Genomic DNA, 72,089 nt, shown 5'->3' with positions numbered 1-72,089 from the left:
CTGTTCGCAATGGATTTGTCAGTACCCTTCATTTCCCATGAGTTTGCAAATGTACGGCATCAATGAATTAACTGTACCCACTACGGCACAAAGTGCCATGTGTCAACAGCAGAAAGGCTGTTTCAAAGAAGACATGTTGGAAATTTCAGTTTTGCTGCGCCAACATGCCAAATGTATAACACCAACATGTTAGTTGACATGGATTTTCTTGCTTGCTGAATTCCAAAGTGAATTTACATGAAGCTCAAGAAAAGCTATGGCTCTGTCTACTGCAGTGCAAGATCTGTCTCACTTCTCAAAGAGCACATTTCTACAATTCACGCAAACAACGGAAAAGTCAATTAATTAACCAATGCCTCAGTAATCATGTTAACTAAATCTCAATTTCCACCACGTTTATGTTCAATCGAATTTGAAAATGTAAATAAGGGATTGCATTCCGTTTTACTTGGAAGCAATTTACAACACATCTTTTCGCCTGATACTTCACACATTAGTTGAAAAGGCCAAGGTCGTTGGCCAACGTGATTTACCCTGTTTCATCAGTCGTCCCGAAATTCACAATACTATTTCCCTTTTGCCATTCAAATTTACAATGTAAAAAATTCTCTGCTACATTTGTCAGATTGATGAATCACTTGTAATATAAAATGGGTTCAATAAACAAGGTTGTTAAAGTTTATCAGTGGAGATGGCAGGGAAAACATACCAGCAATGGGTTTTATTTCCATTACGTCAGATGTATTCTGGTAGAGGAGAGACTTCAATGTGTCCAGAAAAGATGTGCCAACTGTTACTCACTAATATGAGACCCACAGCGAGTCTTTAAACCATCTGCTCTGAGCCTCGACCGTCGCAATGCCAAGCCAAACATGTAAAAAAAATGTTGGCTGAGGGCTATGTTTTCCTTATTTTTTGTCGTCCGTCTAACTAACTCTCTTGAATTCCTCAGAAAGAACGATAGTGCCCTTTCTCTCTCTCTCTCTCTCTCTGTGTTTCTTCCAATTTAGCTCTGAGACCATCCCACTGACACTGCCCTACCTCAATTCCTCCATCCCTAAGGTGGACATAACAATTGTGATCAAATGACTCATGACAGCCCGGACATCTGCTAAACAGTGCACACAATTGAAGAATGAAAATTGGAATGTTTGGTATGTAGAGAAGACAAAATGCCTAGCCTATTAAAAAGTAAGGCAAAGCTTTATGTGAGTCAAAACAATAAAATGTAGCTTAACAGGCATATTTGGGTATGTGACAAAGTGTACTACTCAGCAATGGGAATTATGGCACATCAGAAAAACTAGTCTGTTGCACACTCAAGCTGTTAAATAGTTATTCATGTGCTGCTATTGTCGGCGAGCAAAGTACTGTATTATCCCACATTACTGTTATTTTGACATTAGGAATTTGATGATCGCCACACATACACACACACACACACACACACACACACACACACACACACACACACACACACACACACACACACACACACACACACACACACACACACACACACACACACACCATGCACACATACACACCCTAATATTCTTGTGAGTCTTAATCCGAACCTCAATACTTTCTGAGCACCTCCCAATTTTTTATGCATTTATTTGTTTCAGCCGTGTACCCCTTCAATATTCTATACCAGGTTTCGGGAACCTTTTTGACTAAGAGAGCCATAAAAGTTAAATATTTAGAAATGTTTTTTTCAGGGGGAGCCACACACACACACACACACATACACACGCACATACGCACGCAAGCATGCATGCACGTGATTTCAACAAAATGTCAGATATATTATTTAAAATAACTGTGATAATACTCACCCTTAATATTAATAGTTTTCTGTTCCTCATGATTGGTAACAAAAAAATCCAGCTAAACGATCGGAATGAAAGTCAACTGGCCGGGTCCATAGGCGAAGCTACTGCTAGCTAGCATGCACACTGCTCATTAGCTTGCACGCTTGCTTTCTGCTGTCTCTCACAGAAGTATATTGATGCTAACGTTAGCATGGGGTTTGTCAAAGTGGCACTGATATTCAACTGTTTCATTCATGGTATTGTTTCATTGCAAATTAGAATCATGGCAGAACATTTTCTCTCCACAAAGGCAAATCCTTCCCTCCATTCACGTCATTTTTTAACTTGTCAAGCTTATTTAAAAGGGGGCGTTCACCTGTTTCCACATAAACGGCCATTGGTCAGTATTATCTAATCAAATTTGCGCTTTCCGCCAAGAAGTGTGAAGAAGCGAGAATATATATTTAGTTTTATCGGCGAGCCAGGTGCAATAATCAAAAGAGCCATATATGGATCGCGAGCCATAGGTTCCCGGCACCATGCATCATGCATATGTAAGTTGGTAAATTTGCATGACAATTCATCATCCTCGGGACATATAAATCTCGTCTCAATCATCTTTACTTCACAATTTCCATTGTGATCACAAATGTATCCATGCACTTTTTATTGTGTACAATATTAAGAACTGACTTGAACAAAAGGAGAGTTTTTGAATTCCAAGTATGAACATGTTGAGCTCTTCCAACTGGAGGTGTGAAAAGAGAAGTGATCAGAAAACCTTTGATGATTTGCTACGATGTATTAGTACAGGATGTAAAATGTGGATTCATTTGAAGCAAACAAAAAAAATCACAACCCTTTTCTCATGCCATGCAGTATACAAGGGTGAAAAAAGAAAAGTAAACTATTTATTACTTCAGAATCTCGACAAGTGAAGACGAACAGATTTTCCACATTCCTTTTTTTCTCCAACTCCGCATGGCTAATGGAAAATACATCTTGCTTGAAAATACAAACAGGCAAACGGACAGTCAACAGACCACATCTAAAATATAGTTACAAGGCATTGAGTGCAAAATAACTTTTGAGTTCAGTAGTCCAAATAATCGACCCATTTTTTTCCTGTCCTTTTTTTCCCTTTGCCTTGACTGTTCAAGGTGGCTCCATGTCTGGTCTGATATTATCGTCACGGATCATGAAAAGGCAGAAATGCATTTAGTACAGATGGGGATGAGTCGAAAATGCAGTATTGAGTAAAATGTAACCAGTGAACCAGGGCTAGTGCTAATCAATATCAAGCATCAATGACCGAATTTCTTTTCCTTCATTCATTTTTTGCGCCAATCTTGCGCCCCAATCGTTTCAGATCTACAGTTTCCTAAATATATATCTCCAATTATACACAATGCAATGATTCAATTTAAACAGTTTCAACGTGTTTGAAAATTCCCAGAAATGAATACTGATTTTGCGATTCCAGATACATTCCCTGATTTTGACGACCCAAATTTAGGCATTATAACAACTTCCATTGAATACCATAATTTGCTGTCTTTTCGGGTCAAAGAAGTATTGTAGAAAAAAGAAAATCATCAATGTAATGTATGTGTGGAATGTAAATAGTCACTGCATTTCAAAATATTTCCATCGGTGGAAAATCAGTCAACAGGAGAACAAAGTCTTCAATAGCAGTCAGATTTACAGACACATAATTAGTAAAGGTGCATGCATCCCAGAACCTTATAAAACAAACTCCGGTTCTGGAGGGTTCGCCGTCATCTCTCCCTTTTGCAACATACATGATTCAAGTGAACTGAATCGATAACAGGTTCCTGCAGAGCTTACCGATGAGCAGATCATTCCAATCAGGTGTGTTGCAACAGAGAGAGATGAACAGGATGATGGCCCTTCAGGACCGGCGTTTGACACCGATGCTAGAGACGGCTATGTTAATAAATCGCACCGCGAGCAGAGTGGCTCACATTCATCACACAGCTTTTCTCATTAAGTATTAAAGGCAGGCCGATAGTGGCTGGGGGACGGATCGATCTACGGAGCCAGGGATCTTTAACCTAGATTGTTAGCGGCTGGCTCAACTGCGGGGGGGATGCAAAAACACAAACCCACTCATTTAATAGAGGGACAGGTTTTTATTCCTGAAAGGGGGGTGTACCTAAAAGCTTGAAACTTTTTTTACTAGTTTTTTTAATTGTTTTCATACTATTCTGTGATGCTGACAAATAAATATTATATGAGCAGCTGTAAGCATGGTACCTTTTATAGGTCAACATAATTACAAGCCCTATGATTGACTGTTGATCTATCCAGAAGGTGCCCCGTCAACTGGAATAATCCCAAGTATATTTTCACCCTGGAATGCTGCAGAGAGCAGTAAATGGATGACTAAATGGATAGATTGAATGTGTGCATAGACAGTATTTAATTTGGAATATTTGTTTTTGCAATTCAGTCAACCAATTACCCACTTTTTTCCATACTATAAGGTGCTTTGGAGTATAAGACGCACATTTAATTCATGTATTATTTTAAAACTGTTTTCATACACACTGGTACCTCTACTTACAAGATGAATTGGTTCTGGATGAAAAATCAACCAACTGGAATATTTTGAATGAAAGATCCATTTTCATGTAAATGTCGTAATCCGTTTCAAGGCCCCCTACAATTCAGACATAAATATTTCCTAAGGCTTAAAAATATGCAGCAAATATGTGTGACAATTAGATTGTTACATATTAAATGTCAGTGCTGCTTGATGTAAAAAAAAGAAAGAAAAAAGATGATTGTCATTTATGGCCTGATCCAACGACTTTTGCTTTTGTTGGCTTTTAACAATCCGATGAAAATGTGCAAGGCAGACATCAGCTAAGTGAGCGATCATCGGATTGCTGAACACGCTTTCTGGGTGATTCACATTTATATAAAACTATTTGAACACCTCGTGGCCCACATCAACAAAATCCCTATTGGGTTGGATTTACCTTTATTAGTCTCGCAATGGAGAAATTTACATTTCACAGCAGCAAAGTAATGAAGGGAAAATGAAAGGAATGAAAGCAGTACAAAAAAATACACGAGATGCTGGAAAGGCAGCCACTCTTGCGGCACCATCTTCAAGTCAAAAGAACAAAAATTAGCCGCAGACTGTCCTACAGGACTGACCTTTCCGCTGCACAAAGCGGGGCTGTAAAAATGCTGCCCATTACAGGGCAAAAGAGCCCAATCGCCCCAGAGTTGTCCAGCGATGACAGTCAAATGGCATCGACATTCCACCCATTCAAAAACAGTACGGGCATATTCGTGCTGCCGAAAAGGCGCAACCGCTCAGCACAGTCTCCTCCTTGATGAATGTTGTGGCCAAAAATGCTGAAAAACAATCCGTATCCGTTGCACCCAACGCACAACAACACAAAATGACAAAAGAAACCACAAAAACAAGACAAAAAAAACTAAAAAAGCAAGGCTCATGAGATCACTTACTCGGGCACCATCTTGGACTTCCAATGTTGATCAATCCATATATAAGGCGCATATATATATATATATATATATATATATATATATATATATATATATATATATATATATATTATTATATATATATTTTCATTTTCAGATTTTCATTTTCAGACGCTAGCTCGTGTGTAGCAGACGAGATTGAAGTGTTTGTGTTAAAAGGTAAAAATGGGAAATTGTATACATAATACAGTAAGATGTAAGCGTTGCAGTTTCCCTGTTGTGTTATGTACATGCCCACTGTACTGTATATGAATGCAATTGTTTTTTGCAACAATGTTTCTTGTTTTGTCTGCTGAAGCGCGATGATTTTGAAAATTATTAACATTCCATACTGTGTATTAAAGGACAGCCGATGTCACTTTTTATTCAAATGCAAATAAAAATGACTTCATGCCAAGACGTCTTGCATTGCTTGTGAATCCAAACAATGGCTTCAGATTCGGATAATATGCTTTCTTGTTACACATCCAGTTATGAATATGTTTCAAATACACTGTAGTTCTGAAGATTAAAGCATACATGTTTACAATCATTAAAGAATTATATGTGCCATTTTGAGGCAACATTGGGGGAACACCTCTCACCCAAAAAAAAGGGAGCTAATGGCCAGCTCCGTTTCTTATATGGCGCTTGGCTGCCCTCTTTTGGCGGCTTTTGTTTAATGCAGTTCGGCGCAGGATCGGATATATCGATAGTCCCGGTTATATCGATATTTTTTCGGACTCCCTTGAATATCGATATAACGAGACTTTACTGTATATATATAGTGTACCTCAAATAAGGAAATAATAACATTACTAGAATGACAAAAAACAATATTTTATACTGATTTAGAGCAATAACAATTTTTGCTGCAATATACTGTTGCTACAGCAACGACATCATCATTAAACCAAATACACAGTATGGAGTTGTTATCAAGCATCTAAATTAACAGTCAGCATGGTGTGACATAGTTTGCAAATTATTTATCAACATTAAAAATTCATAAATTTAAATCGTCCCGGTGAGTTGCTCGCTCACAAGCGGACAAATACAAAAACAACATAAAAGGAGTGCGCACTACACCATGGGGTTTGTGTGAAAGCGCTGGTAGAAGAATAATTTTCGATAAGATGATTTTCTTACTAAGGAGTTATTAAGAAATTAAAATAAACTGCTAGTTGCATGCAGAAACATGGTGGAGTGAGAACACAAACATACACATACATTATGACTGCATATTCATACCGATTCCCAGTGGGGAGAGAATTAAATAATAGAAGTCTATTAAACATTGATGCCATGTCATGTAGTGTAACATCATATTAGGTTAAAATCTATAACTGTATGATTGCCATTAAATTTTTTTAAAGTGAAACCATTTTAAGTTTGTTTCAATGTATGTTCAAAGAACAGTTTTTGAGAAATGCCTGGCAGGCCGGAAGATCTAGATGCTTGGTGAGGAGCTGCACAGGAACACAGTTGTCACCTCATCAGATGACCTATCCACAAGTGTTGAAATTTTGAGTAATTGGATGGTTGGAAATCCATCTTAAACCGTGAATCATGCAAGAATCCTGGTCTCATTTATTCCACCTTTTCTCTTTGCGGTAATTTGACTGCATATCATTCATAAGCTTATGCATTCCCTTACTTCCTTCTCCACTTGCCTTTTTCATTTCCACGTTTTATCTCTCCCGCTATCCTCATTGTGTTCTTTTTTTGCCAGTGTGCTTTTTCCCTCCCTTGTTCTAGCGATATTTCTCAGAAACCATGATTTATTTAGATACACAGGATTTTGCACTCTGTAAAGTATGAAGAAGAATTTTTCTTTTGAAACATTTAGATGCTTTTTTAACAAAGGGCATCATATCATATCATATTTAATGACATAATTTCAATGTTGTGATATGTCTTCTGAGCAGGAAAATAATTCATTTGTGTCAGTTTCTTTTAAAATGTCTATCTTCTTTCTTCTTCTTCTTTTCCTTTCGGCTTTTCCCTTCAGGGGTTGCCACAGCGAATCAATGTCCTTCGTCTATCCCGGTTTTGTGCATCCTCTTCTCTCACACCAGCTACCCTCATGTCCTCCTTGACCACATCCATACACCTCCTCTTCGGTCTTCCTCTCGGTCTCCTGCCTGGCAGTTCAAGGCTCAGCATCCTTATGCCGATATAGTCACTCTCTCTCCTTTGGACATGTCCAAACCATCTCAATCTGGCCTCTCTGACTTTCTTTCCAAAGCCTCTAATATGAGTTGTCCCTCTAATATCCTCATTCCTGATCCTATCCAACCTGGTCACTCCGAAAGAAAACCTCAACATCTTCAGTTCTGCTACCTCCAGGTCTGCTTCCTGTCTTTTCTTCAGTGGCACTGTCTCCAGTCCAAACATCATGGCTGGTCTCACCACTTCTTTTAAAATGTCTATGCAGTAATGTTTTTGCTGCAGTGAAAATATATGATACCACTCACTGTGTTCATTTTACTTTTCACATACTTATTTTCCTTTTGACTTTGAAGAAGAATATACATACTATAGAATATAAATTAAAAATATACATATAGTATGACATACTTGCAGAATACTCCACATAGCCCTAACCAAATCATTTTCAAAAAAAGTGCTGTTAATTTCACCTACTTATTTAGCATCTGTCTATCAAAAAGCTTCACAAAATGTCCCCTTTTATGTTTGACAGTGTGACATTCAAATTGCGTTGAAAGTGAGGAATGTCCCCAGAGGAAAAAAAAAATCAAAGAAATGACTTTCAAATCCTGCCTCTGGCAGGACATCTGGAGGGTGCTGCCTCCTTTATATGCCAAAACACCTGCAGTTAACCTCATTCCCTTTAACATCTGTTGCAGGTTTTTAAGTTAAGTCGACCATCATCTGCTGTCATGACAACTGTTTCACCTGGTTACAGTCAAAATCTAAACTAAATGATTCCTAAATTGGCACGATATTCTTTTTCTTGGCATTTTTGTGTCATTATGGTCGACACAGTGTTGTAGTGATTTGCAGTTCAAGTGCTGTATGCCAAGCAGTGGACACATAAATCAATAATCAGGATCAATGTGGGGATGTTACACCTCTTTCCGATCAAAGCCAGAAAGATTTTACTTGCCGATTTTCCTGTGAAAAGAGCAGATTTTTATTCCTCAATCTGCTCAAAAAGCCAATGAGACTGAACATAGTAATGATCATATATATATTTACACATTGAGACACAAATTCCGAGGCAACTACTTGTGTTGAGTGTTGGCATAACATACCTTGCACCATCCTAAACATGTCAAGGAGGAACCTTTGCCCTGTTTTATCATTTGTAGTAATAGTTGATAGACATTGTTTTAAATCAATCTGTTTTACCTTTTTTATGTTTTTATGTCAATTGTCAACATATTGTAAATATGCACAGCTTCTGTATACTTGATGTAAATGTATTCACCCATATGGATTCAATGATCTCAATGATCATATATATATATATATATATATATATATATATATATATATATATATATATATATATATATATATATATATATATATATATACACAATTCAAGAGCCAAGAAGCACCCAGCAACAATATGGTGTTCCTTTAAGAACCATGTCATCATTCTTTTGTGCACAATGATCCTGGAAGATAAAACTATTTCAAACCAATTTGAGTACTGTGTCACTTCCATGAACGATTTACCAGATAGAACCTTGGAGTGAAAAGAGCGGCGATTAATGAATAATCCCAACCACAGCGGTGTTCCTGAATGGCCATATGTGCTCTTTTAGGATGTGTGAAAGTAACATGGGGGCTTGAAATCCCAAAATAGTTTTGGTCTGATCTGATAACAAAAGCCAGAATCTAAACACAGATTATACCAGGGTGAACCATTTCATTTTCAACTCACCAAGCTGCACGCCTTGTGGAGGAGGGAAATAACTGTTGGATCATGGATGTTTTTTTAATAAAAGCAATACAATCCCACAGCCTTTCCTCAATATAGATGATACAATTGTATTTGAATACATATTAAGATGCACTTGCTGACACTATTATTGTGTAACTGCTTCACTTTAGAGAACCTGGAAGGAGAGGGACAGATACTCCTTTTTAAATGAAGTGACATCAAAATGAACAGCCGCCCACGAGTTTGATTCTCAATTAGCATAAGTGTGTGAAGGCCAGTCAATAATTTCAAACATCACCCAAGTGTTCAGCGAACAGCTATTACTGTTGTTACCTGTCCATTACCAGGCTTTCAAAATACTATATTAACTCATAACTACGTTTCTAGAATAATGTCATTATTCTTCATGTCTGCAATGGCATGTTGAATGGGCTCCTTCAACCACCTACTGCATAAGGCTTATTTTTTTCAGTTTCCCCGCAGAGCTGAATTGAATCTCACTTGGCACTATGCATGTTGCCACATACACCCTCACCGGATCACCATTCAATCACCAGGCCGACAACCATTGACCAAATTGACACCTATCCATCAAACCCTAACCCTCATTCACCGAAGTCATCAAAGTATTATTTCCATCAATCCACCAAACTACTGGTACCAGTCTCTTCTCAATGAGCCTAACATCTACACACTTATTCCCTCTTTGTTAAGATTGTTCTCTCTTTAACAATCCGATCTGGCATAAATGTTGTCATATTTTGACTCTTGTTTGGTCTCTGCTACCACTACTGTTACCCTTCGTTGCATCTCTCTGTATTCTCTCCCCTCCCCTTGGTGTTCTCTCTGTCCTAATTCTTCTGAGCTAACCTTGTTCCTTGGCTGATTTTCTCCACTTTAGCGTCAACCACTGAAATATCATTTTATCCTTCCCTTCCAAAAGACATTCTAAGTACACTCCTGCCTCTCCCTCCTAATCACCTTGGCTGGAGTGGCTCAAGCTTTCGGGAAATTCCTGTTGTCTCACCTCTTCTCAAAAAAAGCTTCACGGCGCACTTTCCTTCCAACTTCCATTGCTTTTGTCTTCTTACTCTTCATCTGTAATGCCAGAGTCACCTTGCACACCACCATATGATGATGTCAAGCCACACCCTCCCCTACTGCTGTCTTATCTGTCCGCCATTAACCTCTTTTAGATGACATCATCTGTGCAAGATGGAATGCAGCTCTTATTTCTCCTTCACTCTCTTGAAACTGTGGCAAAGGACTGTGTTTGTAGAGTGGGTGTGCACTGATCATTGCAACCAGCCTCTCTCTGTCTTTGTCTTATTTTCCTTTGAATTGTCTCAATAAATCCACATGTAATTGTTTCTTTACTTTGTTGCCACTTTGTCGATTCTTCTGTGCCAATCGGGCCATGATTTAAAGTAGTGAAGTAAAAAAAAAATCTAAAATAATGAAGTATAGTATATCATGTCAAGCTTCAAATTTTGCTACAGAGTTGCTAGAAGTGTGGTGCTTATCGCTTTGTGTACACAGAGCCAAAATAACTTACTGTAAATAGGACTGTACTGTTTTTTTTATTTTTTTTTATGTTTTTTAGATTTGCAAACTGTGGCTCGGGCGTCAGTTTTTCCATTCACTCTTCCTTTCAAGTACACTTTGGTCTCAACCCAAAAAAAAGTGTCACCGGCAGAGTGCATAAAACATGAGCCAGAAAGCTGCATGTCACTGTATCACTGAACGCTGCAGTTTAATCAGCGACTTTATGAATGTTTAAAAGGTATACCTTTCATTCTAGATCCTGCAAGCGCCATCATTTCCAAATCCTTGTGAAATACATCGTATGATCTCAGCATGAGACAGTGACATTCTAGTTAGTGTCATGTTCATGCGCTTATTCCACTGCGTGTCTCCAAATACATGTCACATAATCTTTCCACCTACATTTTTCCTTCACTGTTTTAAATTGTATTCCCATCTGCCAGCCTGGCTTCCTTTCACAGTTTTAGGTAGATTGGTTTCATCATTGTTTTATCCTTTACTTTCATGAAAATGACAGGGATTTATTAAGAACTCACAACTCAGGTGTTATGAGACACATACAGTCAATTGTACTGACACTATATGGATTTTCTTTAGGTAATCTGGTCTCCTCCCAGATTCACTGTCCCCCCTCAAAACAAATGTTAGATGAGCTGACAGCACAAAATTGTTCATACCGTAAATACAAATGAAGAGTGTCAATCTTCAATCGTCCCACAATGGGGAAATTTGCAGTCCACAGCAGCAATTTGAAAAGGGATGTGGGGGTGGGAGGATAGAAAAACAAGGTATTCTAAGCATAGTAAAAATGACAGCAGACTAAGATGCATACTGTAAATGTGAAAACCCGTTTCATAAAAAAACTGTACATAGTGCAAGTATCAAGAAAGAATGGTTGGTTGTCTACATGTGGTGTCTGATTGCCTGGTGAAAAAATTGGTGTCACGATCTGGTTGGTGACCAACGGGTGGCGCTATTCAGCCCCGCCTGCACCTGGACAGGTGCTAGTCGTCCCGATCAGTGGCAGACTGCCACGTTCTGGTTAGCGACCAACGGATAGCGCTGTCGGCCCTGCCTGCAGCCGCACAGGTGATGGACATTCCAATCAGTGGCAGTTAAAAGGACTCCCGGCACGATCATTCGGTGTCGGGTCATTGTATGAATTGTATGCTGTGCATGTGTTTTCTGCCCCCTGTCAAGTTTGTTTCATCTTGCCAGACTTTTACTCTTGGTTTTCTTTGATACTTTGTATTTTTCTGTTTAGATGATTTGGATGTTTTAGATTTTGTTCCTGCTGACTTTATTTTAATACAATTTGTCAAATACAACCTGCTGCTCCCTGCTGCCTGCTTTTTTGGGATCCACAAGCGCCATCACCACCTTGCAAACCGTGACAACTGGTATGTATCTGTAATCCTATTGATAACATACGGCATATGAAGATTATAAGAATGCGCTCGTTTATTTATGTATTTATTTATTTATTTATTTATTTATTTGTATTTCTGTATTTCTGTATATATTTATTTATTGATGTATTTATTTATGTATGTATTTATTTATGTATTTGTTTTTTTTTGTTTTTTAACTCGGCTCTCTTGCGTGTGTTTCTTTGTTGTTGTTCCAAAGGCATGTTTCAAATAAACGTATTTATTTTGTATAAACAGGCGCTTTGGGAGTAAAAGACGGGGCCTATTTTCCTCTAGAAAGCCCCTCTCAATCTGCCTCTCGGTAATTGATACATTTTCACTTTGACCCGAAGCATCTTAAGAAGCAATCTGATAACCATAGGGAGAATCTCACGCATGCACAGTGATGTATGAGTGAGGCTTTTTGGTACAGCCATGCACTGTAGATGCTAATACAGTATTTGCTGTGGAAACAATCTCAAAATGTTGCAAACTAAGGAGGACAATGACTTACAGTCTTTTTCTCCATTGGCTCAGCTCAGGTCAGTTGTATACCCAAGGGAGCATTTCAGCTATACAGTTGATTAGAGATTAATAAATACATCTGTAATCATCAGTAATGAAATATATTCTACAAAACCAAATAGGCACCCAAGGCCGGCAAAATCAGAAATAGCAAATTAACACAAGCCCAAAAATGACAAATTAAAGACAGCCACAGGAAAATCTGACGTGGCTAATGCAATTGACCACCGTGACTGAAACAAGGAAGACAGAAGAGATTGGAGGGACCTGATTGGGTCAAATGAGGGGTCGGATGATAAGCGCACGTGGATAACAGGCACCGATACAAGAGACTCCAGGAAAACATCCATCCATTTTCTAATTCCCCCAAGGGTCGCGGGTGTGTGTCTCCGGGCAGTAGGTGGGGACACCCTGACCTGGTAGTTAGCCACTCCCAGGTCACAAATAGATAGCATGTTACTCAAGTGTTGTTGTAAAGGGCCTTTGAGGACAATGAAAAGCCTTTGGAAACAAAGTCTGTTATTTTGCAAACCCCACACAGGGAGGTTGGGTACGGAATCAAACCTTACACCTTTTCACTGGCGTGTGTGATATGCTAACCAGTCGCTCTGTCGCTCAATTGCTATCTCTCTATCTCTCTATAAATATGATCGGAAATCTTGGAATCATGGAAATTAGAGAATTTGCTGATGCATCGGTTACAATGACATACAGTATATTTTGTTTCTGTTCCATAACATACTACGTTTAAAGGACAACCGACGTCACTTTTTTGTTTCTTAACTGACATCAGAAAAATGTTTTATAGCATCTAAAATACCCAAAACATGCAGTATGATATTTTTATTCAAATGCAAAAATAAAAATGACTTAACGTGTCCAAAATTTGCAAAAAATTGAGCTGCGAATTGGGCATTTTCAGAAAGTCCCGCCCCCAGTTCGTGACGTCACGCCAAGACGTCTTGCATTGCTGGAGAATCAAAACAATGGCTTCAGATTCAGGGAATATGCTTTCTTATTACACATCCAGTTATGAACATGATTCAAATAGTTCTGAAGAGGAAAGCATACATGTTTGCAACTGATTAAAGTAGTCATTCCGTGTCATTTTAAGGCATCTGGACTGCAATGTAGCGTCCCAGAAAAGAGGCAGAAAAATGGTGACCAGCTCCTGTGAGGAATGAATCAGCCCGTTTCCACGCCTCTTCTGGCGGCTTTTGGGTGCAACACAACGTTTTCAGACCAAACAAGTACAGCAAAATACATTGACGTGATGGAAGGACTGCTACAATGTTTCTTTTTTTTCGGTCAGGGGCGTTCCTTTAGTGACGTCATGTACGGACTCGTCACCAACTCAAAAACAAGACTTCCTGAATATTCAGCGCGAGTCTCAAAATGTAAAATATAGCTATATGCGGTGGAATCTTATTAAAATACGCTCAGTAGAAGTCTTTTGAAGCCATTGTCCTTTAAATCTTATACTGTACTTTATTTGTCTGCGTGTATACTTGTTTGTGTCTTTACATGTCATTTTCTCCCATAAAACCTGCACGTTATGCATTGTTAACTAAACTCAGACAGGTTGTCGCAATGTGGTGGCCTTGGAGTCACAGCTTCACACATCGTAGGTGCACTAATTGGTCCTCTGATTGAATTCAAGAGCCCACCTTAGCCACAACTAACTGATCTGTGATGGTTTTTTTTAATGGAGAATGACCAGAAAGCATTATGAAGGACGATGGCAAGAGTGAAGAATACATGACAGGGAGAAACACGTTTGTGAAATGTTTTGTTGTTGTTGTTTTTGTTTTTGTTGAGCAGACAGCAGAGAAGGACTCTGGGCATGAGTCAGCCTCAAAAGTGTCCATGGGGTGTATGACTCAAAGTCAAAGCCAGCTTTATTGTCAAATATGCTTGTGCTGCCCCCAGTAACTACGTTACAATGCAGTACAGTGCCCCCTAGTAGTGGAAATAGTTAGAACCACTCAAAAACGTTGTGGAGTAGGTACAGTAAAGTCTCGTTATATCGATATTCAAGGGAGTCCGAAAAAATATCGATATAACCGGGACTATCGATATATCCGATCCTGTTTGCATGTAATTTTCTCCGTGCGTGCATAGAAATAGTATCGATATAACCGGGACTATCGATATATCCGATATCGATATAACGAGACTTTACTGTATTTTGAAATCTAACTGGAGAAATGTGATTACATCCATGTGCATCCTCTTTCTTTTGGCTTGTTCAGGCACAATCTGTTTACACGATTATACATTTTATTTTTTGTTGTTGTTATTTATAATCCTACATGAATATTTCGTCAGTTAAGCATTTCACATGCTTTCCATAGAATCGTTGAATGAGCTAGAGAATAGGCCTGTTTCATTAATTTAATTTTATATGTACATTTGGATGCTGTACAACATTCGTATTCTTTTTCTGTTTGTATGCAGTTTTACAAGAAAGACTTCCATAAAAACACTAAACGGTGGATCCTCATCTTCGTGTTTTTATTGGAAGATTGTTAAGCTCGCTGTCGACACACCAACACATTTGGTTAGGGCAGAAGAATGCTAATATGCATGACATACAGCACAGATGAAATTACTGTCCTCTCGGATCCAGCGTGCAAGGCACTTATAATGATGAGTGAGTGAGTGAGTGAGTGAGTGAGTGAGTGAGTGAGTGAGTGAGTGAGTGAGTGAGTGAGTGAGTGAGTGAGTGAGTGAGTGAGTGAGTGAGTGAGTGAGTGAGTGAGTGATCCATACTAATGCAGCAAACACAAAAAAAGGAAAAAAAGTTAGATGATTTGAAACTTTTTTAATGAGTCAAATCTGGGCAGGGGGTATGTTTCCCGGAAAATAACAGTCAGCGAGCCATTTTTTTTCTTTTCTGAAAGACAAAAGAAAGATTTTCAGCTGTCTTTCACCTTTTCTGCAGATCAGCTATACTTGAGTTATTTGCTTTGCTGATCTCAGCAACAGAACTTTTCCCCAAGTCTTAAAATTGCTTTCAGCTCATGGTGTGACAAAAAAAAACACAAAGAAATTGAGAATGGTCTAAAGCAGGGGTGCTCACACTTTTTCAGCATACGAGCTACTTATAAAAACTACCAAATCAAAATGATCTACCCACGACAAAAATGTAAAACATAATTATTTTCAAATGTTTTAAGGATTCTTTGTATGTACAATACGTCTGTGGTGGTTCTTAATTTGGTTCTCAAATTTGTACAGATGACGGCTGAAGAAACCTTCTCATCGTTGTATGTACAATGTATGTTCCACTTGCTTACCTTTGAAATCCACATACATCGGTACCACATTTAAGGATTTTCCAAGTCACAAGTCGCTGCTTATTTGAATGTTAGCTTTGTGCTGCAAAGAAAAAACTTGACTGACGATCAAACTTCTTTTTGCGCTTTCCGTTTTGTGCTCATCCAGTGTGCCATTTGCAGTTTGACAGATACTACAATGGTACCTGGGAGAAAATGGTCAGAGACTAGTTGGGGAGGGTGGGATGTTGTTTTCCTCTGCAACAACAGACGTGGTCCTGCCGAACAACGCAGCTTTACATGACTTTTAGTGTGGCTTGACTGGTCTTCAGTTGTATGTGAATATCTTAGGCATTTTTTAAGCAAAATTGCCAGACCAACACTGAATTATATTGCCCCTGCTGAGCGACACACAAAGGAGCAGCACAAGTTCCATTGAATAAAAGCAAAAAAATATGACAAAATCTGTCCATATTAATGGTTCTTACACAGCGAAGAATTGTCATACTTCCAGACTAGTGACTTTTCAGTAGACCCAAAAATGGCATGGTTGTCCAAACGACCAACATTCCAAATGCTTTTTGATGTTGAGACAGAATGTCACGCAGCACACCGCTTCGAGGTAAATGCGCCCAGGTGTGCCCTCATCCCATGCATCAGCAACACACATAAGAATGGACATTGATCTCTTTGACCCCTGGAAATCACTCATCCTGAATCCTGAAAAAAATTACATCCATGCATATTTGCGGGCTCTTCTCTTTTTCCTTAACAACACCACCTAACATATGGTTATGCCTTTCCTTGTGGTCTACAAATTAAACTTGTTCTGTCCTGTCTCTTGTCCTTGGGCAGATGATACAGCCAGATGCAGAGATAGATGTAGAACACTTCATGACGGTGCTGTGTTAAAAAGCAGGTGTGATTCTATGTCTCGGTAAACACTTCGTGCTGTGTACATCCACAGGAGGTCCCGAAAAGTGCCTGCTGCTCAAAGTCCTCAGGATACAGACTGCCTTTTGGTACATGCAAACCACCACCCCAGCTCCATTTACAACAATGACTAAAGAGCCGAATAAAATGCTGCTGTGCAGGCTGTATAGTCTTTATGACTTCCAATATCGCCACATTCATCATTGTAAAAGAAGTCTGCCTGACTCATTTTATCCCTTTGGACATCATTCATTATTCACACAAGCTACTGAATAAAACGCTCAGCCAAGTAGGGGTGACTCTTGTCGTGACAGTATTTTGTTTTCTCTTTCAGCAAGTGGTCAATGCTGCATATGGCTGTCACAAACATGTTTCATATCATAAAATGGAAAAAAAGTTGGGAGCTATGAAACGATGCATACTGCCCATTGCATAAAAGTTATTTTGTAAATTTCATTCCTAAATACAGATCATGCCTCTTTCTATGCATTCCTGCAAGAGTGCATATTATCACATTGATTATGCAGTTGGTTTAGGGTGAATTATTTGTTAAGTTTGACAGAAAGATCGCAATTTTTATTGGCAGAGTTCGTTAACTAAAAAAGAACTCCAAACTTTTAATGCAGTAATTTCATTCCTTTACACGTGCTTTTGACCCTCTAATAATTTACAGAAAAAAATATAGTCATGTTTTTAGATTATATCCTTGAGAAACTTCATATGGCCTACTCTTATAATCATCCTCTGAAGTCTCCAGAATGGGGTTTTGCATGGGTCATTGACACCCCCCCCCCCCCCCCCCCCCCCGCAACGCTCCTAAATAAACATTAATCACTGTACATATACCAGAAAAATATAATTATAAAAGTTTAATGTAATTTGAAAGCCACTTTATTGGGTGGGGTGTATGGGCTACATCATCTTTCCTCTCACCAACAATTGATCGATAAAAGCTTATGTGACACGAGTAAACAAGAGCAGTCATTTGACCTTCTGCTGAAGCTTGCTTGAGCAACACTTTGTTGACTGATTCAATCAATTGGAGAAGCTTATGACCTTTATTACATTTATTGCCACTCCTTCCATGGAGATTTACAACCAATGTTCACCTATTACACATACCATTAAAATAAGTACTGAATAGTAGGACATTCAGAAGTTATACATGTTAAAAACATAATGTTTTGACATCTTGCGTTTTGTTCCCCTTTAACTATACACACTTCTGTCTATTGATTCCGTATGAGGTTATTATTAATTACCGACCAGAGGAATGATAATATTAATCATTAAATACACACATTGCTTGTCAGAACTTGAACAGTCACACAAGTGGAGCAGATCTGAGGTGTGCAATCAATAAAATTCTATCCTGCTTTTTTTCACATCTCGCGAGTGCCGTAACTGACTCCCGTTTACCTCATTTTCTCACCTATGTCATCAAGTCTTGTTTGCCCTCGCCATTTCTCCTCACCTGTCCCTCATGACATTTAGGTCAATGTCGCACATCCATGAAGACACATGACAAAGGCAGGAAGATAGGTGATACTGATCTCAGTTGTGGTCTCAGTCGTTTTACCTCGCTCAATATCACCTGTCGATCTTTGAGCTTCTCTGTCTCCCACGAAATTTAATATGATTTAAATTTTGATCAAATATTATTATTCTTCATCTCTGTTTCATTCTCAATCACCACCAATATACATCCATTTACTGATACACTCTATCCTCACAAGGGTCACAGGGGATGCTGGTTTCTATACCAGCCGTCTTCAGGCAGTAGGCGGGGGACACAGAACTGGTTCTTAGCCAATCACCAGCCACACAGAGACGAACAACCATTACCAGTCACACTCACACCTAAGGACAATTTTTAGTGTTCAATCCGCCTGCCATGGATGTTTTTGGAATGTGGGAGGAAACTGGAGTACCTGGAGAAAACTCACACAGGCCCAAGGAAGAACTTGCAAAGTCCACACAGGGAGGCAGGAGCTGGAATCGAATATGATACAGCTGCACTGCGCTAACCACTGGTGCAATAGGCCGCCCTACCACCAATATATTACCTAGAAATTCTCATCAACACACTGTCACCCCATGGCCACAAAGTTAGGGTGGCTTGTTTTCAAAGCATTAACAATGCAATGAATTTTCTCACATTCTGGGTGGGGTGGGATGAGCATCACAAAGATGGACTAATTTTTGCATCGCGGCTGAAAAGCCGCAGTAGTCATCAGAGCATGTCAGCCAAACAAAGAGCAAGATTATCATCAAATCTTCTGCGCCAACATAGAAGTTTCCCTTGTAATAACTTGCCGTGGTTCAACAAAGCGTCAACAAAGAGTTGGAAGCACCGCATTTCTTTGTGATGAGATCCTCAAGAGCAGTACGTGATCAAAGAGAATTTTATTCCCCTTGGACCGAAAAAGAAATCTTTTTAAATTTAAAGGACTGAAAAAGAAGTCTTCAGAATTCTTTCTGTGTTTTTTTGTGTGTGTGTGTGTGTTTTTTTTTTAATAGCTAAACCAGGGGTACATTTTCCGGTGATCTCAAGCAAAAACAGAAAAGGGAGCTTGGTTTCAATTAAAATGGGCACATGGAGCTCAACCACCAGTCCAGAAGGGAGTTTTATCATTGGTTCGTGTCATAGTTTATCCGTTGAATCTACATCTAGCAGGCAGTCAAAATTAATTTCCTATATCATTATTTCAGACTTTGTTGCTTGGCTAAATGAACATGCTTTAGGGTGGGTTGCAGCAACAAAATTTAATTTAATGCAAGAATAGCTTGAATTGTAAGAGTTGTAAAACCAAGTTGACTGAATTTAAGTAGACCTTTGTTGCGACATTAGCCTAATTTTACTTGTTAACTTTATCAGCTGCGTGATAATGGCTATGCAGAGAACCTAAAATTTTGACCTTTGAACAGGATCGAATTCATGGTTCTTGTCAACTATCCTTGTTATCACTGTCCCTTGTGTTTAACCAATCAGCTCCCTCAACCCTTCGTTTCCTGAGGATGTGAGTGACTGTATGCGCCCCGTCTTGCAATATTTTCTTCAGTCAAAACTTTATTTGGTTACTTTGGCTCCTTCTAATGTTTGAGCACTTATAGTTAGTAAATCTCCAGGTTGCATTTTTGTAAAATAAATCGTGGTCACTCCACCCTTCTCCTCCCTGCCTCCCTGCTTTTTGTGGTACTCAAATGACTCCCCCATCATGCAAAACGTGACAGAGAGAGGAGGATATGGTCTGGGGACGGGAATGAGTTAAATAAGTCTCCTAAACCTATTTGAGAGACCCAACCAACCCCAGCACCAATGAACTATACGTTAAGTCTTCAATCATGTTTCCCTTGAGATTTCCCTATTGGAGAAGCAGTGGGTTACACAATGCAATTTAATTATCCTGCACTCAAACCGAAGTCATTTTTCTGAATCATTGCCATCAGTGGCAGACGTTCCAGCAGGGAAGGATAAGGCATTGATTAACCAACAGCGTTTGAGGTGCTCAGTCACATCGTCCATTAGAGAGAAATACGCAGGCAAACTGTAGCCAATCACAATCTAGTTGTCTCCATGGCCATTGCCCCAGAAATGACCTCAAGTATACTAAGTATATGAGGGATTTTTCCATTCCGAGCTTCTCCGTGACCTGAACGTCTTTTTCAATTGCATCACATTACTGTATCACTCACTGTTATGGTCGCCAGAATGCATCTAGCTGTACATCAACATGACATGATGCTTAACAGTCAGCTGATGAAGTTGTCTCTAGACTGGTTGCCCTTCCGGCGAAAACCACGCATACACACTCACTTTAATTGCAAAAAAAATATGTTGGCTACTGTTACTTCAGGCCAATATTAAACCTCCACCCCTTGCGGTGGCCGCAATACAAACAATGTGAAGCAATAAGCAAGAAAATCTGTTGATTCGGAAATGTTTTACAGCTTTATGTTCGTGAAAAGGCTTTAGTGATGATATTGATTGGGAACAGTGTCGCAGAAACGTCGGTCACGTGAGTGCATGGTATTCTGTTTTCGAGGAGATATAAAGTATTGAGTATTTTTTTCTAAATTTTAGAGTTCCTGTTAGTGAAGTTCTGTTTTTAAAATATCTCAATAATTGTTGATTGTAACGAATTTGACACTACATATGTTTTGCGTCTTAACCCATTTTTATGGTCAATCCTGCCTCATGCACGCGAGCGCTTGTTCATTTGCGCCGCACATGCTCCTCGAGTCGTCCCCATGGTCCCTGGGTCTAAAAATACTGTTAGTGTGAACTGAAGTCTGTGCCAGTCCCGACAGCATTGATTTTATTATTCCCCCATTGAGTACATCTTACACTGTGTTTCTTTCAATTGCATGCAATTTGTCAATAACATTTTTCCCCTCTCGTCTGGTTTATTATGAAAATACTTTTAGTCCTATTTTATAGTATTGCTTGCTGATGTAACCAGTGAATTTCCAGAGTGTGATATCGATCTCGTCTTCTTCAGTCAGCACACATCAGCAAAGCGCAAACATCCTCCACCCTCACTCACGTGTATTGCTTTTCAGTCATGATGGCAAAATGAGGCACCATGAAGCAATGAGGCTTTCCATCAAAACAGTTTGCTTTTTGGCCAATGCATCATGAGGACTCATTTATTCTACTGCGTCATCACGTGTAAAATGAATGTCATGACAGAGAGAGTGATTAAAATGCTATCATGGATTTGACGGCATCAAAATGGATGGATGAGGATTAGGGCAAACAAATAAAATAAAGATGGCAGGATTCTCACTTTTATCTCAGAATTCAGATTTCAAAGTGAGAATCCTCAGAGTCCGGATATTAGTCCGAATAAAGTCAGACTTCCGAGATCCATCCATCCATCCATCCATCCATCCATCCATCCATCCATCCATCCATCCATCCATCCATCCATCCATCCATCCATCCTTCAGCTCCCGTATTTTGTTTTTCTACTTCTTTCTTTCCTTTACTCTTCCTTTCATCACTTTGCTGCTGTGAAATATACATTTCTCCCCTGCAAGACGAATAAAGGTAAATCCAATCCATTCATCGATCCATCCATCCATTTTCCAGACCGCATCAGTCTCATTATAGTCGCGGGGGGTGCTGCAGCCTATCCCAGCCGTCTTTGGGCACAAGGCGGGCAACACCCTGAATTGATTGCCAAACAATCGTATGACTTCTGAGATAAAACTGATAATCGTGCTAACTTTAGATTTTTTTCTTTGGTAGCCCTAATCCTCTTGCATAAAAATAGTGGGGGTTTCAGTGTCAGCCATCAGCTCATTGTTGTCTGGGTGCACCGTTTTATTTTGAATCTTCTGAGTGGGTGATGACGTAGAAACCCCATCTCATTGGGTGGCATTGGGTGAAGCCATGTGCGTTTCGAGTCTGTGGGCGTGGCCACAAGTGAAATTGACCCACACCTCGAATCACGCTTCACAAATTGTTTCACCTGTTTACTTGGTACACGCCTCGCAGCCTCTGCATAGTTGAGCACATCACTACTTCTCAGAACCTAATGCTTATCTGTTCCTCCACTGAATGCAGCTCTTTTTACTTGATTGCTTTGACATTGTGTTTCAGACAGTGTAGTCTGACGGTAACCTGAACATCATAGACATTTACCACTGGCAGGGGACATTCTTAAATGTCAGCACATTTTTGTCATAGCGCAAACATTTGTTTCTAAGGGACCTTACTCGGTAGAGTAAGGTCCTTTTTAAGGTCGCTTTTTTCATACGTCTTTTAAACCATGAATCCTCTCTGTCTAGAATTTGGACATTGTTATCCTCAAACCATATTCAATAGATTAGAGGCTAAAGTGAAGTTAAAGTCAAGCCAGTGGGTTTGACCACATGAGCTTATGACTCGAGTTGTTAGTCAACATACTACGTACCCACTGGTGAACATGATGCCCAAGTTGGATTTATTTATTTTATTCTTTTAATCCAACATTTTTATTTCCTTGTTCAACTGACAAAAACAAAAATGACTTCTAATGTGAATGCTATGTATCGACAATGTTATATCAATATGCACAAAGCACAACTTGGGGGGCACCCAAAATGTGGCATGTGTTTATGGAATTAAATATGGCCCAACATGTAGTAGAATCTCATATTTTTCGCCATTTCATATCAAGGAGCAATGTGGGAAGAGGTAGAAATGTTTTGTGGAGATGACACAATGCTTTTTTTCTAAATCTAATTTCATGGAGATGTCTACGATGGATGATGTCACACCATGGCTGCGGATAATGAAGCGTGAACATGGCTGAATTACTACTTTTGCCGCGAATATCCAACAAATGCCGTATATTTCACATGAGATTAAATTAAAGTCAAATGTAATGACAACAACTGTTACTCAAAACAACTTTGTGGATTTATGGACAATGTTAGTCGTCTTGAGCACTCACACCCACCTATTTTGTATAAATATTGGGCTTTTAATGATATAGAGGTTGGATGTGTATGGATGGGGATTTACACTGTAGAAGCATTCTATGCATATCTGATTTGTATGAGAAAAACCCCGGTTTGTATTTGAACACATTGGTATGTAACGGTTGTCCTTGCATGGACGTGACAATGTTTACATGTCATCACCCCAGCTACCCCTCACACTATCCAGCTGCCTCGTGTCAACCGTTGAGACCTTCAAGTTCCTGGGAATCACAGTCTCCCAGGACATGAAGTGGGAGGTCACCACCAACTCTGTCTTGAGAAAGGCCCAACAAAGAATGTACTTCCTGAGGCTGCGAAAGAAGCATGGCCTGCCACAGGAGGTGCTGCAACATTTCTACACGGCTGTCATCGAATCCATCCTGTGTTCTTCCATCACCGTTTGGTTCGGGGCTGCCACAAAAATGGACAAAATCCGACTTCAACGGACAGTTAGGACGACGGAAAAAATCATTGGCACCGCCCTACCCACTCTCGAGGACTTGCACACTGCAAGAATCCAAACTAGGGCGCGGAAAATCCTACTGGACTCTCCGCACCCTGCCCACCACCTTTTCCAGCTACTCCCCTCAGGCCGGCGCTACCGATCCATGCGCACCAAATCCAGCAGACATTTAAACAGCTTCTTCCCCCAAGCCATTAACTCTTTGAACTCTTTCAACAGTAGCCCAAATGGAACCGTATAGTGCCACTTAGCAATTTTTTGATGATGATACTAGTGCAGCGTGTTCTACTGGAAACAAATTCCTTGGGTGTTCTACATACTTGGCAGTAAAGATGATTCTGATTCTGATTCTGATGTGATACAAAAAACAATCATCAGAATTGACCTGCTGTGTGAACAGAGACCAATGGTAGTTGCTTTCAAAGTTTAATCATGGTACAATCAGTATATATAATAATTCTCACTGAAAAGCCACCTATCATCCTTTTTTGTTGCCTGACTACCCCTCTGAGTTACTTTACGACATTCCCGTAAAGCAAAGTACTAAAATATTACCATCAAGGACAGTCTACAGGGAAGTTGTTCAATGTTACAATGAAAGTGGCTGAGAAAAAAAAATATTTCGAGAAATCATTCAAGATAATTGCAGTGTACATACTGTACAGTGACCCACGCACATATTTCTGAGCCTACATATCAATTTGCTCTGATATGAACCATTACACATTTTCTTTCCCTAACTGCAGGGGACTGTGGGTAGTTGTATTGAAATATGGACTTAGAATATTCCCGCAGGTCTAGCCCACATTGACAAGAAGGCATTAAAAGCCATACACATAAATACCTTATGCACACACACACACACACACACACACACACACACACACACACACACACACACACACACACACACACACACACACACACACACACACACACACACACACACACGCACGCACACACACACGCACACACACACATGCACGCACACATACGCACACACATATAGACAAACACATTCATTACAGGTAGATGAACACTGACTCTTCGTGCTACATAAGCAAGAACGTGAAAGAAAGGCGGAATATGGCTATGTGTGTTTTAGTGAAAAAACATGAACTTCAAAGTCAGTTCGTTCTTCGAGGCTTGAACTCTTTTCACTATAGCAACAAATGATCATAAGTAACCCTCGCTGCTTACAGAATATTGATTTAGTCTGACACACAAGCACACACGCCACGACACTAACAGCAGAGTGTTGGTATGTCAACATACTGCAGCAGCTCGACAGAACAGCAGGTGGCACATTCCCCAGGAAAGAAAAGCAGCTACAGTAATTAGAAGGGAGCATTAAATGGGTAAAATGTGAAAATCTCGCTGAAGTTTACCAGTGCAGCACAAAAAGGAAATTACAGCTGAGATAATTATTCTCTTTCCTTTCTTACAATGCGGACTTTGGGTGGAGAAATGTTTTACACAAAATCAAAAAAGAACCTGTGGGGAATTGGACAACCCACAACGGGTTGTAGTAAAAGGTTGGGTGTAGTTGATTATAAAGGAACGAGTTTGACAGGAAAAAAGTCATCTTGTAATTTAAAAATTAAACTGTGTGAGATCAAATGGTTGTTTGCCTCTGTGTGCCGAAGATTGGCCGGCAACCAGTGCGGGGTGTCCCCAACCTACTGTACGAAAACGACTAGGATAGGTTCCAGCACCCCCTGCGACCCTAATGAGGAACAAGCGGTCCAGAAAATGGATGGATGGATGCGTGTGTCATCGATTCACAGCCACACAAGAGAGCAATTCCATATGGGAAGGTTTGACGCAAAAGTTCTTTTCTGCGCTTTCCCATTAACCGACACGCACAGGTGTTCCGAAACGCTCCAATACTCAACAAATAAGATCCAAGTACCACCTGTGAAAAGCATATCTCAGGCAATTGTCAATACATGTTCGGTGAGCATTTCAGTCCTGGCATACTCAAACAACATCATGGAAGGCATCCAAATAGTCAAGCTCTAATTTTGTTTCCACTCTGCTTGTTTCAGGATAGGAGTTCACTTTCTACATGGTAATGGATAACTGAGTGTCATTGTCACGGTGGCAAGCTGGAGCTGCTTTCACAGACAGATGGGCATCTGACACAAGTTCCATCTGGTTTAGCCCCAGTGAGAGCCCGCTCGCTACTGGGATATTTTTATTTCTGTATGCCTGTTCCCTTACTCAGAGTATCTCTGAAGACAGACACATCCAATGACTTCAAAACTACATAGGGGACTAATTCATTCACTTCCTTGATGTGCCATTCTGGTATCTGTAATGCAATGTATCGTATACTATTGTTTGCTATTGATAACCCAATATGAGGATGTGTTACCGCTGCAGTCTGATGTGCAAATGTACCGTGGCTCTATAGAAATATGATCAGAGAAGGGTGTATTTGTATCTTGAATCATTTCATTGATGTTAATTTGATTCAGATTTAATTGAAGTTTCAGTTTTATTGTACATGAAAATTAAAAAAAAATGGAACATCACCTAGCTCCTCTTCAGAGACTTTGACAAAAATGGTGCTCTGTTCTGCAATTTTTTTGAATAAGCCCACAACTGTCAAATGAAGGTCTTCTAGCCTCATATTTCAGCAGTGATGTTTACGGTGGCTGTCACATGCCAAAAACGTAATTGAGGCAAGGTGATGGTAGACTAGCCAAGATAAAGAATGGCCGTCCGGAAATATCCTGAACCGCCCGAAGGTTCCACATATCATGTATCTGTTTCAGAATCATTGTGAGACATAATTAAAATAAAATGGTCAGTGTCCGAAAATATAATACATCCATCCATCATTCCAACTGTGTGCTGCAGCCTATCCCAACTGCATACTGTTACTGAATGTAATTTGGGCTAATTTGTTATTTTCAGATGTGTATCACATTGGCAACACTTTGCACTAATCGGTACTCAGCTCTCACTTTCAGAAGAGTTGGCTCACCTAAATTTAGACTACATGATCAACCGACCATGCAGGTTTTTGGAATGTAGGAGGAAAGTGGATTACCAGGAGAAAACCTATGCAGGCATGCATGACATATTACCAAATAATGTCAGCTAAAATCAGTACATGTATTAAGAAAACCATATGTAATACGGGGGGGGGCTGTTTAATTCATCAATTAATTAATTAATTAATTAACATCAAATTACATTTTGAAACGTCTGTGATGAAAACTTACCATTTTAATTATAACATTCACTCACTGTCAAGAAGTGTTGTTGTATTTGCAGATGTTTTACTGTGCTTTAATTAATTTCTAGGATTATTTTTTATCATAATTTGTTCCAAACACCTTAATATTTTTTGTTGCTTTGAAGTTTAAACTGGATGACCATTCAAGCATCTTAGTCAGAGATTCCAGGTAAGCCTCTGTTGTCCTCAATGTACACCAAATCCTTGCAGCCACATTACAGTGAGACCTCAGTTTATGAACACCTTATTTTACTAACTTTTCGTCTTACGAACGTCAAATTTAGGAAAAATTCCACCTTGAAATACGTACTATTTTCATGATACACACCCACCACGGCTGGTGGAGTAATCTTCGGCGGAAGAACACCAAAGCACACGACCTTCGGATCTGGCGGAGTGATCTTCGGCGGAAGCACACGATCGAACAGCGCTCCAACCGGGCCACCTTTCCACAAACCCTCTCATTGAATGCACACGTTGATCGCCTCCTTGGAGCTTTTTGCTGATAATTTTACTATTATGGGACCAAAAAAAACCTCACCACAGGCTCGTGTTGAGCCCAAGAAGACACAAAATAAAATCAACGTCGCTGAGAAGAAGGAGATAATTGAAAAACACGAACGAGGTGTGCGTTTGTGTGATTTAATGGCCGAGCACGGCTATGCTAAGTCAACCATTGCTACCATTGTCCGGAACATAGAAGCCATCAAAGGTGCGTCTGTTGCAAAAGGTGTTTCCGTGCTCTCAAAGCGACGGTCTCAGGCAATCAAAGAAGTTGAAAAACTGAAAAGCAGTTATCCGGCGACAGCGTGAGTACATCTATTTTATGCGAGAAAGCATGCCATGCAACATGTAATCGCCATGCGCCAACCTGGAAGTTCGGCGCTTATTGAGGATTATAAAGCCAGCAACGAATGGTTCGAGAACATCCGAGGGTGAGGAGGAGGAGATGACTGCAGCATCAAGTGAGGTCATCAAGGCAATGTTGGCAAAGTGGAATGATGTGCAGGCTTTTACCAAACAGTTCCATCCAGAAAAGACTGTGGCTATTACAATCATCAACACGATGAACGATAATGTGATGCCTCAGCTTCGTAAGACCTTACAAGTCAGAAAGCAACAGGTGTCAATTAAGAGGTTTTTAATCAGCAAAAATGACGAGGAGTTCTCCAAAGAAAAAAGAAGAGAAGCCACACCAGAGGTTAAGTTACCAACAGTCCTTATGGAAGGTGACTCTTCTTCCATAAGCCATGAACGACCATCAAAAAGGTAAATAAAACTTTATTTTACAGCACAGTTTATTTCTTTAATTACAGTCCTAATGTAGTGTGCCTCTCTTTCCAAACAGCAATTCCCTCTGACCTTCGACCTCCAACACCATTCCATCAAACCATCAATGACCATCATAAAGGTAAATAAAACGACTTTATTTTATAGCACAGTTTATTTCTTCAATTACAGTCCTTATGGAATGTGACTCTCTTTCCAAACAGCAATTCCCTTTGACCTCGGAACTCCAACGCCATTCCATCAAGCCATCAATGACCATCACAAATGTAAATAAAGTGACTTTATTATACAGTGCAGTGTATTTCTTTCATTACAATACAATAGCACATTTATTATACATAGAATAAGGTATGTTGTGTGTAGTTTTAAGGCTTATTTAGTTGAAAAGTATATTTTTTGGAAACCCGGGAACAGATTATTCCCATTTTAATGGTTTCCTATGGGTTTTTTTTGTGATACACACTTTTGGCTTACACACTTTGTCTGGGAACCAATTAAGTGATACCTCGTAAACTGAGGTATCACTGTACATGAATAACAAATGAGAGCCTCTTATTATCATAAAATGATCACAAGGAGCCGAGGCTACATATGACAACATGATCTAGTGCAGGGGTGTCCAAAGTCGGTCCTCGAGGGCCGCCGTCCTGCCTGTTTTCCAGCTCTCCCAGGAGCAACACACCTGATTCAAATGATGGACGGCGGGCTGGAAAACAGGCAGGACGGCGGGCCTCGAGGACCGACTTTGGACACCCCTGATCTAGTGTAACCTCACATTGACAGGGCACCTATAATGCTCTACAGCATTGAGAGACGATATTTGAGCTAGGGTTGAGCATCTCTTTCAGATGCCTATAGTTAATGCCTTCCTGGTAATGAGCTCTGGGCGTGACAAGGCAGGAGGAGGCATTGGGCAGACCTGGGACATGCTGTGGGGCCTATGTCACAAAACTGGCCTGGGAACGCCATAGCCACAACCCCCACACCAACTATTTCAGGTTGAGCTGGAAAATCTGGGATTCCCTGTTTTACACTCCTGCAAATCTGACTCGGGCTCCAATGCTTGTGAACATTATCCCGCGACAGAGTTCTCACCTAATTTTAATTACAGTTCACACGTTTTCCACAAATCCTCAGAAAGGGCATCTATCAGTATTTGTCATTAACCTCCCAGGTCACACAATCTTTTTTGCCAAGTGCATCGGTTTTCTCACAAGATGAAGCTAGGTGTGATTGATAGGCTCCCACCACACATGTTAGTGTGATTGAATTAAGATCATCCAGTAATACCGGAAAAAAAATTCTATAAATATGTTCACAGTTGTCCAGGTGGTCCAGTGGTTAACCCGTCAACCTCAAAGTGCAGAGGCCGTGGTTTTGATCCCAGCTCCGGGCTCTTTGTGTGCATTTTTCATGTTCTCTGTGTGCCTTCCTTGGTTTTCTTTTGGTATTCCGATTTCCTCTTACATTCCAAAAACGAATGAATTGTCCTTAAATGTAATGGATCATGAATGGTTGTTTGTCTGTGTGCCCTGCGATTGCCTGCCAAGCGGTTCGGGTGTCCCCCGCTTATTGCCCAATGACAGCTGAAAAAGGCGCCCGCGAATCTTGTGAGGATAAAACAGAACAAAAATAGATGGATGGATTGAAGTATGTTGACACCGACCGAACTGATGAGTTTGGTGTCCATGCCGTTTTTCTTTAAAAACTGTGAGGAGCAATCATTGGTACCGTATTTTTTGGTGTAAAAGGCACGCCCAAAAGCCTTCTTTTCTTTTTCAAAAGATGACCCTGCGCCTTATGTGCAAGTGTGCCTTATATGTGAAGTAATATTGAACCACAACAGGTCTTGCGACTATTACCAGCAGCCACAGACTCAATTTCCCCCTGTAGAAGAAGTAGTGCGTAACTCCAGCCTCTATTTTAGTGCCGTATAATGTGGTGTGCCATATATTTTGAACACTTTTATAGATTTACGATTTAGATTTGGAAAACTCTTTTCATTAATTGAAGGTGCGTCCAGTGCGTCTTATATATGGAAAAGGTTTGAAAATACCATTCATTGGGGCTGCGCCTTATACTGCGGTGCGCCTTATACACCGGAAAATACCCTTCTTGGTTACATCTCAAAGCACATAAAAAGAGTGACTATAAAAGATGCGCAATGAGAAGTATTGAAATACCCACCTCATGCTTGGTAACGGTTACATTTTCAGAAATTGAGGCACAGTTTTGTTTTGTTTTGTTTCATTTTGATGCAATGTTTGACTTTGAAGCTTCCATTGGTATGTTTGTGTTTCATTTGAAACCACAGCTTGGTTGTTTTCATATCTTTCTTGCATTGCACATTTGTCAAGCTCAAACAATTTTGTCTGACCAAAAATGGAATGATTTCCATGAATAAATTGACGTTTCCCTCCCCTCCTCATTTCTGCAGTCACATTTCCTTATGCCTGCCATGCTTCCTAATGCACCCTTTTCATCTAAAACAGTCTTGCATCCACCAATGGTGCATGTCACTGAAACTAATAACTATATTCAAGCCGTACGCAGTGAAACTTGTCAGTGGCATTAACCCCCCCCCCCCCGCTACACACGCACACACACAGACATACACACACACATGCACACTCAGACGCCAAGTAGTGATGTCAAGTCATAAGTGTATATCATTATGTAGAAGCAGGGTTGAGTTTTAAGTGCTGCTGTTCATTAATTCAATGGTGCAATCTTTTTCCCCTCCTTCCGAAACCATATTTAGAATGTGTCTCATTGGTCAAGGAGAAATCAAATTATGCCTTAAGGATACTTGGATAAGGATAGTTGAGTATTAATGTATGCATAATGTACTTGTATAACATCGCCAGCAGCAGCATTTACCATGGATATCTACAAATTCAGCCAATTTGAGTAATTAAGGTCCATTGAAAAAAATCGATAATAGATAATTACTATAACGATGACTAAAATGGCTTGAGGTGGGTGACCCTCACCACCCTACCCCCCAATTTCCTTAATTTGAATACTCAAAGCGAACTAAACGAATCCAGGCCAGTCATTGTTAATGTTGAAGAAAGGACATTGAAATGGTTCATTCCATTATGACATTTAAAAAAAAAAATGTGTTTCCAAATTGAAATATTTTTTTTTACTTTCTGACCAAAATAGATTTTATGGGGGGCCAAAAATATTAATTTCTCGATTTTCTTTCCCCCGAAATACCCTCTTTAAGGTCTTAATTTCCCAGCAGTCCATAGTTTAAAAATGTAGTTGATAGTTTTTGACAATAAATGATTAGTATAAAAAGTGAACTAAGAAAATGCATGTGTTTCTAACCTGCCTTACAATAACCCACAGTTATTTGCCTTTAATCTCACAACACAAATCATTTATTCAAATAGACAGAGCAATCAACAAAAAAGTCTCAAGAATGGCATGGACCTGCGGAAAAAAAATAAGTGTTGAGACACCCTTAAAGGACAACCGACGTTACTTTTTTGTTTCCTGACATCAGAAAAATGTTTTATAGCATCTAAAATACCCAAAACATGCAGTATGATATTTTTAGTCAAATGCAAAACACCAATAACACAACTTAAAGTGTCTAAAAAGTACTTCAATTTGAAACCGGAAGTGGCCAGTTTCAGAAGGTTCCCTTGTTCATGGTGTCACGCCAAGACGTCTTGCCTTGCTGGAGAATCAAAACAATGGCTTCAGATTCGGAGAATATGCTTTCTTGTGACGCATCCAGTTACGAATATGATTCAAATAGTTCTGAAGAGGAAAGTATAAATGTTTGCAATTGATTAAAGAAGGTTTTCTGGGTCGTTTCGATTGCCCAAGACTGATGTGTAGTGTCACAGAAAATGCAGAAGATGGCGGCAGAGCTATGTTGGAAATAGTTTTGTTTTGCAGTTTGGAATTTTTTTCAACAAATATGAAAGAGTTGTCTCGGTGTAACATACAACGATTCACCATTGCGTTATTTATGTGTTTACCTTCTAATTTCGCCATCAACACGGATCAACACGAAGTTTTCAGACCAAAGTACCTAAAAATGCATTGAGGTGATGCAAGGTATGTCTTTTCTCAGTCAGGGGTGTTCCTTTAGTGACGTAGGGTGAGGACTCGTCACCAACTCAAAAACAAGACTTCCGGAATAGACAGTGCAAGTCTTAAAACGTAAAATATAGCTATATGTGGTGGAATCTTTGCAAAATACGCTCAGTAGAAGTTATTTGAAGCCATTTTACAAATTATGGACACAACTTGTCCGGAGACGTCGGTTGACCTTTAAGGCGGTGAAAAAGCTTTGGAATTTGATGCTTGCACAAGCACTGCACATTTTGGAGGAAAAAAATATGTGTTGGGGCGAAGTGGTCCAATGAGTCCATTGAATGGTGTCTGATCGATTCCCTTTGCTTTTTTTTCCCAATTCCTCCTCCGTCTCTGCCTCCACTTTCCTTCTCCTTCAAGCATACATCTTAAACATTTCTTTCCTCTCTCCCACTCGGAAATTGATTCTACTCTCTTTTCAGTTTCCTGTTTCAGGATAAGTCCCCTGGTGAATCTATTTCAACAATAAGGCAAAACTAAAATTAGAGCCAGAGAAAAATCTCATCTCAAAAATCAGTTATTCTTTGAGAGTGAAGGCTTCCCTTCACTAACGTACACCTGAATAAAAATAAATGATACTTAAGGACTTTTAAATCAAAGAGGAGCTCCATTTACGAGCAAATGGAGGAAAATAAGAGAGCACATGGCAAGAGAACGAAAAGCCTAAAGTGCATCTTTAAAATAAAAAAATGTTGTTGAGAGGTTTTATAGCCAAAAACACATGCTTTTTGAATTAACATAAAAATGTATTGATCATAAACAGTACTCTCCAAATATTGATTTTGATGAACGACAAGCCTGGAATAATTGCTGTGCTTCATTGTAAAAGCTTACATAATGAAAGCTCTTTAACATGGCAATATATTTTCTTCGGCCTTCACCAAAACAAATGTTGGTCGATTAGAAATAAGGGCAGCTGGTGGTCCAGTGTTTAGCGCATTGACCTCACAGTGCAGAGGCCGTGGGTTCCTGCGGAGGTTTTCTCTGGGTACTCCGGTTTCCTCCCATATTCCTAAAGCCATGCTAGGCCAATTGAACACTGAAATCGTCATTATGAGTGTGGATCTGCAATTTGCTGGCAACTGGTTCACGCTGTCTCCCACCTATTGCCCGAAGACAGCTTGGATAGGCTCCAGCATGCCTCACAATCCTTGTGAGGATGTGACGATAAAAAATGGATGGAATGAATACAAATGGTAAAAATAACTAAATCATATAGAGCATGAGTCTCTCGGCATACAGTTATTGTAACCAAACCAGAAGCAATTTTAATTTCGGGCTGACACCGCTTACTTTGACAGCCTGTTGCCCTCAAAGTGGTACTCAATTGGAACGATTTCAGTGTGGAATCAGATATGACTACGGGTTCACTGTGTCGAACTAATAGAGTAGACAGATAGGAAAAAGAACCTTGAAAGCCAATGAGAGTGCCTCCTGCTGAAAGCTTTTAATCTATGAAATGCCTGCACAGTTACTGAATCACTGGCATGCTGACAGGGTTTTATTGTGTGGTTCAGCAATTTAAATTGCATGATAAATGATGTGTCTGGTGCTTTGGTTAGAAAATGTGAGAGGAAAGTTAACACTTGTACATGCTGTGATTATGCTATGAAGGTCACGTTCAAGAATATGTTTTCCACATGTGGAATATCAGGACTGCAGATACCGGCAGCAAAAATAAGCACCTGATCCATCATCCATCATTGTTCTTGTCTTAACCACCGTCGCGTGGATGCTGACCCAGCCATCAGCTCATGCAGCACCACGGCTCGCACATTCTCAACGCAGAAGCCAGAAAGCTTGTATTGCTGCAACAAATCCAAAAAAGCATAGCTAATTCATACATGCAATAAAAGTCAGCTTGATCATATTTTCATACTGTCTAACGCTACAAAGGGCATCATAGCCTTTCATACAATAAAATATGATGCATTGATCACATAAATGATCAGGCTATATGAGGCATTGGACTTTTGTAGTTGTTGCGGTTGTATCAGAATGAAATAACTCCATTTTGTTTCACTATTTCATACGTCTCTAAATGATTTAATGCAAAGTCCTCTTTAGAAAAAAATTCCACATCGCTAAGCTTTATTGTCACACCCTTCACCGAATCGAGTTCCAGGGCTCCGATGGGAACGTTTGCTTCTTTTTGATTCAGTGTTTGATGATGCCAAAGCTGCAATTTCAGTGAAGCACCCATTTCAAAGTATCCTGCCTCTCCATTCAAATGAGGGACACCTACAGCATCACTCAATTTGCCTTTTAATATCCTGTTTCATGCCGATTCAATTATTAACATTCAAGGTGTTGCATGTATTGCACATTTAAAGCATAATTAGATGGTGTATATGTCTAAGATTGTGAACACCAAACTCGAGTTTTTCTTTAAAAAATAATAAATAAATAAATGGGTCAATGCCTCACCGCTTTCTGGTTGAAATGTGATGGCTTTGTAATAGCTTTCCTGAGTTATGTGGAAGGTTTCTAGTGAGGCTACTTACAGATTAAAATATCCTAATGATGAGATGTTACAGTTGTGTAAAGGTGAAAAGTAAGGAACAACACTCGTACTATTACTCTATGGCTACAAATGTGCTCGATATCATATATGTATATGTTATTTGTTTTCTATTTTTTTCAGATCGAATAAAAAATAAATAAATGGCCTCGTAAATTGTTGATACCCAAACATTGATTCAATCCGATGTATCCTGGCTTTGAATATTATGGAAAAGTTGTCACATCTTTGCTGGAAGATCAGCACGACCGATTATGCAGATAGTTTAAATCCATCATTTTTATTACCTGGATCAAAATAAAAACAAAGCAAAAAAAAGAAAAAGCTTTTCCCGATAACCCAGACCATGACAGCAGCATCCCAGTAAATATTAATATTCAACAGCAGCCTTACAGACAGATGACGTGATAGTATGCACTAGTAAATTATATTATCATCAACCAGACACATGAGTGCTGAGGAAAACATTTACGAGCATATGAGTCATGCCAGTAATTCATTTAAAATCCCCCTTAAAAAATATATTCTGGTCATAGACCCTACGGAGTATATTTGCATCGTATTTGGGGATTGCGATGATGCGCTTCATCGTTCATTGTAGTCCATCCGCCCATTCTACTGTAGCAATTATGCTGACTATTTGAGATTATTTCAACCCTTCCATGCACCAATAATAAGTGTGTAATCTGATATTACAAAAGGCTGTCAATTGAGTAACCAGTGTCTCTGAATGGGTTAATGACAGGGCACAATAAAGCAACCGTTCAGACAGTCACATCAAGGGGCCATTTAGACTTTGAAGAACTCAGAAGAAAGTTTTGTCCCACGAGGGTGTACAATTCTTTTTACCATTTGGTATTCCGTAGTTAATGGCATTTAAATGGTACCTTTGGTGTTCAGACAACCACACCTCATCTGGGCTGAAGTATTGACTTTCCAAACACAAGCAATTCATCCTCACTTTTGGTTCTGTCTGTCACAGATCTCCATTGTGGAAGTCAATTTTATCATCCACAAACAAAGGAAGGTTGAACAGAGATTGAATGGAGCTGTATGCGGTGGCAGTCAGCACAAACGTTTAAAGCAAGAGTTGTCTGCTCGTTGTGCAAGGTCCATTGATGATGCATCAAAGTCAGTTGGCCGGACACAGTGGCTTGTCCGTTGCAGTTGCTAACCTGGCAGGTTTGCTTTGCTTAAAAAAAACAAAAACGTAAAAAAACAGACAAATGTCTTAGCCTTGCTAAAGCAGTAGGGAGGCTGAAGGTGGGACATGTTTTCCAGTCTATCATTCATGAAATAGCCATAATATAATTTGTGAGCCTTTTAATCATCAAATTTTCCAAGCCGTGATTTAAGACATCATCCTCTGTGAAATGAGGGTATCATTTAATGATTAAAAGACTTCTGCGGGGGAAAAAAACAATTTTCAGCAGCACAGAAAATTTTGAGTCTTTGTGATATTTTACAAAAAGAAATTGTTGGTCATCCTTTACCCTTTATGGTCTTTCATAAGGAATATTACTGTTTTTCTTAAAGTATTTACATATCTGGTTGTCCTATTCCGGGAAAATGTGTGACCAAAAAAAAAAAAAAACGGTGCAGAATAGAGCCGTTCCAACGCTGAGCATGTTGAGCAAATGACAGTTTGTGCAACAACCATACGATCTGACAGCATTGCCATCATCTGTAGCTTGCAGACGTCATCTGCAAGCTACAGATGCATTGGGCATGTAAAGCATAAGTCATTTAAGTCAACACAATCACACGAGTGTGACTGTCAATGCAGTTCGAGAAAAAAAAAACAAAAAAAAAAAAAAAACAAGCAGCCCTGATTAAATGAGGCAATGCAACAACCCTTCTCAGGTTCTTTCAATCGTGCTAAAGTAAAAACAAATGCCGTTGTTTTTAATGGCGTAAAGCACAGCCTGTTCAAACTGTTATTGCTGCACTTGTCTGCGTCATTCGTTTCTTAGACAAAAAAAAAGATTGTTGATACCGCAGTTTCCTTTCTTGTATTATACTTAAAAGGTATTTACATTTTTGTCTGTGATTGTAAGTTTTATTGGATAATTTACTTTAATCAGATAGATTATGATCAACATTTTTTTTGTAATTTGTAATAATTAAATCGGATTCTGATTTTCATTTTGTTCATATAGACCCAAGATGCTACCAAAAAAAGTTCAGTACAATGAAGTTAACACAGATGTGTCAAATTTAAAATGTCTGACTTGGTCAATATTAATTTCTATTTTTCTAAGATTTTTTTGGAGAGGGAATTTATAAGACAATATGTTTACACATTGTGGATCAATTGGGTGAAACACCTGACACAATACGAGTAATGTTTGCTTTTTATTAAAACACATGTAAGACATCTCTTTAAAAAAATCTAAACATTACAAGAACACCGTATTCCTCCATACACCTTTTGTCTTTTTTTTTAACTCAGCCAACAAAATTGAATGAAATATTATTTGGCAAAACGGTTACTTGTACAAGTATCCGTGGCTATGAAAAGATGTTAATTTTAAAAGAAAATCAAGCAAAATATGCGTGACAGGAGCTTCATTTCAGCTTCCCCCCCTCTGTGTTGTATTAGCTCTACAGTGTATAAAGACTACGCAGCGTATTTAGTTAAAAAATTAGAGCAAAGGAAATCATTTTTAAAAAATAGTTGTGGCATTCATGTCACTTTCCGATTGATCTTTCTCGGAAAATATTCTCATATAATTACCAGTTTGATTAAGCTCATTCGAAAGTAACCTGACTGCAACACAAAATCCATGAATTTAGAGTGAATTATTTTGTAATTACAAACAGATATTTTGAAATGAGAGTAACATATTTTCCAACCCAGATGAGTGGTGTTTTGTCAAAAGTGATATTGACAGCAGGTGCTTTGAAAGATAACCAAGATCTTCGGTTCAGAGAGGGATGAAATGCAACAAACGAAAGAAGTCAGTTAAGGAAAATGATTAAAATTGTTGGTGATAAAAATCACCTTTCACACACAATCCAACCCACACAATCAGGCACCGGAAGAAAAATGGCAACATACAGCGCCAAATTCACTGGCAAGAACACGGAAATGGCCTCCATAAATCAACTCAAAGCAACCGCCCCCATGGTTCAAAGTCATCTCTGAATCGCTTTGCCACAAATTGAGCCACTCAACAAGAATACCAATTTACAGTTCTATATCCTATCACTCCCTGAGAGAGGGGCAAAGAGAGATGACAGTGGGAGTGAAACATAAAAGAAAAGGGCAGAAAGCATATTAGACACAACATTTCTATTTATCTCTTTGAATCTTATCGAAGAGCTGTGGCAGTGCCAGAGTTGCAACGATACCGTCAAGACACACGTGCACTGTCGGAATATATATGAACGCACCCTCAGCCACTCAGTCACTCATTCATTCGCTCTCACACTCATACACCGGAGTCCCAGGGCTTCAAGATAAGAGAAGGGAGTGTTCTTGTGGAAAAAGCCTCATTGGTGTGCAAGGCGGCACGATCTAAGCCTCCCATACCCCCTGTGTGTGTGTGTGTGTGTGTGTGTGTGTGTGTGTGTGTGTGTGTGTGTGTGTGTGTGTGTGTGTGTGTGTGTGTGTGTGTGTGTGTGTGTGTGTGTGCGCGTGTGTGTGTGTGCGCGTGTTACAGATAGAGAGCATTTTCTCTCCCCTTCCTTCAGTGCCACTAAAAAGACACACAGGAGCAATTGTGCCCTAGGAAGTAAAATCACTCCATTTTCAGAGCAGAGGAGTGAACGGCAGGCACACTCTCTCTCTCTTTCTGTTCATTTCCCTGAACCCTCCCCCCCATCCTCGCTTTCTCTTTCTTCTCCGTCCCATTCACCAAGCAGCTGAAATGCCAATGCTTGTTAAAAAAGAAAAGGAAGAGCCCACATGACAGCAATCACAGCTCTGCTCACCGTGTGCCGCCGCACAAGAAACCACAAGTGAAAGCAATTCTGCATAAAAAGTTCAACACTCAGGGGTTGCAGGGGAGAATCAAAATGTTCCACAGAATACAGCCCAATCCGAGAAAAGGGTCTGGCGCTTTAGAAAATAAGACATTGGATGCGGCCGCATGATTAATCACAGCAATAGAGGCGTTTGCTTTTTCAGCTTGTTCCTCCTGAAATAACACTGTTGTGCAAAACTCTGCTTATGAGGAGAAACTCTGATACCTTGCTGGTTTATTGAAAAGACCCATTAATCATTGCTTAGTACTAATAAGGTTTCAGCTCGATTGAAGACCAAGATTGCTTGCCATTTGGAACATTTGAAGAATAGATTTGGGGTCTGATTTGGTACTTGTGACCCCAGATTTGCATCAAATTAAAGCAAGCGTTACAAAATTATGGTCCAATTCTCCTTCCTGTCTGAGATGGACCTTTTGCACACACGCATACCTTAAAGTCGTCCTGCGTTATCATTATAAATGAGTCCACTGTCTCCATGCTAATCTGTAGGCGGTCAAAACAAATGGAATGGTTAGGTGGAATCCACAAATAGGAATGTGACACGATGAGTTCACTCCATTGCTTTAACATCTTCTAACCTGTATTCTAAAAATAATAACATGGCTTTTATAGCCTGAAATTACATAAAAAAGAGCGTATGCATATTGTTGACGCACAGCATTGCTTTGTGTGTAATATTACTTGATCATGTAACAACCCCCTGCCCACAGCCCCCCAAAAAAACAAAAACAAAAAAAAAACACAGCTTCCATGCAACATCTTCACTCCCTCTTGCAATGGCCTCAAGGCTATTTGCAGGGAAGGGTCCCTTCCCAGACTGTCAGACATCATCTCGGGACACCTTTTTTTTGCTGCCACTTGAATTTCAAAGACATAAATCCTCACTTGCCTCCCACACACACCGCTCGAATTTGGTCCCCCTTGCACAACATTTCAGCACCTCGGACAGACACACAATGGACGGCACAGATCCAGCAGGGAGGATAAAAGCATGGCAACGAAAGACACAGCAGACAGAAGGGTGAGTTTGTGGTGGGGAAAAAAGAAGTCTGGGATTAGTTTGAAGGCCATTGATGATGTAAAAAGACTTCAACAAAAGAAACTGTTCATCCAGGTCACATTAGATGGCAGCCGGCTTAAAAATCAATCAGATCGGGTAGCTGTTTTCATTTGCGGCAAGTTAGATGCCAACTCCCCCATGTTAGAGTGGTTTTGAAGTATTTATTTATGTATTTATTTATTTATTTATTTATTGATTTATTTATTTAACTTCTCAGCCACAGGGAATCATACGAAAGACACAACAATGAATCAGCACTTCAAGAAATGCTTCCAAAAATCTTGGAACAGCTTATCCTCCCCCCACCCTACCCCGCCCCCCCCCATAAATTATTTCATGACACTTCTGTTGCCTACTGTTCTCAATTTTAAATTGCTCCGTATCCATCATTTGATGCATGATGCACTTATTTCTCTGAAATGTTGAATGATCCTTCAAAAGAGGAAAAAAGCCGAAGATTTCATTAAATTTAGAAGAAAGTGTCATTTAATTTCAGTGGAGAGACCGAGAAGCACGAGCTGCAGGTGAGCTCAATTTCCTATTTTGTCTGCCTCCTACCACATGTATGCACGCACACACACACACCCGCGCACACAGACATGCACAGGGACACACGCACACGCACACACACACACACACACACACACACACACACACACACACACACACACACACACACACACCCTCATTACAGCAATCCACACCAAGTGCCACATATCTCAAAATAATCCTGCCGTCTAAACAAAATGCATCTCGAGCTCAGGATCTTGACAAAGTGCCTCAGTGAAAATTTAATGGCTCAACTGTACAACTTTATATTGCTCCCTTATAGCACACAATGTTTGAAAGTTGTACATTGCCAAATACATGATGGGGTAAAAATACACGTGTGTCCGTCAAGTTATAATGTCACACCCATTTTCAAGTCCATTTCAATTCCTTTTTTTTCTCCAAAAAAACAAATATATATATTTTGTAATTTACAGAAAGATTTAATTCCTTAAAAAAACACTTTCCAGTTAAGATCAATCTGCAGAGTGCTTTAATGATGGACAAAAAAAGAGTGCAAAGGCACTTCATGGAGTCATGTAGTAAGAGTAGGCTCAATACATTTCAGGTGTGAGGTGATTTTTGATGATTTAATGCTCACCATTCATATGTGCAGTCTATGTATATACAGAAATGTCATTCTGTAGTCTTCCCTCTGGTTGTAAAGGCCCGTAGGTTCATATTTTCTGCATCTCGGGGAAACATGAAATCCCGTTTTATAGAAACAAATGCACAGGGCCATATTTTTAAACCGTCTTGCCATCTTCCAGGGAGTTGTCTTTTTTTAAGGAAACAGAATAATTTATAATTTCCCCCGAAGAAAAAAAAATAGAACTGCCGTACGACATACTTTTGAGAATCTTTTCTTATATATTGGGAAAAAAAGAGAATGTAACATGAAAAAAAGTTTGTTTTCTGTCTGTCACCTGGGCTTCATCACAGAGATAAGCCAGCAATATAGTGGGTTACAACAGCAGTTACTGATTGACACTTTATAATCTTGATAAATTCTGCAAAGATCCTCGGGAGTCAAGAGGGGTGGAGACGGGAATGATTTCCAGATTATAGTTCTCTTACAGCTGGCTCATGGCAGTCTGTTTCTCCAAAACCTCCAGATAGTCCGGTTCTGTTTTTAGCTTTCCATGAAGAAGAAATTGGTGCTCACTCTTTTTGGAAGGGGCCTCCACCCCAAAGCATTTTCTGGGTGTTGCGTACACCGCCGTTTTGTTCCACCTCTCCTGGTTGGTGACATGACGCGGGGCAGTGGCAGCCTCGTAGGGGGGCACGATGCATGGTCTCTTGGGTAAAGTGCAGAAATTGTAACTGAAGGGAGAGGTGGCGGCAGCTATCGGAAGCTCCTTGTTGGGCCTCTCTCCCACGTTTTGATATAGCAACTCAGGATGCGATGCCGTGGATTTATCCTTGAAATCCACCGCGCTAATGGTATAAGCTCCTGGGCCACGTGTGAGAATCTCATCTTTCTTTGCATTTAGTGGTCCAAAGCTTAGCTCCTTGAGGTTCCGGTAATATGCCACCTGTTCGCCATCTTTCTGTATGTAAATTGGGTTTTGGCACATGGGACCCACGGGGGTGGGGATGTAATTATACACGTGACACTCCGAATTTTTATCTCGGGTTGGTTCGGGATTGTAGGAGCCATACTGCACTTGGAAGGAGTTAAGATCGATGTTGTTTGAGCCCGTTGGGATGTGTTCCACCCCTTTGCGTCGTTTTAGAACAAAAACAAAGAGACCTGCGCCAAAACAGACAGACAGGATGAAAACAATCAGAAGGCCAAGAATGAGGACTGAAAGTGGGACTTCTGGATGCAACTCGGGGGTTTGAATTCGCGATTCAGTGGGGCTGACTGAGCTGAAAGAAGAAGAAGGGGAAGAGGGTGTTGGTGACTCAGTGCTAGGACTAGCTAATGTTGGGGCTTTGGTAGGGGGGGAATATTGAGGCGGAGGCTCCACACTTGGCTCAGGGCAGATGGCCTCATTGCGCAGTGAGCGCAGCAAGCGACCGGCGTGCTTGGAGGGTGAGTCACAAGTGATTTCATTAACCACTACGCTGGTGCTGGACAGCTCCATCCAGTTTTTGAGTGCCACAATATGACAGGTGCAGTCCCAGGGGTTCTCCTGCAGGTCTATCTGGATAAATGCAGATAATTGGTCCAGCACACCCTTCACAGGGAGATATGAGAAATGATTATTCCGTAAATTCAATCTGGTGAGCATCGTGCCCCCGAAAACATTGTCAGGCAACGATCTTAGCAAGTTGTTGTTGAGAAAAAGCAGCTGAAGGTTATGCAAAGCATTGAAAGTCTGTGGTAGAATGTCTTTGATGACATTGTATTCCAAATAGAGATACTGCAGTGATTGCAGGCCAGCAAAAAGTGATTGTGAAAGTGCCTCGATGTAATTCCCGTTCAGATACAGCCGCCTCAGATTGGTCAGATTCTCAAATGCCCCTTCCTGAATGACTGCGATCCTGTTATTTCCAAGATGAAGTAGCTCCAGAAGACTGTACTCCGTTAAATCGCTCTTGTAGATCACTTGAAGGTAGTTGCCGGTCAGGTGCAGTTTCTTCGGGTAGGAGGGCTTGGGGTTCAACTCGCTTATGTTGTGCAACTTGCGCTCTTGACAGTTGATGTTCAGTCCACTGTCCGGGTTTTGGGACGTGCACACGCACACACTAGGACACAAAATAGGCACAGGGGAACGGGTTTGGTAAACCATGATCGGCCCAAAGACGTGTTTGTCCTTTCCGATGCGAGGGGTGGGCCTGTAGCGCATTTTAGGCGGCCGAGAAGCCTTTGGGAGACGGGTGGGGGAAATCATGCCGGGGAGGTAGGTTGCAGGCAGCGCCCCTTGAAAGTGAGAGTCAGAGGAAGGGTGAGCACGCTCGCCGGCATTTCTGCGCGGGCACAGATCCTGCTTTATAAGCTGCATGATGTCTTTACCGTGCAGCCTGAATGGCGTCTCGCACACTATGTCCCCAACAAAGACAGAAATGGTGTCCAACCAGGCTTTCAGAGAAATCAGATCACACGTACAATTCCAGGGGTTTTCTTCCAGCTGGATCTCCATGATTCCGCCAATGTGCTCCAGTACCCCTGCAAAGGGCAAAGTCTTGAGCCGGTTGCCGCGTAAATCCAAATGGGTCAGGAGCACAAAGCGGAAAATGTTGGGAGGCAAAGACAACAGGAGGTTGTCGTTGAGGATCAGCACTTTAAGCTTGTTCAGCTTACTGAAAGCGCCGGGTTCAATGGTGCTGATATAATTGTAATCTGCCTGTAAATACTCCATACTCTCAAGTCCCGCAAACGTGTCCTCTTTTATCCCCTCCAGGTTGTTATTGTTCAAGTGCAGCCTCTTCAAGAAGCGCAGCCCCTGAAAAGCGTTGTCGCCGATCTCCTGTAATCCATTGTTGCCCAGATGCAGTGAGGTAACATTGCAATAATTGACAAACTCATTTGCGCTAATACGAGACAGGAAGTTCCCGTTTAGAAAAAGCTGAGAGATCTTATTCGGCGGTGCCTGGAACTGACCTACGGTGGTAAATCCTTTATTCTCACAGTTAATATTCAAAATGTTCTCTCTCTCCTCGCAGGCGCAGCGCATCTTGCAGATATCTTTGGAGGCTGAAGTTTTGCGGCTCTCCGTCTCAGATGGCGACAGGCTAGTGACCGTGAGGACGCTCAGAAAGAGGACACCGCTCAGCATTTTTATTGCCAAAAGTGGTCGTCAATACATGGATCCGGCATTTACGTCTGCGTCGGGAGCCTCGGGCTGAATAAAAAAGTGGAGGAGAGATTTGACATCTAATATGTCACACACAAATACGTACACACATGCCTGCAAAAATCAAGGGCGTTGAGTTTGTATATGAAGATGAGATCTTGATATACAGTAAAAAATGTCGACTGACCTCTTCGTGAAACAATTCCAGAATTCCTCAGCACAAAAAAAGAAGAAAAAAAGAAAATCCTGTCAAACAATAAAAACACTGGAAACAAACGGAATTATGTGTGGAAGATGGATTTGGAACGTTGTCAGAAGGAGAGAAGCATTGCAAGAAAATCCATTCGCTGCCTTCCTCCCCATTTTTTTTTTTTTTTTTTTGCTCAGGGTGACCACATATTAGTGGCTTCTTGGTGAACAGCTCACCAGCAGCTGCAGCAAATGATCAGAGGGCGACTCGGATGGCCAAACGCACCCTCTCTCTCCTCATATCAAAATCCCAAAAGCATGTCATCTAAAAGCCAGTCCCAGCAAAAAAAAAATGCAGTTATTGCACAGTGACTCATGACTGGATATCCTTTATCGTCTTCAAAAAGAAAACGGGGGAGGAAAAATAAACTCTCAGGAGAGAGACAGTCACGGGAAATCTATCTTCTCCTAGCTGGAGCTGAACCGGAGCCTATGCTCCTGATCTTCCCGCTGCGTTCCACACAATGAGGGCAGTACTGAGCGTCTGCTGCCGCTCCTGCTGACTGTGTGTGTGTGTGACTCTGCGTGTGCGTGCGTGCGTGTGTGTGTGTGTGTGTGTGTGTGTGTGTGTGTGTGTGTGTGTGTGTGTGTGTGTGTGTGTGTGTGTGTGTGTGTGATGAGAGAGAGAGAGAGAGACAGAGAGAGAGACAGGGAGAGAGAGAAAATGTCGGCGTGTGATCCCGAATCTATACAACTTATTGGCACACTGACGTGAAGACGTGGAGCATTTGCCTAATTCAGTCTCTCTCTCTCTCTCTCTCTCTCTCTCTCTCTCTCTCTCTCTCTCTCTCTCTCTCTCTCTCTCTCTCTCTCTCTCTCTCTCTCTCTCTCTCTTGTTTCTTGCTTGCATGCAAGCCCAATTTTGAAGCCAACATTGTGTTTTCAAAAGGTTATACAATTCCAAAATTATATTTTGTCCCAGTATCTGTTATCAAAATGATAAGCTTATAAAACAAATCAATCTTTATGACAAACCTCAATAAGATTCAAGTTTGTCATTACCCGTATTTTCCAGTCCATTTCTTCTTCAAAAAGATGACCCTGTGCCTTATGTGTGAAGTAATATTGAGCCACAGCAGGTCAACTACTGTCAGCAGCGAACGATGCCATTTCCCTCCATTGAAGTAGTGCACCTCTCCTGTCGCGCCTTATAATATACACTACATTATAAGGCCTTATATTTATAAAACTTTTATATATTTATATATTACACTGTATTTGGAAATCTTTTCTCATTCATCACCTTATACTCCGGTGCACCTTTTATATGGAAAAAGTTTGAAAATACACCATCCATTGGGGGTGCGCCTTATACTTGATATGAATTAATTCTTTTTCTATCTTCCCTTTCAGTTCAACAACCTCAAATATTTGTCGGTCCTACAAATTACAATAGGTTAAATATGTCTAAAGAAGAGACAATTATTAAATGAATTTATCAGCTATTGAAGTTTGTATACATTTTAGGGGGATTGTCTGTAGTCATGTGTTTTTTTTTTCTGCACTACCATTACTTATGGAATGTTCGGTTTATTTTATTCACCACACTCCTCATATAACTATAGTATTCTACTCTTCATTTTCCTTTCCTCTTCCTTTCATAACTTTGCTGCTGTAATTAAGCATTTCTCCATAGTGAGACTAATAAATGTTATCTTATATAGGAAGAGTATAGAAACATGAAATGTCTTTGCATCAATAACTTTCAACCTATTAAAATATGGATGATGCATTTCTATCCCAAGGCAATTGTCACTAAACGCAATGAACTGTTATCATTCAAGGTATTCCGAGAGTCACATCTGCATTGTTGCAATCACAATGATTTTATATTAGTTTGAATCACATTTCTATCAAGCCAAATCTAGTGTTCCTATTCAGAACATAGTTGTTATTTACCCAATTTGGTTTTGCTATGCAGGGCAGCCCGGTGTTCCAGTGGTTAGCGTGTCGACCTCACAGGGCAGAGGCCGTGGGTTCATTTCCGCCTCTGGCTTTCCTGTGTGGACTTTGTATCTTCTCCCCATGCCTCTTGTAGGTTTTCTCCAGGTACCCTGGTTTACTCCCACATTCAAAAAGATGCATAGCAGCCTGATTTAACACCTACGATTGTCTCTACGCGTGATTGTGATCTCGAATGGTTGTTCATTTCTGTGTGACTTGTGATTGGCTGGCAACAACTTTAGGGTGTACAATGTCTACTGCCTGAAGACAGCTGTTAAGGGTTGGTATTTATTTGTCCTTTATTGTGAGCAATCATTAACGTGATCAGTGTCTGTAAATGAAAGTCATTATGTGTTATTAATCACTATGGCTGTCACGAATGAATCTCTTTATAATTCATAATCCTGTTAATTATTTCATCACTCATGCACACCATCCCCCACTTATGGCAAAAAAAATCCGTCTTAATCAATTTTTCTTGCCCGCTGAGCCGACTGAAGCAATTCATTTTCGCCATCCCTAAGTATCACAAGATAAAATAATCATACTATAGATTTAATTTTTTATTCAGCATTGTATATAAAACAGGTAGGCCCTTCGCACTCATGAGTAGCCAACAAGTACATCTCCGCTTTAAGAAGGGCAGTGACCCCCTCGGCCTCATTCATTATAGTATTTAATGGGTAACAAGTCATCACTGTGCTGTTTGGTAATATGGAGCGTAAATGCTATCAACAGAAAATGCAACATTAATAATTTACAGACAAACTCGATAATCACATTCATTTGATGACAATAACACGTATCATTCAGTCATGTCAAATCTGCAGGATCGTATCCAACCGCACTGCAAAACTGAGAATAAATTGAGGATGGTCACAAGGAACCAAGAACAACCTCAAAAGGCGAACCTAAAGACTTTGTTTTGACTACTATAACAACTAATAATTTGCTACACCTTGCACAGTGTCTTGAATCTGTGCAAGGTACAATCGCATCCATGGAAATCGGGATACAGTATTCTAAACAGAAATATGCTGCCCACTTACTTGCTTAGTAGCTGTCACAAGTCATGGGTCTTGTAATAGAATAATGAGCCAAACCCCAGCTAAAAGGCATAACATTCCACTCATCTGCAATGGCCTTAAAATGGAAGTCAAGTCAAATGTGTTTCACAATAAAATGTTTTACGCACCCTCCTTTAAAGCCAGCGTTCTGATTTACATTGCGTTCCCTGAATATGAATTAAACAACAAAATACCAGTTTCATCAAAGGGAGGTGGGCAGCCATTTTGCCCCTTGCTGTTGACTGAAAATGACATAACAATTGTTCAGAGCTCAGGTAATGACCACAACTACCTATCATGTGACATTTTTTTATGCGGGCTTGCCACTGGCATATTTTTGAATAATAATAATAATAATAATAATAATAATAATAATAATAATAATAATAATAATAATAATAATAATAATAATCTTATATTGTTTATTTTCTGTTCTCAAATGTTGGGTTAATAATAATAATAAATAATGTTATATTAATTGTTTTTTTTTTTGTTCTTTATCAAATGCTGAATTCAATTCAAAATATTTCCAAAGTGGATTAAAGATTTAACATCTCGCGCAATAGAATTCTAAAAAGCTACTACCGTTTGAGTTATTTCCTCCCTTTTTCAAATCTGGTTTTACCTGATGACAAATGAGGAATGGCTTAACCAAGAGGACAATAACAAGTATTTTTCGGGAAAGGCGAGAGGAAAGCATTTTTCAACATTTGGTGAACAAGAGAAGTCCTTCATTTTTTTCCTCCAGACCGGTGTGTTCTCACTCAAGCGATTTCATAAACGTTGGTGTGTCATCCTGCATATCAGGCCAGAATGTTCCTGAGGCTGACACTGTTCAATCCAGATAATGTCCGAGCAAGACAAATGTGACTCAATGGTTCACTTTGAGAAGGTATTAACAACCTTGAGTTTGTAGTTTACCACAAGGTTTATCTCTGTTTGCAGTGATTATGAGCATCCCCCTCATTTTCACATCCCTTCGATACTGCATGTCCATTAAGACCTTGCATGGATTTTTTTTCTCTCTTTGTATGTATATTTTATAAGAACGAACATAAATACAAATTCCTTCCAAAGCATAATAAAAACATCTCTTATCCAAAGCACATTACTTATTCATTATGGGGGTTGTTAGAGTGACTCAATTAATAGTAGGAAACTCATGGTCATCAACCAGGACGCAGGGGGAGAGGAAATATTGACAAAAGCTGGTGCCACATATTCCGATTAGAATGAGGCGGAAGACTGAAATGAATGAAAACACTCCATATACTATAAATGCCTCAACCAGAATACAAAGGCCAATTTGTAAGATGGCAGTCTCACAAAAGCTTGTCTGCGACGGGAGAACATTTATTCATGCTTTAATATAACATATTTTTAATATTTTACAGGGCTCAAGACTGCAACAAAAATCGGGATAAAATGAGTGCCTTTTTTGTGAATGTGTGAACACAGTAAATTTTCAAAATGTAAAATCGCTTTTATTAAGAAGCAACCATTTATTTTTTTAATGAGCTGGTTTGTCACTGTTAACGCCGCAGATTTTGCTCATGCTAAGAAACAGATAAATTGAACTGCATCATTTCAAATTGTTTACATGTGACAAGTAAAAAGCCAGTAAATTAAAAGAGTCAATCAGGGCTCAAACTCAATTTATGTGGTGCCCCGCTGGAGGTCAAGTCTGGGGACGTGTGCCTGAGCCACATTAAGGATCCACAATCAAAGCAGTTCAAGTATTCATAAAATTACAACTAATTCAATCTTCTCAATTGTGAATGTTAACGGTTCTTGTGAACATGAAGATTGGTGACCTCTCTTTTCTGTCCTGCCGCACTTGACATCCTCCTCAGGACGACCAGTAGCTGTTTGTTTGTTTGTTTGTTTGTTTGTTTGTTTGTTTGTTTGTTTGTTTGTTTGTTTGATAACCATAAATGCATTCAGTAAATGAGCCTGTGAGCTCATCAAAAAAAAAAAAACATCAAGCACAAGCTTTTTCGAAACTTCAGTTTTTCAAAAATACAGCTTTTCCTTCTGCATGGTCTCATTTAAGAATGACATCTCCTCAAATAATCTCACCAAAAGCTGTCAAGAGGTTGATCTAAGTCCACCAAAGAAAAATATAAACACCCAGGCCAATTACATAGCAACAAAAATGGGTGTCACTGTCTTGTTTTGTGAGGAAAAGATCACAAAAAAAGGCAGAAATTTCTGTTTTAGCGCCCCCAAATTTTTAAGTTGACAATGGGTCTTGTAAAAAACGGATGTTGTGTTATCTTCTAAATCTAAATTGAAAATGGGCCACAGGAAGGAATCTGATTTTAATTGGTTGAATTTCCTTGACCTGAGTGATTCTTAACGACCGTTGCCCGAAAGCCCAATCAATCAGGACCATCACCACAAATTAATCACTTCATCAATCAGCCGCATTAAAATTCTCAGCAGAACACAGCAGTGTCAGAATTCGGTCCTCAACGGCCCTATCCTGACACACCTGACACCCCCCCCCCCCCACCCTCTCGCTCCCTCGACATGACTCTCTCATCCAACGCACCTGATTCAAACGGTCAGTATCATTATCAGGCTTCCTCAGAGCTTGCTGATGAGCTGACCATTTGGATCATGTGTGTTGGAAAAGGGAGCCATAAAACATGTAGGCCAGTGGAGGAACACGCCTGGTGAGGAGGAAACAAAACATGTGACTGTGGAGCATTTTAACATATGTTTCCATATTTATTGTTTTACTTCTGAAAGTGCATTTGTATTATTAGTATTAGTCTCCGAAATATAGAGTATATTCCCCTTTTGTGCCAGTGTCATAAACCCTTTTTCTAAGTTAATATCTAAAATTTTTGTGAGCACAATTTCCTCCAGTTTTCTCAAGCTTTGGAGATCCCTTAAAATCTTTCAGGCCCCCTATATTGCCCAGCATGGCAGATAGAGGACCAGCAGGGGAATAAAACTTTCCCATCCATCAAATATTGATTTCATAGCCAATGTTTATTGAATGACAAGGAGGCTGCCAATTGATCTGTGATCAAGCATGTATTGTATGAGATCAGAATCAGAATCCGAATCAGAATCATCTTTATTGCCAAGTATGTAGAACATACAAGGAATTTGTTTCCGGTAGAACACGCTGCACTAGTATCGTCGTCAAAAAAACTGCTAAGTGTCACTATACAGTTCCATTTTGGCTACTGTTGAAAGAGTTCAAAGAGTTAATGGCTTGGGGGAAGAAGCTGTTTAAATGTCTGCTGGATTTGGTGCGCATGTATCGGTAGCACCTGCCTGAGGGGAGTAGCTGGAAAAGGTGGTGGGCAGGGTGCGGAGGGTCCAGTAGGATTTTAATTTTTTCTCTTTTGTTTAACCTTCTTAGCATATTGCCATTGTGTGCGTTGATTTGGGTAAACTGCAGCTACCGCCTTCTTATAAGATAGTTTAGACTATATGCTAACCCTCTCAGCTTCACCGCTGTTGATGCCGTGTGTGTTGGTCAGTGTCAAACAGTGTTTTGTCTGTGATTTTGTGTTGTTTTGACACCTCGAGCCACATGTACTGTGACATATTCAATTATAAAAGTATGGCATGTCGTGATTTGGGTTGATTTATGATGAGAAAATTGAAAAATGCTTTATGGGTAACTTGAAGTGTACTGCATTTTTCCCCTTTGGACATATTTACACCCCCTTACAAAATGGAACAACCCCTTAATAGTGCACAGCACAGAGAATAGCGTAATGTTTAATGTTCAAACAGATAAACATGATTGTTTTCAGCAAATTGTAATTAAACTATACTGTAATTTAATGGCCGCAATTTAAAAAAATCTGAAACAGGTGGAGATGGTTGAGAAATATTCATTTAAAACCTGTTTGGAATATTCCACCGATGAACGGGCTAACTGGGAACAGAAGGGTGTCATGATTGGTTATAAAAGAATCTGGCCCGAATTGTATTGTCATTCACAAGCAAAGCGGTTCTCCTCTTTGTGAACAACTATATAAGGACATGGTCGAACAGTTTATGTTGCAACGCTTACAGTTTCAAGGAGGGCATTTTAAGTGCCCCTGAACATGCTAGATGTGCATCTGTGGCTTTACAAGACCCTCTGTTCACATAGAATGCTTGTCAGAATGGCCGTTTTGAACACTTTCAGACTCAAACGCTCAGTTTTACCGACATTTAGTCCATCTACAATCTGCTGGCTGCAATCAGAATCAGAAAGCCTTTAATTGTCCCACAATGGGTCCACAGAAGCTATTGGAAATGGGATGGGGGTGAGGGATCAACGTATAAAAAACAAGATATTCTAAGCACAATAAAAAAAAGACTAAGGTGTATATCAGAGGGTCCAGCAAATCAGGTTGCTCCATCAAAGCCCGAAAAACTGAAATAGTCTGTGTTTCTTCAACTTTGTTGACAAGGCATGATCTGTGGATTGTCACATACTGTTGCATGAGGGCAACTGGCTTCATATTTGCTTCCAATATGTGCCCGACAATACAGATGAGGCTCATAAAAGCTTAATGCTTTAAATATGGTGGTTCAATGGCAAAGCTCTCCAAGGATAAAACACAACCAGCACATCTGAACCTCAAGCTGAGCCTTTCACATTCAAGCCCTTCTGAGCTGCTTCACTTTAACAATTCCCACATCCCATGGCAATGAGTGTGGAATCTGCTTGACAGCATTGTGTGGTGTTTTGTTTGTGTGTGTTCCCGAGAGATCCAATGTTAATATTGTTGGTTGCACTCTAGATTGCCTTTAAGAAGTACTGACGATTCCAAAAAAATGTATAGAATCACCTCTCTGGTAAAAAAAAAAAAAAAAAAACATTTATTTATTCTTAATGCCAATACTCACAAACGCGCACACACACACATGCACCACTCATCTTTGTGTATAAGGGTCTTATAATACACTGGCCACTCGAGATGATGAATTGTGAGACACACATGCTTACTACCAAATATGTGTGTGCCTGAAGCTATGGAATTCAGAGGAGGAGTTTGCTTGATTGATGGATGGCAGTTATGATGCAATGTGTGTTTGGGGCGCATGCGCATTTGCATGCATACGTTCATGTGTTTGTGTGCTGTGTGTGTGTGTGTGTGTGTGTGTGTGTGTGTGTGTGTGTGTGTGTGTGTGTGTGTGTGTGTGTGTGTGTGTGTGTGTGTGTGTGTGTCAGCTATAACTTGTGGAGTCTTTGGGGATATTCCGAGAGTGAGGTGATGTATTGTCAAAGAGATGGCCAATCGGAAAAGTGCTGAGGTCCGCAGTGTGGTGCGCATGTTTCAGAGTCGTATACCACCGTAGGAAGCAGCCAACATGAATGATGGACTGAAATTCTTGGCGAGATCAATCTACTCTTTCTCTCTCTCTCTGTCTCTCTTTCTCTCTCCCTCTTTCTCTCTCTAATACACTTTCTCTCCCTCTCTCTCTCATACAGACACACACGCACAGACAAACGGAAACACTGTAATCATCCTGTGTACCTCACAGTGTGTGATTGTGGCCCCCGTTCTTTCATCGATTGAGCTCAGCATGACATAATAAAGGACCAATGCCCTCATTCTCCCATCATCTCTGGATGGGTCTGTACGTTGTTGGACGGTCCATGTGTCACTGACGGACACCTGTTTTGAACAGGAGGTAAAAAAAAGAAAAGAAAAGAAATTAAAAAAGGGTGTGTCCGGGTGTTTGGTTACATTGGTTTCTGCATTGACTATAACTAGATGAGATCACTTCAGTAGGCTATGACAACACAAATCGTCAACCTTTGTTTGAGTCAAATATTTTATGTATTTATTTGCACAGAAAACTGTGGTTGTGATTTTCTGTGAAATTTTGCTGAAATTATTTATCTCTATTAATCTGTCTCCTCTGTTTGGTCACGGGAATGAATTGAATACCAGTAGGGTTGCTTTCATTGACTAAATATGGAAAACTTTACAATAGGCGGCGATATGCACCAAAGATCCATAATCTGCCTGTGACCCAATAAGAGGAAGAAGAAAAGGTAAATGTTTGTCTATCTGTATGTCTGTCTGTCTGTCTGTCTGTCTGTCTGTCTGTCAAGATGATGAATTGTGTATCTCTTGTTGGTTGTAATGGAATTCTTGTTTCACAGCTGAGTGCAACTCATTATTTATATGCACTGCAGTACTGCAATTCATACATCCCTTATGTACATTACAACAGGCAGCAATTCTAACACCGTGATTTAAGTCCACAACAGTAACCCGCGAACTATAGGTGGTGAACATCCTTTGTATAATCAAGGGTGGGTGCAGAGGGATTTTGATGGCAGTTTTCCAGCTCATCAGCCATAAAATGGCTGCCAAGGGACTTCCGAGTAGTACCGGACAAACAAGAAGCTGCAGACTTTGATTTCTGCATGTTGACTCCCTGCCCATCTTAAAAGGACGTGAACTTGCACTTGTTTGTAGGAAAAGTCGTTTAGCAGTAAAAACTCACGAGGTTTGAACCCGATCTCGCAAAGAACAATCATGTTAAAATCATGTTCTCTAAGGAGGCCATTAGCTTGGAAGTTTCTTTTGTGTTCTGTATTACGTGGCAATGACATAATGACAAGAAACACCTGGTCTGCCTCAATTGAGATTCCTGGTTCATATATGATCAATATAACATATTGATTTCTGCATGTTGACTCCCTGACGGTATTTGAGAATATCCGATTACAGAAAAATTATGAGCTCACAGTTTGGATTGGATTGGATTGGATTTGCCTTTATTAGTCTCACAGTGGAGAAATTTACATATATGAGGAGAGAAAATGTAAAATAGTTGTGCGTATATTTTGAGGGTTTAGTTTCCCAAATATTTGTTTTCATTTTCATGGCATTTTGACAGCAATCATCTTTTTTTTACCATATCATATTGTGATGTCACGAGAGGCTGTGTCCTGGAGGGCAAATACATCCCCCTAAGATGGCTCCACCCAGAGAGAGTCTTGGCCCCATCTGGTGGAAGGCAGCAATTAAAACCACACACCTGCAGCTGATCAGGGCGGGATTGGCAGGCAAGGCTCTTAAGGCAGAGCGCCTCTGAGTGTGGAGCTTGGGGAAAGACAAGCTCGATTGCTGTGCTCTGTGAAGAAGTTGATTGCTGCGTGGAACTCATTGCCAGTTGGGACCACACGACAGGACACTGGATTTGGACCTTGCTAAGGTGGCTAGGCTACATGAGGAGGATGTCAAGAGGGGTGAGGCCTAGAGACTCTTGGAAAAGAACTCCGTCTTCAGTTGTACCTCAGAAGAGACTTTATTTTGATTTAAGTATTGGAAGAGACACTATTCAAACCTTTGTTGCTTGTGAATCCCCCCTGAAACCTTTGATTAAAACCTTTGTTTGTATCCAAACCTGTCGTCCATTGCACTTCTTGTCCTGTCCCGCTGAGAGCCAGCCTCTCATGATATCACAATATATCATTTAAAAAATAATAAATAAAATGCATAAATATAAAACCCGAATGCGCAACCACAGCCAAATCCATTTGAAATGTGCGATAAAAAACATGCATGAAATATGCAAATGTAATCCCTACCACTTTTTATTCCACCATTCACATGGTGCAAGGCTGGTTAGCACATTCGCCTCACAGTGCAGAAGTGTAGGGTTTGATTCCGACTTGCATTCCTGTGTGCATTTGCTTGCATTTTCTCCTGATGGCGGTGTGGGTTTTTTCCAGGTACTCCGGATTCCCCCCATATTACCAAACATGCGTGGCATGTTAATGGCACACTTAAATTGTCCCGAGGTGTGATTGTAAGCACCAATGGTTGATCTTTTGTGTGCTTTGGGATTGGCTGATAGCCAGGATAAAATTGACAGGGAACACACATAGTTTTATGTTTGCACCACCAGAGTGTGAATCCGCCATGAAGATACATTCTATAAATGATTGACTTTCTGTAAGTGGTCGACCAAATTTGTCAGAAAAACAATGTGTGCCGTTTCACTCTAAAGCACATGGGAGAATATGGCCAATTGGGAGAAACATGGCGAAGCAGTCTTTAGAAGCGATGGGGTAAAGGATGGTGTCACAACAGTTGAGAATTGAAGCCGTTTGTGAGCATCTGTGTGTGCATTGCACAGCAGAGGCTGTTGCTTTAATCGACTCTACAAGTGAATTAGGGAGGCGGAAGTGCTGTGCTGTTTATGCATTTCAGCTGAACTGCTGTAGGTCAGCAACCTGGAATTCAGCTGTAAATGATGATTGTAAAACTTTTTTTTCTTGACGAATTTCTTTATCTCCCGAGGAATTACATGAAAGAAAAAAAGTGATTTGAGGCTATTTCATTTGCTTCAAAAGTGGGACACAATGACACTTGTCAGGGGAAAATTATCGTGTTTATGTATTCAGTTCCACTACACAAAAGGTAGAACCCACTGAGAAAGGAACGGAAAATGCTTACACTGTTCTTTTCCTGTTCCAATTAGAAGCAATGAAATTCAGTGATCATTCTTTTTTAGAATTGGTATGAGGGTGCAGTAAACACATGCAACATGACATAAACTTGGTCCACATTACCATCCTGATAATTTTAGTTTATTTTAAGGGCAGATACGAAATATATCATACTCTATTTTGGTGAGTAGATACCTGTCAGAAACAATATGATTGTGACATTATTACATTGTTATTACAGAGGCTTACTCAAATTGTGGCATGCAGACAGAAACCACATTTAACAAATGTTGTAGGACAAGTTCCCCTAATCAGACTTCCGTTTGGGAATGTGCACACATAGATCACATCCTAATTAACCATGCGTGTGTTACGATACTCGAGGCAAGGACGCCGGGCTCGAGTGGCGAGGGGAGGAGTGAAGGCTTGGATCCGAAATGCAACGGCGAGACAGAGATCAGGGTAAAGTCTTTTACTGGAACACGCATGCAAAACAACAAACTCATAAAGTGGGGAATGTGCGTAAAGGCAATGGAAGAAATAGCGAACCTGACAGCAAGGTAGTAGTGGGGGTGACTTCCGAAATATTCCGACGGAGACTGGATAGCGCAATCGGTAGATATAGTCAGAAGGCACAATCACGGGAATGACAAACAGCTGTGGGAACCCAGGTGCGTGATGATGGGAGGGGCCGTCTCCAGGGAGCAGCGGAGGAGATGACAGGAGGGGCGGGGCGCGCCCAGGACGGCGACGAGATGTGACAGTGCCCCCCCCCTCAACGGACGCCTCTTGGCGGCCCACCAGGTTTGGAAGGGTGAGCCGCATGGAACGCCCGGATGAGAGATGGGTCGAGGATCCAGGCACGTGGGACCCACTGTCGTTCCTCCGGTCCATAGCCCTCCCAGTCGACCAGGTACTGCACTCCTCTGCCCATGCGCCTGGAGTCCAGTATCTCCCGCACGGTGTAGACCGGTCCGTCGGCCAACATCCGGGGGGGAGGTGGGGGGGTGGGCGTGGGGGCTAAGGAGCTGGTTTCCACTGGCTTGAGGAGGGAAACGTGAAAGACGGGGTGGATCCTCATGGTGGGTGGCAGCCGGAGCCTCACCGAGACCGGGCTGAGGATGGCCTCGATGGGGAAGGGACCCGTAAAGCGTGGGCCCAGCTTGGCTGAAGACCCTGCCAGCCGAAGGTCCCTCGTGGACAGCCACACCTCCTGCCCGACCTGGTAGTTGGGTGCCTGTCTCCGATGACGGTCCGCCAACCGCTGGTTCCGGGATGCGGTGCGTGTCAGGGCGTCCCTGGTCTCCTTCCAGACTCGGTGGGCCCGTCTGAGGTGATGTTCAATAGACGGGACCTCCACCTGGCCCTCCTGTGTGGGGAACAAGGGCGGCTGATAGCCACAGGCGGACATGAATGGGGACCGACCTGTGGCTGCGGAGACCAGGGAGTTGTGGGCGTACTCCACCCAGGGTAGGTGCAGGGCCCACGACGCCGGGTTGTGGAGGCACACGCACCGGAGGGCCGCCTCCAGGTCCTGGTTCTTCCTCTCCGTCTGTCCGTTGGTCTGGGGATGGTATCCAGATGACAGGCTCGCCGACGCCCCTAGGGACCGACAGAAACGCTTCCATACCTTGGACACGAACTGCGGTCCCCGGTCCGACACGATGTCCGTCGGAATCCCGTGGAGACGGACGACGTGGTTAACCAGGAGTTGAGCCGTCTCGATGGCGGACGGCAACCTGGTTAACGGGACGAAGTGGGCCGACTTGGAGAATCGGTCCACAACGGTGAGGACGACCGTCTTGCCACGGGAGGGGGGGAGGCCTGTCACGAAGTCGACGGAGATGTGAGACCAGGGTCTGTACGGCACCGGTAGCGGTTGGAGGAGTCCTGCCGGGGGCTGGTGGGAAGCTTTCCCACAAGCACAGGTCGGGCAGGCTTTCACGAAGCTGGTGATGTCCCTTCGGAACCCCGGCCACCAGAACCGTTGGGCGATGAGTTGGATCGTCCTGTTGACCCCCGGGTGACAGGCAATCTTGGAGGTGTGCCCCCAGACGAGCACCTCCGTGCGAAGAGGGGCGGGGACGAACAGGCGATCCTTAGGACAGCCCCTGGGGATGGGGGTCGTCCCCAGGGCTTGCTGAACTTTTCTCTCAACCTCCCACCTCAGGGCACCCAGGATGCGTTGGGCCGGCAGGATGTTGGTGGTGGTCTCCTCCCTTTCTGCCGGCTCATGGATGCGGGATAGGGCATCGGGCTTGGTGTTCTGTGACCCTGGGCAGTAGGTGAGAGAAAAGTTAAACCGGGTGAGGAAGAGTGACCATCGGGCCTGTCGCGAGTTAAGTCTCTTGGCAGACCGGATGGCCGCCAGGTTCTTGTGATCCGTGTAGACGGTGAAGGGGTGTTTAGCTCCCTCAAGCCAGTGTCTCCATTCCTGCAGGGCCAGGACGACCGCCAGCAGTTCCCGATTGCCGACGTCATAATTGGCCTCGGCGGGGCTGAGCCGGCGGGAGAAGAAGGCGCATGGGCGTAGCTTCTGGTCGGTGGGAGAGCGCTGGGAAAGGACGGCCCCTACTCCGGACTCGGATGCGTCAACCTCGACCGTGAACGGAAGCTCGGGGTCGGGATGACGCAGGACAGGGGGGTTGGTGAAGGCACGACGGAGGCGGTTGAATGCCCCCTCAGCATCGGGAGTCCACCTGAAAGGGAGCTTGGTGGACGTGAGGTTAGTGAGGGGAAGTGCCTTCTGACTATACCCGCGAATGAAGCGGCGGTAGAAGTTGGCAAACCCCAAAAACCGCTGAAGCTGCTTGCGCGTCTTAGGGGTCGGCCATTCCACCACCGCTTTGGTTTTGGCGGGGTCAGCCCTGAGCTGCCCCTGCTCCACGACAAACCCCAGGAACGACAGAGAGCGGACATGGAAGTCGCACTTCTCTGCCTTCACGTAGAGCCGGTTTTGCAGGAGCCGCGCCAGGACCCGTCGGACGTGTTGCCGATGTTCTTCTGCAGAGCGGGAAAAAATAAGAATGTCATCGAGGTAAACAAAAACGAAAACATTGAGGAAGTCCCTGAGCACATCATTTATCAGATTTTGGAAAACGGCGGGCGCGTTCGTGAGCCCGAACGGCATCACCAGGTATTCGAAGTGCCCTAAAGGTGTCTTGAATGCTGTTTTCCATTCATCCCCCTCACGGATACGGACCAAATGGTAGGCGCTGCGAAGGTCTAATTTAGAAAACATGGTGGCGGACTGAAGGGGCGCGAAGGCCGAATCCATGAGGGGAAGAGGGTATCTGTTACGGATGGTGATGTCGTTCAGGCCCCTGTAGTCAACGCATGGGCGCAGGGATCCGTCCTTCTTCTCGATAAAGAAAAACCCTGCGCCCAGCGGGGAACGCGACGGGCGAATGAGTCCCGCCGCTAGAGAGGAGTCTATGTAAGTGCTCAGGGCTTCCCGTTCCGGTTGTGAAATGTGGTAAAGTCTGGAGTCCGGTAATGGAGCCCCTGGCTGCAAGTCAATGGCACAGTCATACGGTCGGTGGGGTGGCAGGGATTGGGCTCTGTCCTTGCTGAACACCTCCCGCAGGTCATGGTAACATTGTGGCACACCCTTGAGGCAGATGGCCTCGGGCGGGCCAACGCGGGAGGGATCTTGCCCTGCCGTAGCCGACCGTAGGCAGTTGGCGTAGCAGTAGGGGCTCCAGCCCTGAATGGTGGGACCCTCCCAGGAGATGGATGGGTCGTGGGTATTGAGCCAGGGAAGACCCAATACCAATGGCGCATTCCGGGAGGGCATGACTAAAAAATTGGCGGTGCTCCACATGGTTCCCCGCTACCCGAAGTTTGAGCGGGGCCGTGATGTGCGTGACTCGCGCTAATAGTCCTCCGTCCAGGTCCACGAACTCCTTGGGGGGCAGGAGGTCGATAAGTTGGCAGCCCAATGAGTCTGCCAACTCGGGATCGATAATGCACCCGTCGGCCCCCGAGTCCACTAATGCCCGCACTGTTTGGGAGCTGGAAGGCCCAGTCAATTCACTTTCCAGCTCCAATCACGTTACGGGGGTAGGGGGTTTTGCCTCCCGCGGTCGCCTATGTCGTTTCTTCGACAGGGACTTACATGTGCCGGAGGTCTTTGGTTGGGGGCCTTGGGTGCGGCGAGCCCCGGGTTCGATGCGGTCGTTCCCCCCACCAATCAGCATGGGTTCGGGGGAAATCTCCCGACGTCGCACGCGCTCGCTGCCGGCGTTGGTTCTCAACGACCGGGTTCGTGGCTCGTCGGGCCGCCGACCGCTCAGCTCCCTCCGTCGCTCCTGAAGGCGGTGATCAAGGCCGATGACTATGTCGACCAAGTCGTCGAAGGTGGTGCCAGCGTCGCGTGTAGCCAGTTCGTCCTTGAGATCGGAGTTAAGCCCGCGACGAAACACCCCCCTCAACGCTCGGTCGTCGTAGCCGCTGCCAGCGGCCTGAATCCGGAAGGCGACGGAGTACTCTGCAGCCGAGCGGGACCCCTGGACGCAGTCGAGGAGTCTTCCTTCTACCTCAACTTCCGTGACCGGATGGTGGAATACCCGGCGAATCTCTGCCACGAAGTCCGGGTAGGAGGTGCACAGCTCCGGTCGAGACTCCCGGATGGCCAGCACCCACGTCTCGGCGTCTCCCCTGAGCAGGCTGGTGATAAAAGCTACCTTAGCCTCATCGCTAGCGTAGGCTTGCGGCAGTTGTTCAAACACGAGCGCGCATTGCATGAGAAATTGCGCGCAACGCCCGGTTTCGCCTGCGTAGCGAGAGGGGTTGGGTAGCGGGAGCGGGTGCCCACCCGCGGACGGGGAGGACCGAATTGTGAGGGCTGCCAGACGTTCCTCGAACGTCTCGAATCGTTGAGCCAGCGAGGTGGTGATCTGGCGGAGTTCCGTGATGGCTTGCGCCATCTGGCTCGAACGCTCCGCTTGCATGGAGAGGGCGGTGAGGAATCTGTCTTCGCCGGCGGGATCCATGGGTGGTCGGAATATTATGTTACGATACTCGAGGCAAGGACGCCGGGCTCGAGTGGCGAGGGGAGGAGTGAAGGCTTGGATCCGAAATGCAACGGCGAGACAGAGATCAGGGTAAAGTCTTTTACTGGAACACGCATGCAAAACAACAAACTCATAAAGTGGGGAATGTGCGTAAAGGCAATGGAAGAAATAGCGAACCTGACAGCAAGGTAGTAGTGGGGGTGACTTCCGAAATATTCCGACGGAGACTGGATAGCGCAATCGGTAGATATAGTCAGAAGGCACAATCACGGGAATGACAAACAGCTGTGGGAACCCAGGTGCGTGATGATGGGAGGGGCCGTCTCCAGGGAGCAGCGGAGGAGATGACAGGAGGGGCGGGGCGCGCCCAGGACGGCGACGAGATGTGACAGCGTGTTCAATGGGAAGCAGGAAAATTAATATAAAGGAGCGACAAATCGTGGCAACAACTTCAAAAGTGAATAGGAAGTTAAACCTTTCATCGCATCGTCAAGGTGGAGGCCAGGAAGTGGGATGCATCCTTCATTCCTTGCTTTCTCCAGAGATGCCAGCAGCAGGCATTGAAACCGAAGATAAGCAGTAAGAGGAAGTCATTGAGGCCCAGCAACCCCTCTCCTCCACTCCAGCTCACACACCAATGCTCGAGATGTGTCTGACTGATTCTCACCAAGGCTTGCTTCGACAAAGGGACACAATCGATGCAATGAATGACAGAAGTGATGTGCAACAATGCAAATTCACGACAAGAGCTTGTTGAAAAAAAATATAATATCTTGAATGCGGCCAACTTGGATCACAGAGGTTTGCGCAATGTTTGTAACCTACATGTCTGGAAAGAGCTATGGACCAGGGTCTGCCAATCGGGTTGTCAGAAGGGAAAGGAATGCCAGCTTTGAGTTCCACATTGAAGAGAATATCTGCACGCTGATATTATTTCGACAACTTCTTCAGGTGGAAAAATACTCTTTCCTGATCATTGGCATTCAAGTCAAAGTCAAGTCAAAGTCAGCTTTATTGTCAAACGTGCTAATATGCATGACATACAGCACAAATGAAATTAATGTCCTCTTGGACCCAACGTGCAAGACATGCAAGGCATTTATCACGTGGCTAAAAGACATACAATTGACAACAGACAATACTTGTAATTTCTGTATGTAAAGTGAGGTAGAGTCGTCTGGAAAGTGAGGCAGTGACGTATGTAAAGTGAGGAAGTGACGTACATAAAGTGACGTAATGTCGTAATTGCAAAAACAAACAACAATAAAGGGTTGAAGTGAGGTCTTGCAGAAAAAATGAGAAAGAACAAAAAATAGAGTTCAGGATGATCGTACAGCATGTAGGGTGTACTCAGAGTTCGGCGAGTGTGGCAGTGGGAAGGGGCAGGCTGGGCAGGGCTGGGAGGGAGTTGAGTCTCCGGACTGCCTGGTGGCAGAAACTGTCCTTGAGCCTGTCAAGAATGTCATTGGCATTCTTGAATGCCAATGAAAACTGCCCACCACTGAGCATGCACGAGGGCAGAGTATTTGAGAAAGTGGAGCTATGATTTGAAGTCGGACACACTCTCATAAAAGGAAGAACAATGCATCAATGGACAGAATTTTTGCGATTTTTGCTATTTGTTCAGTTACCAAGAAGCCAGGCTTCACGCCTTATGCCTGCGTGAAGTCTGATCCCTAATCTGCTGTGCATCAGGATCAAGTGTATTGATTGAGTCGGTCCAGGATGGAATGTTAGCCAAAACCATCTTTGAAAAGCATATGACTTGCACCTTTATGCACCCTGTAACCTGATAACATGATAAACTGTCCAATGTAGTAACCGCTGTCTCTGAAAGTTACTTGTGTGGACGTTTTGTCTGATTTATGTTAAAAAAATGGGCTTTGGTACTCTCATCAGGTGCAGCCAATTGCGCCTATTATATTTGGAAATCCACAGATTGCTCCAAATTGGGTTTTTGATGGCGGCCTGCTCTTTCACAGTATACGGAAGCCTAATGTGGCTATTGCTCATCTTGAGAATGCCGTCTATTAAAGGAGGCCATAAAATAATTGAATCAAACTGCAGCTACTTAAGTGTTGTGTTCGCACCGTGATTCAAGAAATTAATTCTAAAAGAGGGATGTTGAATCTCCAAGCTCAAACCCCTACTGCACAAAAAAAACATTTTCATGTTAAAAAGGATTGTATCAAAAGTCGCTGGTACCTCGAGATCGTGAAGATTATGGGAAACCATCTTGTTCATCATTAAGATCGCTGATATAAATGTTTTTTTTTTCAAAACACGATACTTGAACATCTGCATTGCATTAGTATGAAATGATATCAAGTCAGTCTGACAGTGTTATGGATTATAATTTCAAATGAGTTTCTGGAGTTCGAAACGGATTTGTCAAACTGTATAATCCCATTACCTTTTGCAGCATTGAAGCACTAAATACATCTCAAAATAAAATACATGTATACCAAGAGCTCTTGGCACCAGCCACCCCAATATGTGTCATGTGAATATATACAACTTCCCACAACTCTGCTCACCAATGGGCACTATGTGAGAAATATTGCTCTGTTCCAACTTTGGTCTGCAGCCAGACACCATCCATGAATTGGAATGTAAAAACAATGGACAGTGAAATATTAAGATGACACCGCAAATTCAGTGAGGGGGCAACGAATACCTATGAACATTCTAAATGATTGCTTAAATTGGGGTTGGGGGTTCACATGGCTGAGAACCCAAATGTGAACAGAACTGTCACAGGCAAAACAAAAGTAACCGACCTTGAGTTATTTGACTGACCTTACTAAGATGTTCACAATCACACAGTTTTTACTCTTTATGTAGCAATATATACAGTATATAGATTTATACTATTGGCAAGTGCAACAATAGATTTAATCTGTCACTTTTGTTGTTGACTTGTTGTTTGGAGTTGTTAGATGTGCTTAATATGACATGCAGCTCTGTTTTTTGGAAACGAAAGTAGGCTAGCTGGAATGAACTTCCACATCACTTCTATTCAACATTTCATAGCTGGTCCAAAACCCAGTGCCAGCTGATTAATGCAATGTTTTTCTGCCCCACTTTCTTTATATTATTTTTTCCTTGAAGGCAATTAGTGCTTCATCTGCTGCCAGATAGCTTTTAAGAAATATTTGCAATTCTTCCTTTGGGCACAGAGGTTGCATGGTCATCACAACTGTTCATGTCATCACAGAATTACAGAATAATTGTTGACTTTGAGGACACATACACTCACGAGCTCATCACACACACACACACACACACACACACACACACACACACACACACACACACACACACACACACACACACGCACGCGCACACGCACACGCACACGCACACGCACACACACACACACGCACACACACACGCATGCACACACACACACACTAACATACAAATCCTGAACTTGATTTATTTATTCATTTATTTTGGCAGGCAAGGTGTGCTAATCCCATTTCTGTGGCATGTTTTCATCCAAACACCCTGAGCATCATCTGATTTCATGATGGTGTATTGTTTCATTTTATGGGTGAGATCTGTCTTATGCAGTATGCCAACACTGATCGTATCTCCACACACTGCGGGGTCAATGTTGAACACATTTTTTGTCTCATTGCTAACCAGTGGGCTGAATCTCGCTGGCTCATTCTTGCCGGCATATGGACGTCATCTTCCGCCTCGCCCGGCAGACGGCTGTTTGCTTCTACGAGTGGAAACAGAGCACAGATAGTGTGGATGTCAAACAAGCTCCCAGAATGAAAAACGTTTTTGTGGCATGTAGACATATCTATATAAATTGAGTGTACCCTTCCCTGCCCTGTTTTTGCATCCACCTCTTGCATGCACAACACAATGATGTATCTGTCAATACTGTTAATTATTCCCATCATCTCAGAATATGCAGAATGGTTTGCTCCCTGAAGCATTCTGGGAACTGGGGTCAATAAATGTTGATTTCCGACTTCAAAAGTGGGTTACTATTCCAAGCATTCAAAGAAATACTGTATTAATAAATCAAGTTTTATCATGTTTCTTTTGATACATGTCCTGTATATTGGTGTGCTAGAAAAGAATAGGATTCACTGCCACCAAGGGTTCAGTAAACGTTTGCAGTTTATGTTGTCCATCACCTTACTTTGGTTTCCCTTCCATTTGTCATCCATACATGAGCCTCAAAGGACATATTTATAATGTGTCCGTCCTGAATGTAAGGGAGGATCTTCATTTGCTGGCAGGATCTTTGCTGCAACAGAACGGCAAGATCATGCCAGTAGCTTTACAGCATTGCTTAGAGGCTGTCTAGGGTGGTGTAAATGAGCCCTATTGGCAACATACAACACCCAGGTGGACTCTTCAGTGCCCAAGTGTGCATTAATATGAAACATATTTCAGACAGCCATATGGCTGCAATATAGTTTCAATAAAACGGACTGATAGTGTTGCTGAAAACTCATATGCCTTTGAGATATGTCTGATGGTGACAAACTCACGACAAATGGAAAACACGATTAAATAATGGTACAATTGTTATGGGTAGATGAATTGGATCCTATGCTACAATTTGTAAACAATGTATTCCATGTCTAAATCCCAATCTGTCCTTAATCTTAACACTTCGCAAAGGAACCTCAAATTTTCTCTTGACTCAGTTTTTAAGAGCAAACACATCTTTTCCACATCAGATGCTTCAAAGTTTGTACAGCAGAAAGCATAATAAACAAATGGTTCCATTCTGGGTGAACTATGGACGATCGAAATGAATCAATCTCATCTCCTCATTATTCCTCATTAGGGTCGCGGGGGTTGCTGGAGCCTATCTCAGCTGTCTTCGGGCACGAGGCGGGGGACACCCTGAATTGGTTGCCAGCCAATCGCAGGGCACACAAAGACATACAACAGTCACTCTCACACTCACATCTCGGGACAATTTGGAGTGGTCAATCTGCCTGCCATGCATGTTTTTGGAGTGTGGGAGGAAACCAGAGGACCCGGAGAAAACCCACGCGGGTCCGGGGAGAACATGCAAACTCCACACAGGAAGGCCGGACCGGGACGCGAACCGGTGACCTCTGCACTGTGAAGCCGGTGTGCTAACCACTCGACTACCGGGCCGCCCTGAAATGAATCAATGTATCACAAAAAAATAATAATAAAATAATAAGTCATGATCTGCGTCTTTGTTGTTTATGTGTCTTGCTTTCTTCGGTCCTTGGTTTCCATCCGTGTTCATTAACCCCATCACTCACGTCTTCCAATCAGCACCTTCTGCCATTTGAGTCTCCAGGTGTTCCTCCTTCATCTTCATCATAATCTCATCTCATCTCATTTTCCGTACCGCTTATTCCTCATTAGGGTAGCGGGGGTTGCTGGAGCCTATCTCAGCTGTCTTCGGGCACGAGGCGGGGGACACCCTGAATTGGTTGCCAGCCAATCGCAGAATAATAATAATAATAATAATAATAATAATAATAATAATAATATTAAAGGCAAATGCCACATGTTCAGTCCAGAACTTATACCAGAAATAGGCATTAATTCTCAATCATTGCTACGCCGCCTCCCAACTAAAAAAATGCAATGTGCACATGGGAAAATAACCAATGGGATTAATCTAAGAGGTACTGTAGTTGCCATTAAGTAAATTGCATTTGGAATTAATGAAACCTAAAGCCTTTCCTCTCCCTTCTTGGAGTGTAAACTGTCAACCCGGGGGCAAAAGCTGAAACTCATTTTGGATTGGATGATTTGGATGATACAATGTATCACTTGCCTTCTTGAGGACCTGCTCATTATAGATGTACTGAGCTGCAGAAATCCCAGAGATTTTCCCAGCAGTTTTAACAAGGGGACCATTTTAAGGTGTTTAATCAGCCTCTCATGCATGTTTTTGGATTGTGGGAAGAAACAGAAGTAACCAGAGAACTCCACACACGGAGTAGGATAAAATTAATTCAATTAAACCGCAAGAGACATTTCTGCTGAAACGTGGAATGTTCTCTTTATTTTTTTTAACAGTACAGTTGCTGATTAACCTTTTCGGTGGTACATCAACATCCGGTTCCTGACACAGTTTATTGTTGATGACCTTACCCGTTATTTTTTTCTTTCTTCACCATCTCAACACTGTATCTTTAATATCAGCATGTCTTGGGAACAAAAGCGAATTTCTAAAATCAATATTCCCGCTATTGCTCTTTGACACATTCTGTTTGAGATGAGACATGATTCACTTGGATCAAATTATTATCCAACAGGCCTACGGCCTTGGTCACCCCCCTGTAGAAGACCAACAATAACCGTGAAAATGTGTCTTTCTATTGGGCACATATTAGTGTCGCTAATAAAGAGGCGAGACAACATTGAGAAAACCTGCGCAAGAGGAGAGCACATGGTAAACAACACCATTGACTCTTGGACACCGTGTCCTGCTGGTTAAAAAGTCGATACAAATAGTTTTTTTCAGGCAGGCATTCCCGTGGAGTTATGTGCTTTCCGTTTAAACACCATCAAAGTTCAGATTGTTGAAGATTCAAAGTGAGCACACTATTATAGAATAAAGGGAATGATCAAAATGTGTTTGCAGGCCAAATAATGGACACATAAAAAAACGAGAAATCGTGTATTTCATTTGTATTTCACAGTACTGTGACCGTGACTCTGTCTTCGCCTCACCTCGCTGTCACATATTTTTACATTGAAGGCCTTGGTGCAGGTGTCTTTTTGCCCAGTGAAGAACATAGTTGTGGATTGCAATTAGTGGTGTTTTTTTATGACTGAGAACAAAGATTCTTCGAACATCACACAATTTCCATGCAAGGTCAAGGCTTCTCAAATTTGTGTGAAGGCACTACAATGAATTATGCCACCTCATTGGGTCGCATTGTCGGTAGTAGTGTCCTCGCGGCAGTTATTCCACATCTCGTGGTCAATTAGACACCTTGTTTTCAATCTGATTTTAGTAACGAGCGCACCCGTGGAGTTTCCCAGTGAACCACAAATCTGTTTTTTCAATAACAGATTTAAATTATGTTTGAACTTTGACATTAAACAGATGCTTTAATCAACCCAAATGATCTTGCAATGTCCTATTTACTACTACCCTGCCACAAGCTCTAGGCCACCCTGGTAGCTCTTTGAGCCAGAGTCTGATACACCCACGCTGCTCGTCCCTGCCGACTGCTATTAGGCTTTTGAATAGAAGCACCTGAAAACCTGCACTCATCCCCGCTCACCCATTTTAAAGAGCATAGCCACCTTATGCAGCCAGAATATTTGCTGTTGGATATATGGTTAAATCATATCCGGCCATCCGTTTTCTGATTCGCTTTAACCTCACGAGGGCCGCAGATGCACGGGAGCCTATCCCAACTGTCTTTGGGACACCCTGAACCCAGCCTATCGTGGGCACTCAGACGAAAGACCATCCGCGCTCACACAAAGAGACAATTTCAGCATGTCACTGGTTAACCCATCGCACTTCATGGACATGTATCTGCAGTCGTCTGTCATTCATATAGAAGTTCATTATCTCGGCTACATGAAAAATCCTTGGTTGCTACGGTGCAGAAAAAAAAGTGATATGTATATATTTTTTACTGGTGCCCACCAGTATCTCAAAAAGGCATCAAACGACATTCCCTCTCGCACTCAAAATGTTTTGTCAAGCATGCAGACCTCGTATGCGCCTGTGTGCATGGGTCATAATGAATGTGTATTTAATGGCTAATGTAGAATTGGATGTTCCAGATGGCAAGGCACTGTTTGACTTCTAGATTCATGATCTGTCACATTCACTTTACCTTTCTCCACCTCTCAGTGTAAGTGCAGATCAAGCTGCTCAGCCTCGTGAATAGACCATCAGAGTTAAAACAAATTTGCCGCGGCATCTGAGTTTGCGGGTAGTGCATATGACTTGGCGATCAGGAGGTGCAGTTTTCAACAGATGGGTAGGGAGGGGGGCAGCCGTTGGTGTCTGAAACTTCATCAAAGTGCTTTTGAAGAAGGCACATCACTCAGCAAAGATGTTCATTTGTGTCTTGGTTAGAAGAGAGAACGCATTTCAAACTTCAAGCTTAATCAATTTGATACAATTTTCACGATAAGGGTGTGTCCGTGTTATTGTCAATGTCATGTTGAATATTTGAATGTGTCGTGAACGACTCTGCCGGATGAAAAAATGCCAGAATCTGCCCTTACGTTCGTGCAACAAAGGCCATAATTTCTTTGTGCTTTGGATTTTTGTGATGACTGTCAGCCCATCTGTCTGCAGCATTAAGAACTATCAGAAGATATCACAGTAAGTTGCATTATTTGTTTGTGTATTTGTCATACACATCGACCCACGCGAGTCATCCATTTCTTAGGTCAAGGCGTTTTCCATTTAACACACGGCAAAATCAGTAAGTACCCCAGTGAAGTGACCAAAGAATTTCAATACAATTAAATGTTTTAATTTTGTTGCCTCCGTTTAGTCCGCAGTCAACATTTTCAGCTCAAATGAACCAATACTTTATCCTTGATTAATTATTGACCTAAATTTGAACAATGTACTCTATATTTAATTCACGTGTGCTGGTTTACTTAAAGCCCCTGAAGCTGAGCGACGAGTTGCTCGAAGAAGGACTTTCCATACACTGAAATACAAGACAACTTTATTTTTAGTGTAAAGTCAATATATTTCATTTTAAAACGGCTTCGCGAAGATGCATTTTCAGCTAAGTTGGAGGGTAGCTGAGTTGTATACCCATACCATTGGGCACCTGTCTGAAAGCATTCTTACAAATGATAACATTGCTATGCTAATATCATCAAGTTATCGGATCTTCCTGAAATGTCACTGCCACAATCAATAATCCCTTAACAGGCACCACTTTTCTCTGTTCCATCTCAGAATCGAAATTAGTTTAATGCCCCTTGTGAACAGATTGACTGGAGAAAAATGAATTACAGAATGGAACAGCAAATGACTTCAACCTATTAGGTGGTTCCACGTGACTGGACTGACCTAAAGCTGATCGAATGGACTCAATAAAATATAGACTTGCGGTCAATTCAAAAGGAAGCAGACTTGACACAGAACTGAACCGCAACACAGAAACTGTCTAAAAGTTATGTCGTATCAAACTACTGAGTTTTGATGATACTCAATGCTCAGCATTGTGGTAATGGTAGACTTCTACGTTGAAATAAAACCAATAATAGAAAGCTGCTTCACCTCATATTGTGTTTGGGATTTGTATTTCTTTTCCAGCTCGATAATGATTTTGGAAAATATTAAAAGATTCATCACCTTTGATGCCAGGTAGGTGTTCCTTAAAATGTGTTTGAAGTTTTAGGTGCCAAACTTCAACCGTGTTTGAAGCAAGAAAGAATGTCTCACAAAGAATAACGCAGTGTACCCAAAAGGACAAGAAAGAGGAAAGCCCATTTGTGACAATGGCTCAAGCATGCAATGAGAGGTGCGAAATCTATTTCCACAAAGTAGAAAGCCTGTCACTGTTTGGCTTTTGATACAGGTATTTCTACCTAACCAGCTATTGGCAAGATTGTTTACCTACTGTTACTGCTTGCAATAAAAAGAAGTTGTCCATGACTGATTATGTAATGTGTTCCTGTTCCTGTTAACTGAGAATGACGGAAAGAAAAGAACCTGGTGACAGCTTACTTCTCAACAAACATACACAAAAATAATCGCAAATGCATGATATTATTAATTACAGTAAAGTCTCGTTATATCGATATCGGATATATCGATAGTCCCGGTTATATCGATACTATTTCTATGCACGCACGGAGAAAATTACATGCAAACAGGGTCGGATATATCGATAGTCCCGGTTATATTGATATTTTTTCGGACTCCCTTGAATATCGATATAACGAGACTTTACTGTACTTTCTTAAACTCCGGGATGAGGGTGATCATTGGGAGGACACTGGTCATGTGGAATTACACATACATGCCTTCTCTGCAACCAGTATGAAGAACATCTGAAGCACAATAATCTAAAAACAGGGCCACAAGTGGAAATAATCAAAAAATGTTCAGAACAAGGTTGGGGAAATATCCAACGACTTTGAATATGATGCAGTGCAATAAAAATACACAATCATGTGAACCGCGATATGCCATTTCCCCACACATTTTAATAGCCCATTTGAAATAGGTTGTTACAGAGTTACTAGCTATTGACATCTCTGCAGTTTTGTACATGTATTTGTTTGCAGTGGCGAAGCTTATGACTTCAAAGCCACATAAAGATTTCTCACCCTTTATATTCCAATATTCACATTTAGACAGTACAAATATTTCATATGTGCTATGAAGACATGAATATTGGATTGCATTTGAATTGGATTTGTCTTTATTAGCTATATATATATATATATATATATATATATATATATATATATATATATATATATATATATATATATATATATATATGATTAGTGTAGATTGAGAGTGCTCAGTAAAGCCATCACTTGAACGCCGCAGGGTTTTACAATATAATCACTCAATGTAATTTCACAAAGTACAGTAAAGTCTCGTTATATCGATATCGGTTATATCGATAGTACCGCTTATTACGATACTATTTTCATTTCCCTTGCACATTTCTAGTCTTTTTATGTATAATTAGCACCGTTTAGTACGATACCCGGTTATTACGATAATCCGGTTATTACGGTGCTCCTTTTCATCCCCGCCGGCCATTTTTGTTGTTTATATCGATATATCCGTCGCGCCATTGGTCAACTTGGTCACGTGTCTTGTTACGTGAGCCGCCATCGGTCGTGCCATTGGTCGACTTGGTCACATGAGCCGCCATCGGTTGCGCTATTGGTCGACTTGGCCGTGTGACTTTGTCACGTGACACGCCATCGGTCGCGCCATTGGTCAACTTGGTCACGTGTCTTGGTTACGTGTCACGCCATCAGTCGCGCCATTGGTCGACTTG

General features: G+C 41.6%; 1 protein-coding gene across 1 annotated transcript; it reads right to left on the bottom strand.

Annotated features, from left to right (window-relative positions):
• Nucleotides 1-40,800: 40,800 nt before the first annotated feature.
• Nucleotides 40,801-45,162, bottom strand: slitrk2 (SLIT and NTRK-like family, member 2). The gene is made up of 2 exons (XM_088989683.1): nt 44,580-45,162; nt 40,801-44,440 (listed from the first exon to the last, which is right to left on the bottom strand). Exon 2 carries the CDS (start codon nt 44,372-44,374, stop codon nt 41,723-41,725), a length of 2,652 nt encoding a protein of 883 aa, XP_088845809.1. The 5' UTR covers nt 44,375-44,440; nt 44,580-45,162; the 3' UTR covers nt 40,801-41,722.
• Nucleotides 45,163-72,089: the final 26,927 nt, after the last annotated feature.

Source organism: Hippocampus bargibanti, linkage group LG02 (genome assembly GCF_051943395.1).
Source record: "Hippocampus bargibanti isolate YZ-2025 linkage group LG02, ASM5194339v1, whole genome shotgun sequence".
NCBI classification, from domain to species: domain Eukaryota; kingdom Metazoa; phylum Chordata; class Actinopteri; order Syngnathiformes; family Syngnathidae; genus Hippocampus; species Hippocampus bargibanti.
Note: the sequence above shows the minus strand (reverse complement) of the source record. Positions and strands in the feature narration are given on the sequence as shown.

Coding starts and splice junctions, on each gene's coding strand:
- slitrk2 (XM_088989683.1), bottom strand. CDS start 44,374: ATGCTGAGCGGTGTCCTCTTTCTGAGCGTCCTCACGGTCACTAGCCTG.